This window comes from Meles meles, chromosome 10, assembly GCF_922984935.1.
Source record: "Meles meles chromosome 10, mMelMel3.1 paternal haplotype, whole genome shotgun sequence".
Taxonomy (NCBI): Eukaryota; Metazoa; Chordata; class Mammalia; order Carnivora; family Mustelidae; genus Meles; species Meles meles.
The window spans coordinates 71,182,799-71,254,887 of NC_060075.1; the positions used below are offsets into that span (position 1 = coordinate 71,182,799).

The following is a 72,089-nucleotide window of genomic DNA, read 5'->3' on the forward strand; positions in this document are numbered from 1 at the left end:
TCTAGTACATTAGCTCCCAGCAAAACGTGCAGATTTAAAAGTTTAAAAAACAAAAAACAAAAAATGAGGACCGTCATTCTAATATTACTTTACCTTTCTTACCAAAAGAAAATGTTGTAGTCATATTCGACTTTTTAATCCAAAAAAGGAATAGACTTGCTTTCTAATATCATGTAACACTTCCATAAATAGAATAGAATTTATATTTTTTTCTCTTCTGAAAGTAGGACATTATTTAAGAGATTAGACAGAGAAAAAGTTAACCTGTTGTTTAAGAATAATATATTAAGAAAGGCTAGTATCCAAGCAAGATTTTTATTTGAATAACCTAGAACTAGTTGTAGTTCCCTTGCTGAGCAGGCATGCTAATGTTGATGCTACGTACGCAGGAGGTGAGGTGGGGAGAGAAGACAGGTCTTCACACTGAGTAAATGGCATCTGCAAAAAATGGGTTGCAGAAAAGCTTAAGGCTTACTTAGGTATCAGTCAGCAGTCCCCTGGACAGGTATATTCAGAAAAACAATGGGAAGACAATGGCAGATTCAAAATGTTTGGAGTGGAACTTTGAAGTCAAGCTGAGTCATTTATACCTACATCCTCAAGCAGGCAAAATAAGGCCATGAAAGGTTTCTGAAAGAAATATATTATATGACTGCTATTGAGATTCTTCATGAAGAGGGGTAAAGAGAAAAGTGTGAAGGGCAGAGGTCATGGCATGTCTTTGTATAAGAGCCTGGAAAGAATGGCTATCAACAGGCTGGAAAAGCTCCAAGAGGCAGAAGCAGGCAGAGAAGCATGGTAGAAAGTTCCAAAGCGGAAGGAGGAAAAACCCAAAAGACTCCACTCCAAAACTGCTAGAACTTGTACAGGAATTCAGTAAAGTGTCAGGATATAAAATCAATGCACAGAAATCAGTTGCATTTCTGTACACCAACAACAAGACTGAAGAAAGAGAAATTAAGGAGTCAATCCCATTCACAATTGTACCCAAAACTATAAGATACCTAGGAATAAACCTAACCAAAGAGACTAAGAATCTATACACAGAAAATTATAAAGTACTCATGAAAGAAACTGAGGAAGACACAAAAAAATGGAAAAATGTTCCATGCTCCTGGATTGGAAGAATAAATATTGTGAAAATGTCTATGCTACCTAAAGCAATCTACACATTTAATGCAATCCCTATCAAAATACCATCCATTTTTTTCAAAGAAATGGAACAAATAATCCTAAAATTTATATGGAACCAGAAAAGACCTCGAATAGCCAAAGGAATATTGAAGAACAAAGTCAAAGTTGGTGGCATCACAATTCCGGACTTCAAGCTCTATTACAAAGCTGTCATCATCAAGACAGCATGGTACTGGCACAAAAACAGACACATAGACCAGTGGAACAGAATAGAGAGCCCAGAAATCGACCCTCAACTCTATGGTCAACTAATCTTCGACAAAGCAGGAAAGAATGTCCAATGGAAAAAAGACAGCCTCTTCAACAAATGGTGCTGGGAAAATTGGACAGCCACATGCAGAAAAATGAAATTGGACCACTTCCTTACACCACACACGAAAATAGACTCCAAATGGATGAAGGACCTCAATGTGAGAAAGGAATCCATCAAAATCCTTGAGGAGAACGCAGGCAGCAACCTCTTCGACCTCAGCCGCAGCAACATCTTCCTAGGAACAACGGCAAAGGCAAGGGAAGCAAGGGCAAAAATGAACTATTGGGATTTCATCAAGATCAAAAGCTTTTGCACAGCAAAGGAAACAGTTAACAAAACCAAAAGACAGCTGACAGAATGGGAGAAGATATTTGCAAACGACATATCAGATAAAGGGCTAGTATCCAAAATCTATAAGGAACTTAGCAAACTCAACACCCAAAGAACAAACAATCCAATCAAGAAATGGGCAGAGGACATGAACAGACATTTCTGCAAAGAAGACATCCAGATGGCCAACAGACACATGAAAAAGTGCTCCACGTCACTCGGCATCAGGGAAATACAAATCAAAACCACAATGAGATATCACCTCACACCAGTCAGAATGGCTAAAATTAACAAGTCAGGAAATGACAGATGCTGGAGAGGATGTGGAGAAAGGGGAACCCTCCTCCACTGTTGGTGGGAATGCAAGCTGGTCCAACCACTCTGGAAAACAGCATGGAGGTTCCTCAAAATGTTGAAAATAGAACTACCCTATGACCCAGCAATTGCACTACTGGGTATTTACCCTAAAGATACAAACATAGTGATCCGAAGGGGCACGTGTACCCGAATGTTTATAGAGCTTTGAATAGAGAGAAGCTTCCAGCATCAAGAAGGTCACCAGTGAATGAGAATTTAAATGCACTGGATTTGACAGAGAGTCATGTGCAGAATGTCGGTAGTAAGAATGGCAGTGGGGTTGCAAGATTTCAGAAGAATGAGTAATTAGTAAGGGACAGAGTCAGGCAAATGGTACAGAAAATGCTCTCAACAGTCAAAACTGAATAAAAGCATGGGAGGTATTGATCACACAGGAAGCAGAACAAGGGAAAGTTTACTGTTTCTTTTATCATTATAATGGTTGTGGTTATCATTGATTTGGGTGGAGGGGACAAGTTACATTTTTCGGCAGAAAAGAGGAAGCCCATTGAGGTTAAGAATTTAAAAATCTAAGGGAGACAGCATAACTTATATAAGTTCCAGGAGATCCAGGGATACAAGAGCTCAAGAAGATAGGTATAACAACAGAAAAGGAAAATACTTGCTTGTCCATCAGAAAAGAAACGGACCAAGAAAGAAAGAGGAACATTTGAGACATTTTCCTACAGGAAGGAGGAAAAGTAGGAGAGTGTACATGTGACGTTCTCAAACTTTTCTCCTGAGTAAGAGGGTAGGACAAGTACCAGCAAGATGGCAGGATAAAGCAAGGTGGGACTCTTGAAGAGAAGAGAGAGAGAGTTGGTGGGGCACCTGGGTGGCTCAGTGGGTTAAGCCTCTGCCTTCGGCTCAGGTCATGATCCCAGGGTCCTGGGATGGAGCCCCACATCGGGCTCTCTGCTCAGCGGGGAGCCTGCTTCTCCCTCCCTCTCTGCCTGCCTCTCCGCTACTTGTGCTCTTTCTCTCTGTCAAATAAATAAATAAATAAAATCTTTAAAAAAAGAGAGAGAGAGAGAGTTGGTGACGGATACGGTAGAGAATTCAAATGACAAGTAACAGAATCCCACTCAACAAGTGGGCTAGCCAAGGTTAACCAGGTTTTCTCCATACCTAGTCAATAGCCTGAAAGCAGAAGAAACTTCAGATGATGATGGTGGAGAGATGGATTTTCTTTTCTTTTTTTTTTTTTAAAGATTTTATTTATTTATTTGACAGACAGAGATCAGAAGTAGGCAGAGAGGCAGGCAGAGAGAGAGAGGGAGCAGGGTAGAAGCAGGCTCCCCGCTGAGCAGAGAGCCCGATGCAGGACTCGATCCCAGGACCCTGGGATCATGACCTGAGCCAAAGGCAGCGGCTTAACCCACTGAGCCACCCAGGTGCCCCGAGAGATGGATTTTCACTAGAAGTTAACTGGAATTTGGAGGTGAGAGAGAGCAGAAGGTAGGGGATATGTAGAAAGAGGAGTGGATAGTGAGGCTTGCCAAGAAAGATGGCAGGAAGACAATTCAATTTAAGGTTGTTTCCTCTTTTATCTTGGAATTTCCTCTTCATTGAAATCGTCAATGGTATTTGCTACACACGAAACTGCCTTGGAACAGCACTTGGAGGAGATGAAGAAAAGACTCAGAGCAGAGCACAGTGGCAGGAGGTGAAATGTGAGGGATCTGGGGGGTGTGAGTGAGGTGGGATTCTGGACCATGGGAGACACTGAGAAAGTAAGCCTCAGGAATTCCCATCCATGGGCCATGGCTTCCCGCAGGACTTGCCACGGGAGAGCTGAGTGAGCTCTGTCAAACTCTTAAAGGATGGTGTGAAAAAGGCCGGCTGCCAGGTTGGACGGGGGCAGTGAAACCCAGATGGTGGGGAAAATGGAAGAAAGTAAAGTGGCTACAGAAGGAGGATGTGGACAAGCCTCGGGCTTCTGTAAAGGAGAGGGAGAGACGAAGTCCCCGCAAACTCACCGGCTTGGGATTGAAGACAAACGTGTTTTCAGGTAAACCCGTGCTGGCAGAGACAAAGGGGAAGAGAAGGGAACAGAAATGGAGTGGCCCCTGCAACGGGGAAGCACAAGGACAATGCTGGTATTTTGATATTTAAGTTGGTGATTTATCACGAAGCAGGACACAGTTGTCATCAGATTCTATATTCCGCCCGAGGTGCTGCTCTCCCTGAAAGAGGGTCAGGGTCCAGGCCTGAGGTGCCTTTGACCTTCTGGCTCAAATGATTGATGAAAAAAATCCTGGTTTAAATAAATCATCTAAGAGCACCAGGGGTCAGGCCCCTGACAATTTACCAGGCTTCAAATAAGGAGCGGAGGAGAGTGAAGCGCATCAGTAATCAGCCTGCAGGGCCGGCCTGGGAATTGGCCAAGGTAGTGACCTCCACCCTCCACTGCTCTGCTCTGCTCCCACAGCCCCCTACCACACACCCTCCTGGTCTCCTTGTTGTCCCTCCCCCGGCCCCCGATTTTTAAGATCCTCTTATGGATCCCAGAAAGTGCAGGGCAAACTGGCTTGGGGAGAACTACAAATGATTAAAACATAAGATTCGCAATTCACTGGTAACCTGGGGAGTCTGAATTAAAACCAGAACATTATCTCTTAGATAGCTTCAAAGGGGAGAAAGGACCTCTGAATATTTTCTGTGATGGCAAACAGTGCCTATCTCATCAGAGAATACAGCACAAAGAAATATTTCACAAAGTAAGCGTAAGTATGAAATGAAGGACCTCACTCACCCTACACCAAAAACATTACCAGCCTCCCAGAAAATCCCCTCCTCTTTTTTTTTTTTAATAATCCCCTCCTCTTTGTTTGCACTCAGTCACACTCTACGCCTAAAAGCAACCATAATCTTGACTTCTTACCCCATCTATTAGTTTTACATTAAAAAATTCACTGCCACGGGGTGCCTAGGTTGCCCAGTCCCTAAAGTGTCTGCCTTCAGCTCAGGTCATGATCCTGGAATCGAGCCCCACATGGGGCTCCCTGCTCCGTGGGAAGCCTGCCTCTCCCACTCCCCCAGTTGTGTTCCCTCTCTCGTGTCTCTCTCTCTATCAAATAAATAAATAAAATCTTTTAAAAAGCACACTGCCAAAAAACAGAAAAGATATACAACTTGCTCATGATTAAAGAACCACAAATCAAAACAACAACACAGAAATAAAAAAGTAAAAAGTTCACCATCATTTTGCTCATGTTTTTAATACACTCTGGGCATAGCTCCAGATAGAAATTATTAATATCTCAGATGGGAGATATGCCAACAAAAATACTAGTACTTTCATGCATTGAGGTAGCACAAGATAATGGAAAAGTAGGATGTACAAAACCAGCATTGTAATCCCTTGGGTGAAGGAGATGAGAAATTCTAAGTTTGAAGTGTTAAGAGGGAGACAGGAGGAGTCGAGGTCTCTGATGTCATCAAGGAAGAAGCAAGGATGGCAGGTAACTGATTGCATGCGAGAGACGGGCAAAATCGAGCAGCCTGAAATTCAGACATGAAGTGAGGGCAGTAACGTTGTGGTCAGGATATGGCAGAGGAGGCCCCTGAAGGAAAACGTGTGGAAGAAAGGGCAGTCTCTTGGAATGACTGGGATAATAGGAAGAGCTCATGGAAGGAGAGAACCGGGAACATGGGTCAGTATGATTACTGTGGAATGGGAGAGGGACAGCACAGAGGAGGGTATGCGGGGCTTGTGCTCGAAGTCTCCCAGAAGCCCTCACTGTAGTGAGAGGGTACCTCATGTCTGGACTAAAAGACCAACACAACCTCTTTCATGTGGGTTATGTAGGCAATCTACTTCTTAAGGTAAATATTTATTGACACCTTTGAGATTAAAATAGACTGTTTGGGGGCACCTGGGTGACTCAGTCTTTTAAGCGTCTGCCCTCGGCTCAGGTCATGATCCCGGGGTCCTGGATTGAGCCTTGCTTCAGGATCTCTGCACAGCGAGAAGTCTGATTCTCCCTCTCCCCCTCTCTCAAGTAAATAAGTAAATGAAATCTTTCCCAATTAATTAAATAATTAATTACTTTTAAAAAATGGGCTGTCTTACCCGGGGGTGGGGTGTTGAGCATATGTACACAGCATATCAAATGGAATTTCAGGAGGTTAGCTGACTCCTGAAACTCATCACACATAATCATGCATACATTTTACAGCTTAAGAGCTCCCGGTTTTTAAAAAATAAAAATATGTGTTTGAAAGAAGAGTTCGCCAACTGAGGATATTTATTTAAACAAAGGAAAGTCAGAAGTCCCGACTTAGACATATGACCTTCGGAAACTCCTTGACTTGGAGCGGGAGGCAGGAAATACTTAATCTTGTCATCTCTAGGATGAAAATAAGTCATGAGGTCTTTAGGTGTTCTGAGGCATTTCAGTGTTGGGGGTAGTGCATGTGCGGGGCAGGGAGGGCTCCCCCCACGACACCAAACAATTCTTGGACATCAGCTGGGTATGTCTGAATTCAATGCAATCCTGACACTACCCACGTTGAGACAGCCTCAGAGCCTATAGGTTAAGCGCTCAGTGCTCCCAGACTGATGCTCCCCACCCTCCACTTCAGATGCTGACTGCAAGTCCAGATTGTTAACTATGCTTCTGACCAACTGGCTATAAATGAGAGGTTCCCATGTCTTCCTCCTTGGGTGGGATTCATTTGCTGCAGAGGCTCACAGAACTCAGAGAAGCATTCCTTACTAGATAACTAACTGGCTTATTACAAAAGGATAGAACTCAGGTACAGCCAGGTGGAAGAAAGGCATACAGCAAGGCTCGAGGAAAGGCAGCACTCTCTCCTAGCACACATTTCCCCAGTCTCCACTTAAATAGCAACAAGCAGCTCTCCAAACCCTGTCCTTTTGATTTTTTAAAAAATAGTTTATTTGTCAGAGAGAGAGCACAAGTGGGAGGAGGGGCAGAGGGAGAAGCAGACTCCCTTTGAGCAGGGAGCCTAGGGTGGGGCTCGATCCTGGGACTCCAGGATGATAACCTGAGTTGAGGCAGTTGCTTAACCAACGGAGCCCCTCAAGTGCACTCCTTTTGATTTTTTAAGGAGGCTTCATTATATAGGCACAATTGAATCACTGGCCTTTTGCAATTGATTCAACCTCTAGTCCTGCTCTTCTCCCCTTCCCCAGGTCAGGGAGTGGGACTGAAATTTCCAATCCTCTACTCACATGTTGGTTGGTTCTCCTGTCAACCAGCCGCCACCCTTAGGTGTTTTCCAAAAGTCACCTCAGTCACATAGCAACAGACACCTTTGTTGCTCTCATCACAGAGGAAGTGCCAAGGGTTATGGAAGCTCTGTGTCAGAAATGGGAGGAAGACCAAATATGTATCAACTTATAAATCACAAAATCCCATGGGGTTTAATACCTACACTGTCTCCCTCTCAGGATCAAATGAAATAACGGATGGTGCCCAGAAAGTGTCAAAAGACCATACAAATAGACAGAAGTCACTATTAGTGTTATACTTATTTATTGCTTGTTGGTTTATTCATCCCAAGAATCTAGCTTTTCCTAGAATATTGATTACATGAGGAGCAAGAACACATCTTTTTTCCTCCTACTAGTGAGTAAATGGTTAAATCTCCCCATCTCTACTCTGGAATTAGGACTGGGAAAACAAATTAAATTAAATACCTTTCAAAAGGGAGATTTCCTTTAGATTTGTTAAGTGGCCTGAATTATGAATTAGATGGTTAGGACAGTCTTCTTGACTTTAGATTTCAGAGCATTATAAATATGGACAGAAATTATACAGAGCCTATTTTTCCATTGCTGCTTCTGAGATTTCCTTTTCTGGGTATCCTTATCCTAAATGCCCGAGGCGGGGGGAAAGGGAAAGTTTGGGTTCCATTATGTACTAAGTAGCAGGAAAATACTGTTAGAGAATGTCCAACCAAATACCCGAGTCAGCTGCAATTTTGGCTTAACTCATTTTTTAAGCAATTAAGAGATTTAGATTAGTTTAATCAGAATTTGCCAGTAATAATAAAAACCATACAGATGGAGGATGAAAACTATAGGAAGCTAGAGAAAGGGGAGAGGAAAGTGGGGGAGAGAGAAGAGCAAGAGAAGGAAAAGAGGCAGAGAAAGAAAACCAGTGTCTCCACAATGTGGAGAACCAAGAAGATACATGAGAATCTAACCCAGTGGCCTTTATTTTTTATCCTCATTCATTTTTTTCACCCTCTATTTGTTACAGGTTAATTATGCCAGGTACTAAGGGGAATACAAAAGATGTGTATGACGCAGGTCTTTGTTATATACATACATCCAAGATAACCTGATGGTTTCATGTGAAATAAATTAAAATCAGCTTCTCTAGAGAATACAATGTACAACATCCAAGGAAACAATATTAGACAATGATACAGTATAAGATTCCAGTGGAAACAAGCTCTCTGGCTTTGAATCCTGGTTTCACCATTTAAAACCTGTACGACCCTGGGAAGTTTACCTGAGCTCTCCAAACCTCAGTTCTCTTGCTGTAAAATGGGTGTAATCCTACTGAGATAGGAAAACTAAGGGACCTCATGAAAAATAAAAAACCAAAAAAAACCTGCTTTCTTGCTCCTTTTCCTGCTTCTATTCTTGCTAGGACCTGCACCCTGACCCTATACATGATTTAGAGTACTGATAATGTCTTCCATGAAAAGTCAAGGAGTTAATGATTTCTTTGGAGTTTTCCAGCACAGTTGATAACATCTAAGGAGTGACCATGGGGTCATCATGTATGTCTTCCAAGGCTATACATTCCAGTCACTGGGATGTCCAAATCCCCCGTTCCAGGGCATAAGTGACTTGTGGAGGCAACCTGAGCTTTCATCCTCGTTTTGGCCAGTTCCTGGATGCTCGAGAAGACACATACAACAAACCACTCCCATATAAAAACCCTAGACCCCCAAGCAAAGATGAGACTCTCTCCTTTCCTCTCGGAGACTCTTATGTGCTGTGTCTATATCTGCTTTCTCTCTTCAATAAACTTCAGTAAACTATCCTCCCATTTCCTCTGGGGTCACATTTGATCTGCATGAAGCCAAGGACCCTGTTGGCTGGTCCCGTGGAACCACCTCTGGGTCCTTGGATGGGGCCAGCCTGCATCCCTGGTATGAATCTTATAGGTATGAATCTCACTGGCATGAATCTTATCCTTCTGAGGATAAAATAGGTTAATGTGTACAAGGCCCTTGGGACAAAGTCAGATAAACGCAACAAATGTCAACAAATGTCAGGAATAGGCTCAGGAATAGGAAGGAGCCTCCAAATAAGGAGTCTGCAGACTGCATATGCTTGTTGTGGTTTTGCTGCACTAATTTGCTGCAAGACCTTTATAAATGTCACTGACCCACAGCTACCGCAGCTTAGAAACACACAGGACATAGTCCACAATACCCCCCTTCACTTTTGATACCAATTACAAGTTCAGGGGTACCCAAGACCACTCTTAGAGTCAATAATTTGCTGGAAGAACTCACAGGACTCACTGAAAGCTATTATAGTCAGAGTTGCAAGTTCATTACAGCTGAAAGAGACAGAGAAAATCAGCCAAGGGAAGTGACGCATGGAGCTGAGTCCAGGAAAGTTCCAAAGATGAAGTTTCCAGTTGCCTTCTCCCAGTGGAATTATGGACAACATGTTCCTCTTTCTCTCAGAAATGATGTGTGACAATATGCATCAGGGATTGTTAAGCAGGGAAATCCACCAAAGCTTAGCATCCAGAGTCTTTATGGGGGCTCCATACTCAACTACCCACATTGTTGGGCCCCATCTCTAGCCTTCCCAGAGATCAAACTGACTAATACAAGATTCAAAGATTCACCTTAAGTCACATTGTTATTCCTCCTGGCATAGTTCAAAGTCCCCAGGTAAACAAAGACACTCTTCGCAAGCAGGACATGCAAAGGGCTCAGAGATCAGCTTGGGGCTGGGGGTGGGTAGTAAAAAGCCAGGCTTCTCTTTGGGCAAGTTTTAAGTCATTACTATAAACTATCAAAAGCAGACTTTCAGCCCTAACACTCTGGACTAACGGTTTTCAGACTTTCGTTACTTGGAACCTACAAAAAGAGATGAATTTTCACATGTTGACTTGGACAACTATGTTTTAAAAGATAAATACTTACCCTTTTACAATATGGAATGCGTCCCAATATTTTATTTTATTAAATCATTGGTACCATTCTACTAAATTGATCACTAAGTGAGACAATGATCTAGAGCTGGGCCCTGTGGGCCAAATCCAGCCTGCGGCGGGTTGGTATAAAAAGGGTTTTATTGGAACAGAGCCCCACCCATTTGGTTATCTATTCTACTGTGTGTGGCTGCCTCCATATTGGAGTAGTTGCCACAGAGATTATATGGCTTGCAAAAGCTAAATTAGTTACTATTTGACCCGTTACAGAAAAAGTTTGACAGCCTCTGCTCTAGTGTACCAATATGACTTAACATCCCAGAAAAATACATTTATAAAATTGCCTTATAGCCCTTCTCATATATGACAAATGCGTAACCCTATGCCCAGTTTTTAGTTTATACAGATGCAAGATGGTGACACAAAGTTCAGATTACAAGTACCCAAGTAAATTTTGTGAGGGAGAGTCTCTAGCATTGCTTTAGGAAATGTCCTTCTAAAAGGATAAAAGAAACACTTATTTCCAGGCAGTGGATGCACCAAGACAGTCTAATACTTTAAGCTCATGATTTGTGTGCCCTCAAACTTGTGATTGTGTTACTCATTAATCAAAAAGTATTTACAAACTCCTTCCCTTCCAGATAAACTGCACTCTTTCAACTATAGGAAAGTATGAAGAATTATGTGAGAAACTTCTGGCATAACAAAAGAAAGCAGAAGCCTCAGAAAACACTGATCAGGATTAAAAAGAAGTTCAACTTCAGTAAGATAAGTGTTATGCAAAAAAAAAAAAAAAAAAAGTCCAACATAGACAAATACCGAAACAAATATCAGCAGAAGTCCCTCTCAAGTCCAGATTCAAATGGAGTGTTCAGAAGAATTAAGACAAGAGCAAATTTGGGAGGTGAGCTCTAAATTGAACAGCAAACTGAATTCTCTAGACATCTCTCTCACTGCAGCCATCTAAGTTTGAATATTTGGAAAAGACTAGAAAGAAATGCAGACTGCCACAGGGTGAATTGAGAGTGGCACGTTATCATCAGTTTCTGAAATATTGGCAGGATTGGCATATTATAGCCCTTCCACTCACCAGATTGGCTCCCAGTGCTGGGAACACATCTTGTGACTTCTTGGAAGTTGACTCTATTGAAAACAAGTCCCTCTGCACGAAGGGGTCATCAAGTTGCAGGAGTCTTTTCTATTCTGTAACATAAGAGAAAAAGGGCAAAATCAGAACCTGTCATCTTCTGCTTTCTAGAAACTGATGTTTTTGTAAGTTGAGTTAGTACAATTGCTTTTTGAGAGGCTGATCATTTTCTCCTACATGTAATTTGGATTTGCCACAATAGCTGTGAGAATTGGTCAAGAGGCAAATTCACTGTCATGTTTCCCTTCTCACAGCAGATTTCTAACTCATTCCTTCCCAACTTTTTGAATTACTAAGTGTGTGCCCTGACCATCCCCATGTTTTGCCTTTATCACCAGAACCTTCTGGCTCTTATCCTAACCAAGCATCTTCGCCCACGTAGCCCTAGGTTATTCCTACTGGCTTTCCGTTGCCCAAGGTTAGAGCCAAGATCCTCCCTCAAGGTGATGGATAAGTTGTAAACTGTCCCTAATATTTTACGCTTCCTACTATCTATGCTTTGGCTGTATGGCTTTGTCACGCCTTCACTCAAGAGGGGGCATCTGTTTTCCTGCACTTTGCATCTGTGTTTGTCTTGTGTCTTCCTTTGTACAACTGAATGCAGTGGAAGGGATGATGCCCTATAGCTCTTTTTCTTGGCCTTAAGACAACTCTTATGCTTCTACTCTTTTTAGAATTCTGTCATGCCAAGAACAAGCCTAGGCAAGTCTGTTAAAGGATGAATGGCATATAACCTAGTCACCAACTTTGCCCTAGCCAACTCCTGGCCAACAACCAGCTAACCAGTTGGGCCCCCACTGATGCATCCGCTGATTGCATACGAACCAATGAAACCAGGCACCATCAACAGAGCAAGGCCCAGCTACCCTGACTGGTAGACTCACAAGCAATAATAAATGTACTGTTTTAAGTCATTGAATTTGGTGTTATTTGTTTCCCACAATAACTGAAACAAGAATTTCAAAGATTTTTTTTTTTAACCAAAGACAGTGTATCCAATTAGCTATAGGTTCCTTCTGTTCTTATTCTATACACTTGGCAAATGCTTTCTTAGTCTGCTAAGCTCTGCACTCAATAAGTGAAATTTCTTCTTCGTAGTTTCATACTTTACAAATTCTTTTCCTTCATTTAAGCTATTATGTCTTCTTCCATGAAACGTTCCTCCAAAAGGTAGAAAATGTTCTGATCTTACTCTACTAATCATTCACTTATTATCCCCTTTTTCTCAAGCACTTAATCGATTCACTTACGTTTTGTACATAAATTGATTTAATTAATTGGACTTGATAAATGTCACTACCATTTGTTTGACTGCCAATTCCTAGAATGCAAGAAAAATATTGGCCGAACTTGTCCAAGAGTGTCATGTTTATAGGTCCTTAATCTATTTGTTGAATCAAATTAAAACAAATTGTTTTTAAATGTCTAAATTATTCCCTGCCCCAAATTGCAAAGTCCAAATGTTAATAAATATTAATTTATTCTACCTGATACCTGTTTTTAAAAAAATTTTTTTTGTTAACATATAATGTATTATTAGCCCCAGAGGTACAGGTCTGTGAATCGCCTGGTTTACACACTTCACAGCACTCAGCTGATACCTGCTTTTATATTAATGTATGTAAATAAGAATCAGCTGAAAATCCAATTGCATACGATCTTTCAAAGATGAATTAAAACCAAAAAAGAAATAAAGGCAAGCCTCAGTATTAGCAATTAAAGAGCACCTACATCCATATTGTGGTGTTCCTTGCTAACATATTACTTCAGTTATAAAGATGAAACATTTAGCAACAATGGCCTTTGAACTGTTCTTAAGCAATCAGTGACCTATGTTAATATTTATAAGATTTTTTAGATTATGTTTCAAATTATTTAATATAGGTTGAAATGTTTCTCTCTTCTCCTTTTCATCTTTCCTTCTTAGGTTGAGACACATACAGGTTTCAATGCTATTTCAAAACACTCAGTAAGGCGAGACCAACTCCCTTTCTTTTCTTCCCTATCCTGTACCAAACAGAGCTGTGAAAGTTTGAATGAATGCACTAATTCAGTAGAATAAATATATTTTTTATATATTTGTATTTAATCTGGTTACTTCCAAAAGGGATTTGGAAGTATTTACTGATAAATACTGGTCAATGCTAAAAACATGAGGACCTTTTATGGATTTAAAGAACTCTACTCATAGCCTAGAGAATCAGGCTCAATAATTCCCAAACCAGCTCTGGGAAGTAGGTCATTGACATTGTGTCTCAGGCTGGCTCTAAGAAGAGGCCGAGATGACATAAGTTAAAGCCAATGGATAACTTTATTAAGGAAAGCATACAAGTTTTTAACAGAGAATGAGCTCAGTCACTTCTTAGAAAAGATTCTTTGGTACCTATATGTAATTCTCTAGGGCTAACTATGATTTAATAATTTTGGTAAAGAAAGTCCTTACAGAATATGATTTATTTCTTCTAGACACTCTACCACAACTCATGTAGATTTATCAGACTAAATTCTGGTACTAAACTGAGATATTATATTATTCAGCATACGAGCAAGTGCTATTTATTATATAATTGGAGGTTATCACTGTTCCAAAAATTTAGGTTGTGATATGATTTTTACTAAGAAAGCAAAATTCACTCCCTTGGTATAGGTTAAAATTTTTGTATTAGACTGTGATTATAGAAAACCAATCAGCCAACTAACCAACCTACCAACCAACCAGTAGAAACAACTAAAATTATCTACTATAAAATGCTATGTCATACACAAGGGCCAACCATTTCTGAGGCTATAGCAGCTGGCTATATGTGTGCCAAAACCACTTCAGAAAATGACTGAGCTAATAGTTCCTTTCAGTCTGCATCTATATTGACTTCTGCAAGAGACGTAGTGCTGCATGTTGTATAGGACACAGTCTCTGTGTTGCCAGTTAAGTAGCTATATGACTTTGTGTAAATTATTTCTCTGATATATAAGGCACTTGTGAGAATTAAAATACATAATCTATGTAAAAAGGCTTATTCCAGTGCCCAACGGATATTGGGCATTTCACATGTGTAAGCTACTGCCATCATGATCAATGTCATCACGATGCCATCATCAGCATCATCATTAAAAAGTAGAAAAACCACTCTCCTATTTATCCTAACCTATACATTATAATATACTCTGTAATTCCCACCTACATCTGATTAATTATGATTCCTATAAATTTCATGATGCTAAGGACTTTGTCTAATTCACCACTACATCCCTTGGGCCTAAACCAGTGCCTAGTACATAGAGCTCCAAATATTTTTGGTTTTGGATGAATAAATGCATACATTTTTATATATGCCAATGTGAATTATTTTTCATGACTGTTAATTTTACGAGGACCGGGGCGCCTGGGTGGCTCAGTGGTTTAAGCAGCTGCCTTCGGCTCAGGTCATGATCTCAGGGTCCTGGGATCGAGTCCCACATCGGGCTCTCTGCTCGGCAGGGAGCCTGCTTCCCTCTCACTCTCTCTGCCTGCCTCTCTGCCTACTTGTGATCTCTCTCTGTCAAATAAATAAATAAAATCTTTAATTTTACGAGGACCTTATCCGTTCATTTTACTTTTTTCTTTTCACCTTTTTAAAACAATTTTATTTAGTGCTCGCTTCGGCAGCACATATACTAAAACAATTTTATTTATTTATTTGACAGAGAGAGGGACAAGAAGAGAGGGAACATAAGCAGGGGGAGGAACAGAGGGAGAAGCAGGCTTCCCACTGTTCAGGGAGCCCTACACGGGGCTCGATCCCAGGACCCTGGAACCATGACCTGAGCTGAAGGCAGATGCTTAACTTCTGAACCATCCAGGCACCCCTCCTTTCATTTTAAGTGTAATTTTTGCACAATAACTTCGAGGTCAATTTCTGAAATTTATAGTCCACCTATTTTAACTATTTGTGCCTTTTTATGTTCAATGAAATTCCTCTTTAAGTACTCTTTAATATCAGGTTGAAAAAAAAAAGGAGGTCATCATTTAATGTGTGTGCAAACCGAAAGAAAAAGGAAGAAATGGCATCAGTATGTCTCTTCATTTTCCTAGTGCCAGTGGATGGTTTTCAATGGTCTGTGGATTCTCACCTCAGACTGAAGGTAGCCCAAGTGGAAAAGTTGCTGATAATGCCCTGGTCTTCCCTGGTTAGGATAGCAGACATACAGATTAAGGTATCAGGGTTTATTCTTTTTTTTTTAAATCTTTTTATTTATTTGACAGAGAGAGAGAGAGAGATCACAAGTAGGCAGGTGGGGTGGTGGGGGAAACAGGCTACCCGCCGAGCAGAGAACCCAATGTGGGGCTCGATCCCAGGACCCTGAGATCACGACCTGAGCCGAAGGCAGAGGCGTAACCCACTGAGCCACCCAGGTGCCCCATCAGAGTTTATTTTAACGGAGAGATCCCATGGCACTTTCCTTCTGTTACCATTCTACTCCTCTATGAAATCAAAGATATCTTCTGACTGGTCCCTACTCTCCTAGACTGTAATACTAGAAATAGGAACTTATTTTTCATTTGTTGTCATCCTTCTAAGACTCAGTTAGAGGGGATAAGGGTAGACTGTAACTATTACTGACTTAGTTCTTCTGTCTAACTTAGTGGGTTGAGCTGAATAGATCTGAATGACCAATTAATTAATCAGATCATGTTGATGATACAGACTCATTTCTGATTCATAAAAATGTTACTACCAAAACATACTTAGTCTCCAAAGCCCAAGCATAGTAATATAAAACTTCTTCTATTTTTTATTTTTAAATTAATTTTACTTTTTAAACTGGATAATACATTTACAGGTTACACAAATCAAAACGTTATAAAAAGAATATTCCTTGAGAAGGCTCAATCTCATCGCTTCCTACGTAGTTGTCCCCAACTCTGACCCTAATAGGTAGCCATCATTGGTTTCCTATATAACCTTCTAATTTTCCTTGAAACAGCAGATAAAAGCAGATAAAAATAGGTACATGAAAAGGTGCTCAACATCACTAAGAATCAAGGAAATACAAATCAAAACCATAATGAGATATCACTTCCTACCTGTCCAAGTGGCTTTTATCAAAAAGACAAGAAATAATCAGTGTTGGCGAGGATGTGGAGAAAAGGGAAAAACTGCACACTGTTGGTGGGAATGCCAACTGGTGCAGCCACTTTGGAAAGCTATATGGAGTTTCCTCAAAAAAACTACTACTAGAACTACTACTACTAGAACTACTCTAAGATCCAACAATTCCACTTCTGGCTATATATCTGAAGAAAATGAAAATATTAATTTGAAAAGACTTATGCACCCCCATGTCCACTGCAACATTATTCATAATAACCAAGATATGGAAACAACCTAAATGCCCAATGATGAATGAATGGATAAAGAATATATTGTAATTAGATGGAATATCTATGCAAACTGGAATATTATGCAGCCATAACAAGAGAAGGAAATCTTGGCCATTTGCAACAACATGGATGGATCTTGAGGGCAAGTGAACTAAGTCAGACAGAGAAAGACAAACACTGTATATAATCTTTTTTGTGGAATCTAAAAACAACAATAACAACAACATCCCAAATAAACCAAGCTTATACACTTGGCTATAAGGGTAGTTGTCAGTGGTAGGGGTTGGGAGGGTTGAAATGGGTGAAGGTGGTCAAAGGCACAAAGGAATCTGACTATTAAATATATGGGAAATCAAGGAAATACAAATTTAGAAAGTAATGAGATTCCAACATGTAAAATAAACTCTTAAAATACCAAGTACGAGGGAGCTCGTAATGTAGATTCTGGCTGGAAATAGGAAAGTCAATTTTGCTAATTTAATGAGTTCTATGAACCTGAGTCTCAATACACAAAGGATAGCAACTATTTAATCAGATGCCAAATGATTAACACAACTATATACTTGGAAGAAATTGAATCCATGATTTAAATTCTACTTAACAAATTCCCATTTACTAAAGGTTACTTTTATAATACACCCAAATATATAGTTACCGTATTTTTCATTTTCTTCCTAATGTAAGCTAATAAGTTTTTAGCAGCTGAACGCTTGAAAATCAAGAGGATTTTATTACACTTCTGCATATTTGCCAAATTACTATGATGAAAACAGTAAGAAAATAAGAACAGAATTAGATTTAGTAGAAACATCTACAAGATTGGGAATTTATTAAGGAAAAAGCAGACGTGGGCTAAGTTGTCATCTGGCTGAAAGTACATGAAAAGCAGAGGCTAGGACTTGGAGGTGTACATGAACGGAGAGCTGAATGTGGCTATAGAAACTCAGGGCACAGCCTTCGAAGCCATAAGTCTGAAGAAGTTACAGGATAAACATGTTGACTTGGCCCTCCATGAAGAAAGCAGGTCATCTGATCTGCCTTAGTAAGAACGAGATGCTTCCTTCCTCATGCAACACAAGAAAATTCCATGACTTGAGAGACATGAAACAGTGTGTTAAAGTCAAAACTTCACAGGCCCCAAAGTATCAAAATCCCAGGCTACCTTAAATGTGAAATGACTGATAGTAGCAACACATCCCAATACAAATTGTTCTATGGCAGTTGGTAAAATTATGCCTTACTTTTCTTAAATCTCACCTTGGAGTAGAGTGTGCTTTGGGCTAAAATTATCCCTGGGCTCTCAGTAATCCCAATTGACGTCAACACTTGGAAAACGGCAGGAAACTGAAGGAAATAGTCTCTGCTCTTGGTTTGCTGTAACCTGCCTGGGGCATCCTGTTCCTTCTCAGAGAGGGAAGGGGAAGCAATTTCAGAGTGAGGAGGCTGGTATGCTTTAGGAAGCTACTAGAAGTCACTGGCACATCTCTGACTTGATAAGTTACCCTTTTGGGTCTAAATAGGAGAAAAGAACCTAATCGAGCCTGGGTTTCTGGTGTCACATTTAAAATTGCGGGGCGCATTAGTGACTAAGCCCATTTGAACTGGAACTTGCCTGGAAGGGTTTTCTCCTCTTTCTTTTGGCTCAAACAGTCAGAGGGAAACAGGGAAAAAATGCTTCAAGAGAAGAAGAAGAGGTCTTTGAGGTCGCTGCTGCAGGTGCCTTCATAAAGAACTCCTCGAGTTGGAGTGGGCCCTGTACCTTGGTGCGTTGCACCTTGGGGCTAAAGCCCCGGCAGCTACCATTCTGCCTTGAAATGTTAAGCCATGGACTGGAGAAGGTACTGGCGACACCTATCACTGACGATGGCCAAAATATATGAAGAATGCCTACAAATTAATGAGGGGAGAATAAAACAAGCTAATTTTAGAAATGGGCAAAAGATTAACTGGTCCCTTTGGAGGAGAAGGACCCTGGAAAGGTGGTGTGGTTTGCCTAGGCTTGCTGGAAGACACTGGTAAGAGGAGGTCAGAGCCCAGTGTCTCTGCCAATGCCACAGGGCCAGAGGGTCACCGTGCCAACACCTGCATCCTGTGGGAGATGAAGCTCCCTGAGGATGGACATATTGGGGCTGACCTCCTGGGGGCTTCTCACAGGCGCCACATGTGGCCCTTCCCCACAGCACCACTGCAGCAACACTTTGACCACGATCTGTATGGTGACTGGTAATGTGGGTTTCGAGTGCTAATGTGGTTCTTGACTCAGCTACTTCGTCAATGTGAGGAATTCTACTCCCTTGATTCCCTCATAGTTAAAATTAGATCAGAAACATTCCAGAAGTCAGAACTCAGCTTCGTAAACCAACTGAGATTTGAAGGAGAGAGGTAGATTGGAGAACTGATCTATCAAATCCCCTAATTCTTTGATATGTGTCCCAAACATATGAATGGTTATGGGAAAAAATAAAAAAGTAAATGCAAAACAAACAAACAAACAAAAATTTTTAAAAGCAGCAACAACCTGCTTTTAAAAATTGCCAACACTCATTTTCCAGAGATAAAACTTTATTTAAGGCATCAAGCAATATACTGAAAGAGGTGAGTCATGCACAAGTAATGTCCTTATTTCCATAATTGTACATTTGAAACTCTCTGCCCTCTTAACAAGGAGGTGTAGTGAGCAAAGATGAGAAGCACACAGCTTTTATATGTAACCATATCAATATAAGTATTTAAGAAAGTCTTTAAATTTTGTTTTCCTTCTTTGAAAGGAATTTTGGTTTTATTTCAGAAAAACAAAAACTAGTTCTTCTACTGAGGATGAAATTTCTCTCCAGAGTTATTTATGAAATAATACAGCTGCCTTTCTCTTTAAAAGGATTCTTGTCTTCTGGAATTCCTTTCACCAGAGGATCCTCTCCAGAACGTTCTTCAATGTAGTTCTTGATTTCCTCAGAACATTTAGACACCTTAAGAGGAAAAAAAAGAATGAATTAGGTCAGGATTGTCTACACTTCATTAGCACCCTTTAGTGAAATTAATATAATTAAGCACAACTAGCATTTAAAAAAACAAAATAGTATAAAAATAGTTGTACAAAGCATATATAACATATATGCTATATATGAATGACACAATCTATGTAAAATATATTTCTATGGTGAGGGTCAAAAAGCTTGAAAGTCATTGTACTAAATAGCTCATCCCAGCAATTTCTATCCATTGTGCCTCATGTGAATTCTCTCCTCTGCTGAAATATAATTATGATCTATTCATAATATTTTACGAACCAAAATATACCACATTTTCAATTTCCCATGCTAATGAACAGTGCAGTAATAGATAATCCCCAAATGTTTTGGGCTATGTCCTGCCAAAATTCTCACTTATGGGTGTGTGCCATTTTCTGCAATTTTACAAAATGATAGAAACATTGGAGAAAGTCTGATGCTGGAGAGGCTGAGGTTGCCCAGTCATACCATTTGTGTCTCTATTCAGGATTCCTTCCCATTGCTTAAGGGCAATGATCATAACAAAAGATTTATCTGAGGTTTATTGGGTTTATCTGAGATCCTTCTGTTTATGTAATTAGTTGAAACTTTTTCTGTAATGGAGAAAGGACTGAATAGTTTTTTTCAAAAACTCTATCCTTCAGAGACAGATTGTAAGAGTGAATTTAAAAAAGAAAAAGGATGAAAAAAGGAAGAAGAAAAAAAAAGGATTAGTGTGTTAATGAAGGCCTGCATTGTTAAGAAGAAATTAGAAGTAAAAATTACAGAAGCTCCAGCAAATTCTAACAGAGATCTCTTAACCCTGGGAAACTGTCCCATTGAATTTGTAATCTAGATTAATAATCTTCAAATTGTCTTAATGGTGATCACAAAAACATGCTTGCATATATATATGTATATATATATATATACATATATATCCCAAAATGTACATAATTATGTAATGATATCTAATTATTTACTTATAAATAAGTATAGATGCTACTGTGTTATACTTAGTGTGTAATTATAAAACATAAACTGGAAACTGTCAGAAGAGATTTAAATCTAACCAAAAGTAGAAATTTTTAATATTTTACTCTCATACCCTACATACTTTTTGCACACAAAGTGAAGACCACTGTTCTAAAATTTAGAACTAGGGGCGCCTGGGGGGCTCAGTGGGTTAAAGCCTCTGCATTCAGCTCAGGTCATGATCCTGGGGTCCTGGGATGGAGCCCTGCATCAGGCTCTCTGCTCAGCAGGGAGCCTGCCCCCCCACCCCCGCCTGCCTCTCTGCCTCCTTGGGATCTCTGCCTGTCAAATAAATAAATAAATAATCTTAAAAAAAAATAAAATTTAGAACTAGGTGATGGAGTTAGATGATTTAAAGCGTGGTGCAATAAAAATTTTTCAAGTGCCATTCTCTTGGATAACAACTGCTCTTATTTGTTGCCGACGTTCATAGTGCACACATTTTATGGGAATTGTAAGAAGTACAGATGCAAGTAACCACAACCTGGGGCCTGTCTCCCCACAGATATTTGTGGGTAAGATTAGAGTTCCCCCAAATTGTATCTGCTTCTATAGAGGCTTCTTCACTTGGTTTCCAAAGAGATCTGTAAACTCCAAAAGTGAATAATAACTCCTCTGAGCATTTCCTTCCATGATCAAGAAGATGTGTTTGAGCAACAGTTAGCTGGAGCCAGAATTCAGCCTGTGGATTCTGTGTCCTTGGCCTGAACAGAGCACACAGCTCAGACATGAACAATTTATTGACAGAATAATGAACTGGTTTATCATAACACATGTGTTTTAGTACACATCTGTATCATTACCTATGAGGTCTTAAATAAGGAGGTACTTAGCCTCCTTGGGATAAGATACCTTGGAATAAACCTAACCAAAGAGGTAAAGGATCTGTACTCGAGGAACTACAGAACACTCATGAAAGAAACTGAAGAAGACACAAAAAGATGGAAGACCGTTCCATGCTCTTGGATTAGAAGAATAAACATTGTTAAAATGTCTATACTGCCTAGAGCAATCTATACTTTTAATGCCATTCGGATAAAAATTCCACCGGTATTCTTCAAAGAGCTGGAGCAAATAATCCTAAAATTTGTATGGAATCAGAAGAGACCCCAAATTGTTAAGGAAATGTTGAAAAACAAAAACAAAACTGGCGGCATCACGTTACCTGATTTTAAGCTTTACTACAAAGCTGTGATCACCAAGACAGCGTGGTACTGGCATAAAAACAGACACATAGACCAGTGGAACAGAGTGGAGAGCCCAGATATGGACCCTCAACTCTATGGTCAAATAATCTTTAACAAAACAGGAAAAAATATACAATGGAAAAAAGACAGTCTCTTCAATAAACGGTGCTGGGAAAACTGGACAGCTATATGTAGAAGAATGAAACTCGACCATTCTCTTACACTGTACACAAAGATAAACTCGAAATGAATAAAAGACCTCAATGTGAGTCAAGTTTTTGATCCTTAAAAGGGAGAGCACTGAATGATCTAAAAGCCATAATGGTTGTAGAACACTAATACTCTATAAACCAAAGTGTGTGGTAACATATGTTTGAATATTACCACTAGGATTCAGATGCCTCTCCTTGTATCTGCTAAGGCTCTCTCTGAAGTTTTCTCTCCCATTAGCATACACTTGGAGTTGGAAACTGATGCAGCAGGGTGTGTGCTAAGGAGAGGAGGTGGGGAGCTGGCAGGGAGGAATGGCTCATGAATGACACCTTCAGTTTCTACACAGTCAGCTGCATCCAGGTCCCTGCCCAATTTCTAATTTGAAGCTTAAAATACCTAGAAGACACTTGTCTCTTTTTTTCTCCTAGAAGTTCTGTACACTCTGGTATTAGGATATTCCAACTTTGTACAAGACTATGCTTCAGTATATGCAACTCTGTTTGATATATAACCTCTAAGATGCATTGTGTGAAAAAATCTCAGTGGCCAAAACAGACTGCACTTTGTCATCCACAAAATGGGTTCCTTAAAGTTTCAAGAAACCACCCTATTCTTTGCGTACCATAACTTTGCTTATTCTTTTAAGCACAGCAGTATTTTTATTTTTTTAAGATTTTTTAAAAAAATTTATTTATTTGACAGACAGAAATCTCAAGTAGACAGAGAGGCAGACAGAGAGAGAGGAGGAAGCAGGCTTCCTGCTGAGCGGAGAGCCCGACAAGGGGGCTCGATCCCAGGACCCCGAGATCATGACCTGAGCTGAAGGCAGCGGCTTAACCCACTGAGCCACCCAGGCGCCCCACAGCAGTATTTTTAAGGTACAAAAACTTTCAACATGGATAGAAACAACCTTTGCACTCAAAAATCTAGGAAGAATAGGGATTTGGAATTGAAAGATTAAATTTCAGAAAAGAAATACGTATAAAGTAAAACTCAAAAACACCCGCATCTTCCAAATATCACTCAAATGTTCATCTTGAGTAACAGGACTCTGTCATGAGCAGATTTACCATAATTAGAGCAGGAAAGTAAAGGAGCTTATTTACTATAACTGCTTAATTTCCATTGTTTTCCTTTTCTATTTTTTTAAAAAAAATTCTAGTATTAAACCATAGAGAAATGAAATCAGTTTACATTTTTCTTGCTGTGGAGAAAGGAGTGGATCATTTCCTTAAAAAAAAAACAACTATAAAAACCTATTCCTGGACTTTAGATTGCCTGATTGAGGAAAAAAAGGAAGCTATGCATGCTCAAGCTACCAGTAAGAAGTCAAAAGTACAAAATCTCCAGAACGTTTTGGTGAGACTTCTGAACACTGAGACATATGTTCTCACTGAATTTGTAATCCACTTCAGTGGTCTCTCAAATTTTAAATCATGATCACTAAAAAGAATTTTCATATGTACCCAAATATATGTATAATTATTTATAAATAAATGCAGATACTACTGTATTGGTTCACTGTGTATACCTATAAACCAAGTGGAAGGTATAAAGGGATGGGAGTTAGGAACAAATAAAAATAGAAATTGTAATGTTTTGTTCTCAAGCCCTAGTTAGCTGTTCACTGCATACCTCTGGAGAGGCCTGGTGAAATTCAAAATTATGTAATTCAAATTATCTAAATTAAATATGAATTAAATAGTGATTAAAAAGCACTAAAATACCATTCTTTCCCATAATGAAAAAGATCAAGGAACTAAATAGCCATCTGCCTTTTTCCTACATTTTGAGTTTTTAAAACCAAGTAACGCAGGAAGAATTTTTTGTCCATTTGCCCAGTCCTAGGCTCAGATGTGACATTTGGCTTTAAATTACTCAGCCGACCCTTGCTCTCCTTTACCTCCGATGATTTCCCCACACCAACTGGCAGTTCCCAGGTACCAACAAAGCCCTACTTCAAGAGAAGCTGGGGGGGGGGGGGGCGGATAGCAAAAACTAGAAAAGCAGTACTGTTTTACTGTAACAAACCAGGAAAAACTGCCCTTGGTTCATTTCAGAGAAGGAAATGCTCTGGGACAATTTACCTGTTGCCTCTGCAACTTCACTTCTTTGCGAAGTTGCTCAACTTCCATCTTCAGCTTTTCCTTTTCTGGCAAATCTTCGATGTGAAGGGCCGGCATTTTCGCCCCAGAACCGGGCCTGGGGATAGTTCTGGAAGCGGAGAGGCTGGAAATGCAGCAAACTAGGACGCGCCCCAAAATAACTGCGGTGCCCGCGCACCCCGCCCGCCGGCCGGCGCTCGAGAGGACCACCTCCCCGCCGTGCTCCCCAGAGCCCCCAGAGCTCGGCTGCCTGCAGGGCGGCCCCTCACACCGACCCTGCCCCGCGTCCTCGGCTCTTTCTCAGGCCCCCTCGACCGCGGGGGGCCTGCTCCAGCGAGCCCCGGAGGGTTGAGGGAGAGGGAGCCTGAGAAGCTGGGCGCTGCCGGAGCTCCGGGATGCTGGCCCCCTGCCGACTCCCAAGCCTGCCACGCCCGCGGGGGACTCGCCAGGGCTGTGGCGGGACAGTTGGGGTTGCACTAGCCAACTCTCCTGGAGAAACAACTAAAGTTTTACTTTTTGTTCCTTTTTTTTTTTTTTTTTTTTTTTTTCCGTTCCCAAGTCACATCCGGGTTTTGTTTGCGAAGCAAGAAAAGGAGGACACTAGCCTGCAGGAAATAACGGCCCTTCTCCTCTCCAAGTTTCAAAAATATACAGCGTGTTACTTTTCCCCAGTTACATGTGTGTTGTGGAGAAAAGGCTCAGGAGGAGAACGAAACTGAGCTGTAATCTCAGAAACACCCACCACGTCTCCTGATGTGTATCCATCCAGTCCGTTAAATGCCCGAAACATAGTGACACATTGGGGGGGTCAAGGGGGCATCGGGATGTGAATATTGTTTCCAATTTGCAGGGCCATTTTCTGACATTAATGAACTGTCTGCAACTTCCGCAGCAGAGCTCTTACTCTTTCTTCAGGGGAATGTTTTGTAATGATTTGGAGGACACAGGATGATACTAGAGAAGACAGAAGAAGGAATCTGAAAGTTCTTACCAGGAAGTGTTTCCCCATTCTCCATCAACCGCGGTTTGGGTGACTGTCCACACCAAGGGTTAGGAATTCCTGGCTCCCGCAAACTTCCTGGAGGCTGGCATCGGACTCACTCAGCTTGGGTTTCTCCACTCTCTGGAAAGCAGTATTCATCTTGCTGCCATTTTGTAAAGCCAGGAAAGGTGTAGGACCTGACACGTTTACCTGCAATATAAAGTTTCTCTTTGACTATAAATTAAACTTTGTTTGGTTTGTTAAAGATGTTCAAGAGCCTAGAAGAAAACTAAAGCACGAACGTAAGAAACCTTCCCAAGCAGTCAGATATTTCTCTCTTTGCAGATGACCTCTTTGCCTAGAGAGTCAAATTCAAATTAAGTGTGGTGGCCTGAATGGAGAATTTCAGGGTACTTGGGCTTAGGCACCCCAAGTCACTCCCTATTTTATGAGCATAGGCTTTTGTTTGTTCCTAATTTCTCTCTAGATTCTACCCACTTGTCCTCAATGAATACATTGGAGGGACAGGAACAATAAGCTACTTGGTGAGAACTCTGGGTCTAGTCCCAGCTCTGCCACTGGCCTTCACTGGAAAAGTCATTTATTTTTTTCTGGATTTTGGTTTTCTAATTTATAAAATAGATGATGGGCCAGGGGAACAGTGAATTAGCTGAGGTATGTTACGTTTCTAATTGCATTTATGTATCTACATCTGATAAATCATGTTCATGAAGAAAACTGGGAGCTTTTCTATATTTTAAATAGCACATATTCCAGGATCTCCCAGACGCAAAGAAATCAAATAAGCTTCTGGAGGGCCCCCCACCCCCTGTTAGTATGCAAGGTGAGCCAAGACAAAAAACTCACATCTGTCTCCAAAAGCAATTAATATTTTTTGATTCCCCATTGCTCGGATTTAAAAGTTTGGTTAAAAATAAATGTTAGTGAAAGTAGTTAATGTGGCCTGAATTAAATAAGTTCAGCACCAAATCAAATAAGCTAGTTAAGTAACTTAATGCATGTCTTTTCCAAATCATAAAAATAAAATTATTTTGGCCTGGAAATTTCTTCTTTTTGAAATCATCTACTTGCAGACAGTGATAAATAGTTATAAATCCATAGCGGTCATTTAACTTCTTCCCCAGTACTAGGAGAACTTAAATTGGAGAGCAAATGCATATTAGTCTTTTTTTTTTAGTTTTTACTCTTACAGAATGCATGATATTAAAATCACATTAAGTGAACTAATTAAAGTGAATTGGGAAATGCTGAAATCCTATGATGACACAGCATTCTGAAAAATGTCTTGTTATTGTTTGGTTTTAAATGGTAAAAGGATGGGAACACTTCTTTTTAGAAGAGCATGGTAAACAACCATGGTAAACAATTTCTTGTCTATTCTCACAGAAATGTCCTATCAATAAAAGTTATCGGATAAACAAAGTTTAAAATCCATGTGAGTTATAGCCAAATGTCATGTTAGCTTTTTACTTATATTTTACATATTACTTTTAATAAAATTTGTTTTACAAAATAGTATGTGTGCAAACCACTCTGCAATGAAAGATAATGGGTAGAAAATGACTTTTATTAACCCACTGTCCTTTGACAAATGTTTTAAAGAAATCTGCTTAAGAAAATTAACAGTGTTGTTATTTCTACTTTTTAATTACAAAAGAGCAAAGACCATGAAATATTTACCGTGACCTGCAAAAAAAGGAAAAACAACTCTTTGGTTACTTTTCTGATGTATTAAGTGTTTTGTTAAAAAATCCATATAAAGGAAGCTGTTTAAGAAAATATTGAGGGAAGTTATATTGGAGTTGATTTAATGCTAGGCTGAACTCAAAAAGACAAGTGTTCTTGTCTTACTCTATCTTGTGATTTTTTGCAAGACAGAGATACTCTCTGCCTTTGTTTTGTTGGTGGAAGTAAACTAGGTTATTTCCCAAATTCTGCTCCTCTGAAATTTATAAAGTTAATGGTGACTGTTTAGGTCATTAAAATGATGGTTTCTAAGGAGCATATTTAACGTATATTTGATCCACCCAGTTAACTTGTTTTAGTTCAATTTATTACAACAATCACATGGAACATTTCATAAACTCACCCATTTCATGTAACTATATGCATAAGCTTCCTTTTCTAGATGGAGATAATGTAAAGTTACAGGATGGCCTATGTCTGATGCTCTGATCATTTAACTACTTATAGTTCATATAAAAATGATTTATTTTATCAATTTTGCTTTCACAAGACTTTAATTTCCATTGTAAGTGGTCATTCTTATTATTCAGTTTACTCTTTTCCATATGTTAATACATTCTTTTAGGAATTTAGGAAGTTCAATATTAACCTTGTTTTGAAATCTGGCTAAAATCAAATCAACGCAAATTAAAATAATCATTTTTCTTTCCTTGCTAAAGCTTAAACTCACCTATGTGTACAAAATACTTTCAAAGTACAAGTATCTCAAATGATATATTACATTAAGTATATATGTTTTACCCATTCTCATTACTGGTACCAGGAAATTCTGTGGATGAGCCAAATGTTAAGGCTATGCCTAGAGTATTTTTTGTTTCCCTATAGTCTTACCTCATTCATTTTAACCTAGTAATCTGTGGCCCCGAAATAACTTCTGGAAAAAAAAAATCACTCACTGTTGGAACTGTATAGCCTGTAGGATAGTCATGACCTCACAACCTTCTTCCTAGACCATCTTTCTCTGTATTCTTTTCTATGAATTTTATCTTATCCCAACTCCTGCAGTCTGTATTTTAAAGCAACACAAATGTTACCCTACTGTTGATTCATTCCATAGTTAAGCTAATAAGAATTCTGAATTCTCCAAAATAAAAACTACCGTCCTTCCTGCTTTTAATTGAACACTTATTAAGTCAATTAAATTGTAGAGACAATTTATGAGTTGTTATGGCAGTTTCAAAGATGAACAGAGCTTCTGGCTTGGGAAATTTATAACACAGATTTGAGAGTAAGACAACCATACAGACTATAATAAAAGAAAGCAAGGGAATGTTAAGTGAGTTAAAAGATTTTGCAGAATACTCTTGGGCTGGATTGAGGGACAGAGGAGATAGTTTATAATGAGCTTCAGAGAAGGAGAAGGATTTCCAAAGTCTGAAATGAGTTAGAGTGGAGGGACATTTCAGGTGGAGAGATCAATCTGACTGAACTGCAGAAGGTGGGGAAATGGGGTGTCATGTTGGGAATTATTTAATACTTAAGCTTGTTGACTACAGGAAGTCTCTAGGTCTATTGTAATAGAGGACATTGATTAGGTTTTTATCTATATCTGTTCTAAGTGACTTTAAATTTTCGTTTAAGAATCCATTCTAGTTTATCATTTTATTTTGAAAAAACAAAAACAAAAACAAAAAAAAAAGTGATGTTCAAAGAGTTGAAGTAGAAATTGAACAAGCCAGGGTTTTCACTTAGAATCATCTGCCTTCCAAATCCGTTTCCAGTGTTAGATAAAACTAGAGATGTGGTTAGGACCATACATGTTACTAAATGCCATAGCCAAGATTCTGTTATACTTTTTTTAGTCAGGGGGAAAAAAGATAAATGGAACATATAATAAGCACTGAATTGCACACAGAAATACCTTTGAGACAGACCACAATTAAACAAATAATGAAGTAATGTGTATGGGATGCTAGATGGTGACGGGTCCTATGGGAGACAAGAGAGTGGAACAGGGAGATAGGAAGGGCTGAGGGGGTGGCTGGAGAGGAGTTTTGCAGTTTTTTTTTTTTTAAAGATTTTTATTTATTTACTTATTTGACAGACAGATCACAAGTAGTCAGAGAGGCAGTCAGAGAGAGAGAGAGAGAGGGAGGAGGAAGCAGGCTCCCCGCTGAGCAGAGAGCCCAATGCGGAGCTTGATCCCAGGACCCTGAGACCATGATCTGAGCCGAAGGCAGAGGCTTTAACCCACTGAGCCACCCAGGTGCCCCAGGAGTTTTGCAGTTTTAAACAGAAAATAATGTCTCCTGAGGAAAAAGATGAACTCCAATAGTTTATCCTGGAATCTCTTAATACTCAAAGCATATTTGATATGTGGTAAAGTGTGGTGTTAACCATTCAGCTAGAGATCCAGAGTCTGGACCCTAGAAACTTGCCAACTCACTTCTCTGAGTCTGGATTTCCTCCATTTCAAAATGAAGGGGTTGGACGAGCATGCAAACTTGATCCTTGTTGAGCATTTACTACAGCCAGAGTGGAAAGGACAGTGCTAGGAGCTAAACTTGGGACCACCTTGAGATTCCCTTCCAGACCAAATAATAGATTAATTCTTGTTTTTAAAAAGGATGACAATCAATTAGCATTCCCTTGTATTCTGATCACTGATGTATCCAAAAATAGCACTGCAAATGTGAGATAGCAACAAGGAAACACAATGAAAACAGTTTCCATGTTGCAGTAATCAGCACTCATCATTTGTTACAGACGAGCGGCAAATTATCTCTCAGTCTTTAGCACAAAGGTAGTGAAATTTGGCTTATGTCAACTTGGTGAGATGCCAGGAAGAAACTGATTAGCAAGATGATTCAGAAGACAGCTATTTTTCTATCATTTTGTTCTTAAGACTGTTATAGAAAAAAGGGCTGCCCTGGTGAGAGTCTTCTTAGGGATGGGATGGAATGGAATGAGTGGCTCTCAAAGGATTCTGGATATTTGTCTAGTTTCTTTCTCAGCAACACGACTAGTTAATACTTACTGGATGTTGCTACTATGTGCCAGGCAGTATGCTGAGTGCCCTAATCCCCCCAAGTAATATATAACTCCCCATGAAAAAGGGGATAGGACCATATTATTCCTCTCCTACAGGAGAAGAAACTGAGATTTAGAAAGAGTAAGTAATTTATCCAAAGTCAGGCAGTAAAATGCCAGAGCCAGAACTCTCTGGCTTCTTATAACCTTTACTCTGGTGCTGGTTAAATTTACTGTCTCCATGACCACAGACTGCCTCTTAATCCATTTGGTATTGTGGTAAAAAGTTACATCACTGGTAACAAGTAAAAATGGTAAGAATGTAGGAAGAGGTTATGTTAAAACCATCACTGCTGACTGGGGGTTGAGAGAACAAGAGAAACAGAAAATGAAACATCCACGGTGAAAATCTTCAGAGCACACATTCTGTCAAGATAGATTTTCCATGATTCAAAAGAATAGAGTTCCTAACTCTACAAAGGAAGAGAAGGTTGGAAAAAATATAAGGCTAACCATGAAATTTCCTCCTGCTAGAATATTAGTAGTGTTGAAAGAGAAGTTAAGAAACAGAAAACTGTATGTTGGCAACCAGAATAATATACACTCATTCATAAACATAGTGTGTGTGTGTGTGTGTATATATATATATATATATATATATTTTTTTTTTTTTTTTTTTTTTTGCTTGTTTGGGCTTTTTGTTTTTGAGAGAGTGAGAGAGAGTGTGAATGGGAAGAGGGAGAAGGAGAGAGAGAATCCCAAGGAGGTTTCATGCCCACAATGGGGCCCAACGTGGGGCTCAAGCTCATGACCCTGAGAGCACGACCCTGAGCCAAAATCAAAAGTCAGACACTTAACTGACTGAGCCAACCAGCTGTCTCCATAGTAGTCACTATTAAAGAAAGGGGTCAATCAATAGTTATTGCCAGTTATGTGCTAAACCCTGTGTTAAATACTTTAAGAAAAACAGATTTATGCATTATCACATCCCAATTTTTATTAAAAGTTTGTACTTATAAATCAAGAGGTTACGTACATGCTTAACAGTATTATTATAGATGTCCAAAACTTAGTACTGTCATTAAAGCTCAAGTTATTCCATGGAATTTTTTTTTTTCTTATGAAATCACACAGCCTCCTTTGAGTTCCTTGAAGGGATTTTTGTCCTCCGGGATACCCTTTACTAGTGGATCTTCCCCAGATCTTTCTTCAACATAATCCCTTACTTCTTCACAACATTTGGAGACCTTAAAGGGAAGGAGAAAGAAATGACACATTTGGTTTAATACAGAATGCTGCAGAATCCAAGACTGTATTGTAATTTCTGTGTTCTTTTTGATGTGTTCTGCTTTCCACCAGTGCATATGTATTTTCTAGGAGAGAAGAAAAAAATAGCTGCTCTTTTTCCTGTCCTCCTGGATATCTTCAGGTAAAGGAGAACCATTTGGCCATAATTCAGCTAAGGGTTCTCAGGAGACACTGCCTCCAGCTTCTCTAAAGGAGATCAGAACAGGGATCAGAAAACAGCTGGCCACAGAGGTCACCAGGGTCACCAGAGTAAACATTGATTAAATCTGTTTCCTCATTCCAGAAATGTGACCTGTAAAGGTGGAAGGGAATGAATAATTTTTAAATTCTAGGCTTATCACCACTCCTGAATTCTCAGAAGTATACACATATAATTTTATTTTAAACTCATTTACAATGATTGATCATGAGCTCCAAACAGTCAAGGACCTCTGGCTGACTTGTTCACATGTATCACTGGCATCCAGAACAGAGACTGTGTTTAGGTGGTGCTCAGTAAACACATATTTGTAGAACTAAATCATTATTTTTGTTTATGAGCTTACTCCCTTCACTGATCTACCATTATAGTAATGGCTTCATGAAAAATCAGGCTTTAGTAACTTAATGGACTCAGCCAGAGCTTAAATGGTCCACATGCCACTTAAAACACCTTTTAGAAAGAGTCAATGTTCTATAAAACATAGAAACATAAATGTGTGCATCTGTGTATACACATATACACATGCGTATCCACACAAGCTCAAAATATTTCTTTTAATGTTCAAGTTATTTCCTTTTCACTTATTTTACTGTTCATGGCATTAACATGAAACTACTTCATTTCTGGCAATCCATTAGGTGGCCATTCCATAACTTCTCTAACTAATTCACTGTTTTTTTAAATAAAATATTTATATCATTTTTTATGCAAATTTCCAGCAACATTGAACATAAGATTTAAGATTACTTTATAACTCTGCAAGTTCATTATCTACATATTAGGAAACATCATTTCTAACTGAGGCAAGGCCTTGGTCAGATGTCTCCTTCATATGAGGATACTTGTAGTTTATACACAATTCTGAAATATGCAGTAATTTAGATTCACATTTTTTTCCTTTCAAAATTCAAAATTAAGATTTAGGTTCACTTTTTCCCCCACTTCTGCTATTTTGGCCCCAACCGGGTGTCAGGAATAGAGGTACTGTAATTCTAGAGTCAGCAAAGGGTTGGTTTTGACAATGTCTAACTAGGACCCGAGGCTATAAGGAGCAATAAATTACCTAAAAATCCTATGTGAGTGTATGTGCTCAAAGTCACTTCAATGAGGCTTATTTTAAGTATATATAGTTTAACATAGGATTACATGGCATGGTGGAAAGCATGAACACTGGATTCAGGCCACCCCAGTTTCGAGTTTTGGATCTGCCCACTTACCTGCTATATATCATTAGTTAGGAGAGTTCATCTAAGGTTTAGTTACTTTATCTATGAAAAAGGAAGAGCGACACTGGTTGCAGTAAGTGTCTAGCATACAACGAATGCTCAGTCAAATGGTGGCTATTTTTGGCTATTACTACAAAGGTTATCTTTAGTCTTTGCTTATTGCATTGGCATACAATTATTGCAAATCTGTCAGCTTTAAAAACTGGGTGCAGGGGGCGCCTGGGTGGCTCAGTGGGTTAAAGCCTCTGCCTTCGGCTCAGGTCATGATCCCAGGGTCCTGGGATCGAGCCCCACATCGGGCTCTCTGCTCCGCGGAGAGCCTGCTTCCTCCTCTCTCTCTCTGCCTGCCTCTCTGCCTAGCTGTGATTCCTCTCTGTCAAATAAAAATAAATAAATAAAAAATAAAAAAACTGGGTGCAAAGAGTTGTGTCTTCTGACAATACTAGCACCTTGATAGCAGAATAGTATGAACTATTTTGGTTCACAGACATCAAATAATAATTTTAAAAATAATAAAAAAATAGTAGAAAGCATTTGGTATGTCCTAGGTATTGTTCTCAGAGATTTATATACATTATCGCATTTATGCTTCCCAGCTGCCCTCTGAATTGATGTTGTTACTATTCCCATTTTATAGATATTTCAGGTGAGTGTTCCACAGGGAGAAAGTTGTGGAGCCAGAATCTGAACCAGGGATGGGGTTCCAGTGTCTATCCCCAGACCATTTTAGAAGGATGTTATGTCAACCTATGTCAGAACTATAGATTCGGGGGGTGCCTGGGTGGCTCAGTGGGTTAAAGCCTCTGCCTTCGGCTCAGGTCATGATCCCAGGGTCCTGGGATCGAGCCCCTCATCGGGCTTTCTGCTCGTCTCTCTCTCTCTGCCTGCTCGTCCTCTCTCTCTGCCTGCCTCTCTGCCTACTTGTGATCTCTGTCTGTCAAAAAAGTAAATAAAATCCTTAAAAAAAAAAAAGAACTATAGGTTTGGGGCCTAAAATTTTCGTGTGTGTGTGTGTGTGTGTGTGTGTGTGTGTGTGTGTTTAGTTTTGGCAGTCCAGTATTATATTTGTTTGACTTCCAAAAGCAAGGAGATTTTGAGTAGCAGGGAAAAGGAACCCCCAAACCTGCTAGATGGTGATGTATATGATGTTTACCCAAAATAAAAAATCCCAGATGAGCTGGCCACAAATGAATAATAAACATGAATATGGTCCAATATTCATTTCAAACAATAATCTGAAGGAGATAAATAATGAAACAGCATTTGGATGTTTCAAGTCAAGAAGAAAAAATAACTTTCCTTTATTTTCCCCAAAATACAAAGATTTTAACTGTTCTGTTATATGTTCCAAGCTTTTTGTGCTGTGTATATATTTAATTTTATTTTTACAGCAAAATATGTTTTGCCTGTATGGAAAGGGAAAAAGAGAAGTTTGAGACAATTATAAATGTCAAAGAGGTCAAAATTCCAATTTTTATTGGGAATAAGGGTTTTGAGCAAAGTATGAAGATAATACAAACTCCTTTTCTGCTTTGGCTTGATAAAATGTGTTTTGGAAAAAATATAAAACATACTCATCACTCGTAGAGGAGTTTTATTCTACTTACTTTCCTAAAATGAAGAAATCTAAAATACATATCTACATTTTCCAAGCTTTAGTCACTGTTTGTTTTGAGGAAACTTTTATTCCTTTGCTGCTCCTCTCCTTTTAATGGCAGAGAACTCTTGGTAACCATTTTCAAGATCTGTCAGATGTTTTTAGGAGGAATGAGTAAATTCTTGTGCTTGAACTCATTTTTATTTGCAAAGAAGGAATAGTGTGTACTCATTCATTACTAGCCATGACAGTGCTGGAGGAAATGAGGTCTTGGCTAAAAGTATTTAAACATCAAAGTATTACATTAAATAAAAAGAAATATCAATTTAGAAAAGGAAAAATAAAATGCCTATGTATGCATTGCTTCATTTTACTGCTTAACTAAAATATGGTCTCTGTCTCAAAGTCTTTGTTTCCTTTTTCTTTCCCTCGCTTTCCTTCTTTTTTAAAACAATTCTATGAAAATGGAAAAACATTTTTAGTTTAGTGGTCATACAACAACAGTTTAAGGATTTGGTCCATGGAAAATAGTTTGCCAAACCTTCCATTTAAAGTCTGAATCAAGAGATAATTATGATTATTAATTTTCTTATTCTCTAATGCATTTTTACCTGAACAATTCATTTTTAGCTACATTGAGACTCTCCAGTGAATGGTGTGGGGGAAGACAAATCATTTTCCCTCTACTCTTTTTTTTTTTTAAGATTTTATTTATTTATTTGACAGAGAGAGATCACAAGTAGATAGAGAGGTAGGCAGAGAGAGAGAGAGGGAAGCAGGCTCCCTGCGGAGCAGAGAGCCCGATGCGGGACTCGATCCCAGGACCCTGAGATCATGACCTGAACCGAAGGCAGCGGCTTAACCCACTGAGCCACCCACGCGCCCCTTTCCCTCTACTCTTTTAGGTTCTTAATTGAGACACCCCTGTTAATGAAAAAGGCAGATTAACAGGTGAGAAACACAGAAATTTAATAGCATGTATACCTCCTTTGTACATGGGAGAGATCCAGGAAAACCAAAATGGCCCAGGACGCCGCCTTAAATACCATCTCCAGCTGCAGACAAAAGATGTTGGGGTTTGGGGGCAGAAAGGCCAGTTATGGGAGGTTTTCAGGAAAAGCAGTCATCAAAAGCCCACTTAATTCAAGTGCATTTAAGTCCTTGCCTTCTCTCCTAATAAGAGTTTTAGAGTCATCCTTCTCTTCCTGGTACAGAGAGGGAAACTTTATAAATGGAGACTTCTCATAACTGTAAATGTCTCTTACAAAAGGACTTTTTTTTTAATTTGTTTATTTTCAGCGTAACAGTGTTCATTGTTTTTGCACCACACCCAGTGCTCCATGCAGTACGTGCCCTCCCTATTACCCACCACCTGGTTCCTCAACCTCCCACCCCCTGGCCCCTTCAAAACCCTCTGGTTGTTTTTCAGAGTCCATAGTCTCTCATGGTTCATCTCCCCTTCCAGTTTCCCTCAACTCCCTCTCCTCTCCATCTCCCCATGTCCTCCGTGTTCTTTGTTATGCTCAAAAGGACAACTTTTACTTGGTTTTCAGATAATCTCCTATCTGCTGTTTCTTAAAAATAACCAGCCTAAAACAATACTTATGTTAAGGAGGTATATTTTGTTTGGGGTGGCGAATTCTGCTCCCCTGTGACAGGTCCTGACCTGGCAGTCCTACTATATCTATAGTTCAAAATAAAATTCAAAAGGGAGCAACAGTTTACCAGCATTCTTTCCAGGGTCACTTCTTTCTTGAGCTGGTCAACTTCCATCTTCAATTTGTCCTTTTCTGTCAAGTCTTCAATATTGATCACTGGCATCTTTTGCCTGCTGAAAAAAGAGACAGTTCATACTTACACCCAAATTTCTGGACATGGTTCAGGTAAATATTAGCCAGCCCTTTCCTCTGCTCTTAACTTACGAAGGGAACTGTTTCTTTGTTTCAGCTTTCTACGATAACTGATTTCTTATGAATGCTCTCTGAACAATTCCAGCACTGCACACTAGCCTTGCAATTTTAAAGCTTCTTTATAATCTTCACTAATATGATTAAACCAAGCATTTGACTCTAACCACCTACTGGTAGGTTTGTGGGGATGTGGGAGAGGTCAGTTTAATCAGCATACAGTCTTAAACATCCAAAGCTTCTCCTTTTCTCCGTTTTGCTTTGTTGTTGTTGTTTTGTACAGTGTAAATATTTGGGTTTCCAACACTCAATCTCCAACACCAAAGCCCTCCATCATATGATATATGCCATTTAAATGAGCTTGAGGTCATTCCGAGGACTGGATTAATCCCCTGAAACGCTAGAGTAATCTGGTATTAACAGAGAACTAGACACAAACTGTTACTATAAGTTCTTTACAAATAACAGGTTGAAACATGAAACAATAGAGTGGAGATATAGCAAACAACCTCATTAATCAGAAATAAACGAGCATGTTACTTAGAATGTGTCTCGAAACAATACCAGGAAGTTCCGTGTAACTGTCACAATGCATTGGAAAGCAATCATTACCAAATGTATCAGGTAAAAGGTGACATAGTGGGCATACTGTTGGACATCATAAAAGAAGGATCTTCTGCACTCTCAACAATCTCTTCTCCTTAATTAGATAAATGGGCAATGGGGGAAAATGGTGCAGTAACTGGTGATACCCATATGCAATCATCTGGAAAGTATTTCATTGTAGCCAAGTGGCATCACACTTAAAACCTCTCCTTTTTTGGTATTCTCTTTTCCTCCTTTGTCTCCCTGGTCCAGTTTTTATAATGAGATATTTTTATGAAAGTACACATATTTAGGTCATATGTTATTTCAGCGAACAAAACATTGTATATTTATATGCAAATACTCTGCTAATAATTTATCAGCAATTAACTTATTTCCTTATAGTGATATAGTGGTATCATTTCCAAAACCTTTGAGGAAATATTATTTCCCTTCTCAATCTTATAATGGTCTCTTCTTCTTTGGGAAACAGACATTTTCACATATTTTTAGGGGCAAATGCCTAAATATGCCAGCACAGATATAGAAAAGAATACTCTATGAGGACCCAAAGTCAATGTTTCCCTTACCTTTTTATTTTTGCTTCTTTCTTCTTAACTTAGCAAACAATATGACACGAAAAGATTGTTCCTTCAACCTGTGTAATTGTGTAATTTTTGTTCGGTATTCGAGAGCGGTATTCAAGAGAGCTATTCACTCTCCCCTTCCTCTTACTGCGTTCAGACTATCTGTAACCATTCACAAGCAAATCTACATCTGCTGATCATTTTTAGTGGTTGAGATTATCCTTTGCACATTTTTTCCTCCATCTTGAAAAACTAATTCCACTGGCAATGACTCTCACACTTCAGTGTGTATAAGAATCACTTTAGGAACTTGTTAAAATATGAGCCCAATTGAAGAGGTTTTGATTTGGAATAGGACTTAGAATTTAATTTTCTCTGTTTTAGAGAATCCCTACCATGTTATTGACAATGAAATGATCACTCTTTGGCTCTTGCTAGGGGTGTGGTCCTGATCAAGTTACTTAAATTCTCTGTGCCTCAGTTCACTAGGAAATTGGAGCAATATGATTATGTAGGTTGCAGATTTCTTGGGAGGAATCAAGATTGCATAATGGTATGTGGCACAGGATACGTGCTCAGTACACGTTAGCTGGGTTACCCACTTATTTTGCACCTCTAGACTTTCAAACTCTGATATCTTACATGGCACTCGGTATAGGTGGCTTTATAAGTGCTCTTAAGGGATATCATGTGGACATGATTTAGGTCCCTTAATATCATGGGTAGCAGATGCCGTTGGTGCCATTCCTAGATCTCCCTTTCCAGAGTGGGGTGTTCATTTTCCCAGAGGTGCACATGTTGACTGCCAATGGCAAGCCTTCTGCATAGGTTTGTTCTTGGCTGATGGGAACCACTTCAACTGGTGATGTCTGGGAGATTATGGTTTCAGTTGGCCCCTGTGAGTAACCAGTAGTGTAGGGCTGGCTGAAGTGAGGTTCTAACAGTTCAGACCAGGTGCCTTTGGGCTGAAAAATCCTGTAACTGAGAACCTTCCAGAGCTCCCCATGGAGTCAGGATATGCTAGACATCTGAGACTACACCTTTGCTTAACTTCTGCTTCATCTTGCTTTCTACCTTCCTTCAGAGATTTCTTATAAGAGCTCATCCTTGGTAAATCACTTGGACAAGGATCCTGTCTTAGGCACTGATTCTGACAAATCTAAGACACAATAGGTTCTAAGGACCTTTATAAGAGCATCTAAGGCTTTCACAACTTTTATGTCCTTACTCCTGCCCATTGTTCAATATATAAAAGAGAATCATGGATTGTAGATAAAGTCACTAGCAATCTATGTCATAAATATTCACCTAGCCGTAGAAAAAAGTGCAAAGTATCTAACATCAATTTACTAACAAATGATCTCCGAATTCTAAAATTCAGTAATACTTTAAATAAAACACATTTCATTTGGTGGAGGTGAATCTTAGAAGATGAGGGAATGCTTACCAAACTTGATGCCATGAGACTTACATGAGAAAATTCAAAGAGTGAGGATCAAAATTCTAACTTCCTTCAAAGACAGCCAGATAAAGAAAGGGCAGTGTATATTGTCTGCATGGAGTCCCAAGGCTCAGAGTTGCACTGAAGGGTTTAAATGAATTCAGATATGGCATCATCCAATTATCCTTAAACCCACTTTACAGATGAAGTAAAGGTGGTCCAGACAGTTGAAGTGACCTGAATCATAAAAGGGGTGGCAACAGAGGTGGGCTGTAACACAGGTGTTTGGTTTTTGGCCTGGGGTGTTTTCAAATCCAGCACACTTCTCTCTGTTACCCTTCCCAAATCAGTGTAAAAGCATAGATTTGTTGTGTCATACTTTAGAATTACACAGGAAGAAAGCACAGAATTGAAAACAAGGGGCACTAAGCCTCCCTGTCCTAACCCCCCTCCCCCCAATCTCTGGGCAGCTCAAAGCTTCCAACTGAGCCACCTCTACATGGGAAGTTCTAAGAGGGGCTAGATCATATTACTGGCACTATTACCAAGCATCCTTACCCCCTTCCACCAGAATATAAAAGAGGAGGACTGAAGACTCAGACCAACAAGCTAAGGCAGCAATTATAGCTAATTCATGGCGGGGGGGGGGGGGGCGTTACCTACCCCTTTAAGTAGAAGATATTTGCTCTTTTACTTCTTCCATCTTGCCTACTATCAGGGGAGGTAAGGTCCAACAAAGTAAAGAGATGAGAAGGGGGAAAAAGTACCTCAGAGCTGTACCCCATTCATAGAGTAGGGGTTCTCTGTGGGAGGCAATACTGCCCCCCCCCCAGGGCTTTTTGAAAATATGTCAGATTGTTCATGGTTTTCAGGGGTTTTGTGGGTGTAAGTATGGGATGTAGGGAAGATAGAACTATTTAGAGTAGCTTAAGTGTCTCACTAATATCGTCCATAGCTTTCTTGTTAATCTATTCAAGAATTAAAGTGGCCTAGTATAAAGTTCAAAAGCTACCTGCTTTCTATTTGTTTTTACAAGTTATATAGATAAGCATATTTGAAGTAAGGCAACTTGACAAAATATTGAACTTACAAAATCTGTATTGGTGGAAATTATTAAAATTATTTTTAGAAGTCCCCTTTATACAGAAGATAAATCACACATTCTTTGAAATATAAATGTTGCTAACACACTTTAAATATTTTGATTTATAAACATTCCATTTGACACATTTTTTCAGAAACAAATCCACTATATTATGTACAATAAATTTGCAATCATAGGGCTATAAATTTTCTTATCTTGTACTATTCTTTTCCATCCTGACATTATACTTAGGACTATAAAAATAGCTAACATTTTATTTGTTCATCCAACAAATATTTACTGAGGACTATTATGTGCTAGACTCTATTCTAGATGCTTGAGGGTAGAGCAGAGAAAAATACAGAAAATGTTACCCATGAGGAACATACATTCTAATGAAGGGGAAAGGCAATAAACAAGATAAAATGTAACATATATTTATTGTGATAAGTGCTAGGGGAGGTATAATAAGTAATTTGTTTATTCCACAGATGCTTATAAGATTCTACTTTCCATAAGTCTAGCTCTCAGCACTGGGAAACAATGGTGACTATAACAGGAAAGTTTCCTGCTGTCACAGAGCTTATGTAATAGTCAGAGGATCAGACAAGTAAAACAAAATGAATAAACATAGTGATTTAAACTGATAAATGCTATAGTTTATGATAAGGAGTGACTAGAATGTGAAGCAACATCATTTAGACTGATTAGAAGTAGCCAGTGGGACCAAGACTGTCCAGGAGACAGTAAAGGTCAGGAGACAAGCATTTCATGCAAGGAGGAGGGCTAAGCAGAGGGAACAGCTCATGCAATGGGCAGGAAGTGGGAACAAATTTGTTGTACAAGGAGAACAGAATACACAGTGTAACAAGTAGAGTAAGATAGAGGGAGAGTGATGGGGTGAGGTCAGGAACGGAGACAGTAGCCAAGTCACATAACTGACTCAGAGGAGTGGTAAGGAATAAAGTGAGGCGTTAATGAAGGGTTCAGATTCTACTTTGAAATAAGTGAGGTGTGTGGGGTTGAAGGTAACTACAGTGGAAACTGGGATTTTATGGAAGAACATAACCTAAGAGTCCCTTAAGAACAGATAGATTTGAACAATATTGGTGGCCACGGATATAGGGAAATATGGGAAGATTAAAAATGTGGTTTGGAGGTAGAATTGACAGGACTATTGATGGATAGGGTGATGAAGAAATGGGAGATGTCAAGAGTGATTCCACAGTTTTGGGCTTGAAAGTCTAAATAGAAGTGTCACTGACAGAAAGAAAGAAGATTGGGGCATATGGTCAAGTCTTCAGTTTAAGACATATAATATTTGAGATGTCTATTAGATATCCAGGTAGAGATATTTAGAAGATGTAAGCATTTGGAATTCAGAGGTGAGGTCAAGACTATACACAAATGTGTGTGTGTGTGTACACACTTAAAATCACATAAGAAGAAAGTTCAGTTAGAAAGGAGTTCTCAAGGTTGAGCTTTGAGTCATTCCACTTTTAATGGGCAGGTCGAGGAGAAGGACGGATTGAGAAGGAATAGTCAACTAAGTAGGGGAAACCAGAAGAATGTGGTAAAGTAAAAACTAAAAGAAAAGCATTTCTTTTAGTGAGGAAGAATTTGAAATGGTTAAATATTACTGAGATGGAAAAACATGGTCCCTGGTGACCTCAGTGGCAACAGCTTTGGATGTTGTATGAATTGAGAGGTCCAGTAAGATGTGGCAATAGGATGAGGTGCCCTTGACGGGAGCACTTCCTGTTCTTCCTCTTCCCAAAGTGGAAGTTGAATCAGAGTGCAATGTTTGGGGGGGGGGGGGTGGGCAGATGAGGAAGTGGAGGCAGATAGTGAAGATAAGATTTCTGATGAGTTTTGCTGGAAACGGGAGCAATGAAATAAGGCTCTAACAAGAAAGGGATGGAAAGTCAAATATGAACTTTAACTTTGGGATGGGAAAAAAAAAAAATCAGAGATAGAGCACTCCAAATGGAAACTATTTAAAGAACTGATGTTACAGAGGAGTGAGAGGAGTAAAGTCCTCTAGAAGGCAAGAGGTGAAAGGACCCAGGGCAGTAGCTACAGGGTTGGTGTCTGGTTGGACCAGGGCATGTCTTCTACTGTAAGGGAAGGGAAGAGAGTGCCAGACATCCTGCTGACCTATAGGAAGAGTTCACACTTCTCTGGTTCATTCAGTAGACCTAGTCCATGCTAGTGTAGTCAACTCTCTTTCAATATGACCTTTTAGTTTGACTCAGTTTGCTTCCTTAGCTAGTAGCCAAGAGAGACACCCCCCCCCCCAAGAAATAGTAAGAGTCTTAGGAGATATACTGCCCTTTCAAACTGCAACTATGGCCTCCCCCTGCCCCCCAAATGGTATGTTGTCCCTCCTGTTTGACTTAAGAGACGAAAGCTTTTCTATATAAAACTAGAACAAACGAGCATTTGCAGGGTTTATGACAGACACGTTAGTAAGTAATGTATAACTAACATGAGATTTGGGCTAGGGTTATAAAAAAAGGACAATATTTTTGTAGGAAAGAGTGTCTTTATACTTGAAAGGTCAAGCTCCATTACTTTCTGCTAAATATAACTCTGAAAATAAGGATTTAGTGATTAACTCTCTCAATCCTCTAATCTGATTATTAACTTTGGCAGATGTTTCTCTTAGAGAATTATAGCAATGTATTTAAATTGCAGTGATCTGTTTGTTCTCAATTACAAACTTCATGTTTGAGTGAAAAGGAAGTCTGTAATCTAGCTGTCCAGGTACTGAACTGAGGTCATGAGCACGTGTTATATATAATAAACCTGACTTCGGGCCCCACTAATATGTAAGAGAAATTCGTTTGTACAGGGAATGAGACCAGTGGATCAGGATTCCAATGGTCTGAACTAACTGTATAGACATGGCCCCATCATATATTCACCTTAAGTTTCAGTACTCATTTGCAGAGTGGGAAGCATAAAGTATCACCCTCAGTGGTGATTGTGGGAGATATAAACTCTCAATAAACATCATATTCATTATTATAGTGCTTGCTACTCCCACATGATATACAGGAGTTAGGGGCAATTTTCTATGTCTTTCTCCCCTTCTTGACATGCCACTCTCTGGTGGATTAGCAGCCCAGGCTAGAATTCTGGGCAGGTGGTGGTGAGACCATACTGTGCTAGGAAAGTCTTGGATAAAGTAGTCCAAACTTTGTCCCAACATTTTGGGTGCCCTACATAGTTAAGTATGCAGCAGTGTGAGTAAGAAAAAAGATGGCTTGCCTCTTAAGTGGGCATGATAGCTGAATGAACATACATCTAGGTAGAAGAGAAAGGGGGTTTCTGAGATTCTGCCTTTCTACAGAAGGCAATGCTTTGCTAGAATCACAACAGCTTAAAAAAACAAAACAAAACACACTGACCAAAGCAAGCAGCTGTTGAAGGAATGAGTCTCTGTGTCCCACAGGCATAAAAGTTACAATGTTAGATATGGTTATGTAGATTGGCTTTTGTTTTGAACTGAGCTCTTACCAAAATTTTATTTCCTCCTCTATGATCCCATAAAACCTAGTACATATCTTTAATATTGTACTGAAAACGCTATATTGCAGTTGGGTTGTGATGTTCATCTGTCTACTCTTCTACTCTATTATGCTAGGAGATCCCTATATGTATTTGTCTTTGAATTCCAAAACGCCTAGCACAAGGTTTGGCACGTATTAAATAGTAATTCTGCTTATTTTTAAAATATATGGATGAAGAAATGATCACGGTAAGAGACACATTAAATATCCCATTATCTCGTTCCCCCTAAGGAGAACAAGAATAATAAAATTAGGCGCAGGGAATGTCTCCTCCTCTTACAGGGTCCCACCTTATTATACACTGCTCACAGATGCACTCTGTATCTGACAGAGGGCGCACTAGAGTAAACATTTCCTACGTGACCCAACTCGCTAGAAAAACACCTTGTGGGTGAAGGAGTTGCCTAAACTTGAACAAAATCCTCGTGATCCCTAATCTCTCAGAAGAGATGAACTGCCTTTCTTATCAAACGTGTAAAGTTCTTGTTCGTGCCAGATGGACTCACTTCAGATTTTATTTTGACAGGACTTCAGCTAACAGGCAGGCAGGATTTTGCTTATTGAGGAGTTAATTAATGTCACTCCTTAAGTGACTATGATATATAATATATATCCCCAAATCACGGCCTCAGTTAATTCACCTCATTCAGTTATGAGCTAGACATGCCACTTCTCTCTGAGGTGTCTGACAGAGAGGAAGACCATCTGCCTTAATCCTCTTGTTAAATTCATAATCACCGTCCAAGCCTGTGTGGCTCTCAGAAGATAGAACGTCTTACTCGAGACTTGGGACTTCTAGGAACCAATGTGTTCCAAATCAACTTAGTCTCCATTTTGGAGGAGGGCATGTGGGAGATGGTGAGAAAGACTTAGAAGCAAGGATCTGACACACGCACAGGTGTTCCTGAAGCTTCTGTGTGTATTCATTCTGATATTTAGCGTTCCACTCTGAGGTCTCCGTACAGTAAAAAGAGTCCAGGTACAGAATGTAAGGAAGAATACAGGGCTGAATATCAAGAACCTGGGTCCTAGTCTCCACCTCTGTCAACAACTAAGATAAGGAAACATGGCCAGGTCTCAATATAGAATTCTGCAAAATGAAAATAGTGGAATGGAGGATATTTATAGTTCCTTCAACATTCAGATTATAAGAACTCCATGACTTATTTCACAGAACTCTGAACTATTTTGAAGCTCTATTTTTAGCCACAGCCACTTAAACTAATACTTGGTGTAACAATGACAAATCAATCTGGGTGACTGTTCTTTGCGGTTCCCTCTAGCCTTCCACTTCCTGTTGACTTTGGATAAAGGACTTCTTTTCCTTTGCTCTGTGGTAAACTTTTGGCCTAGATACTGGTTTAAGGATACAGAAGCACTGTGACATCCTTATGGAGGCTGGTTGCTGTGGTCACATGGCTTCTTCCACATGGTGCTAAAGAGAAATTCAGTAATTTAAAATAATCCCGGAAAATTTAATTCCCCTTACATTGGAAGATATGTTTTTCATGGATATGAAAATACTCAAGTGGTTTGCAATTAAGAAGCATAATTTCCTTCCTGATAACTTGGCCTGATCATCTCAAACTTCTAACTAGCCCCATTTGTTGAATTCTTCTTCCCTGTCTCTGCTCAGTGGTCAAAGGAGTGTGAAAGATGCACCTGATTTGGCATAGAATAAAGGAAGGTAATTAACATTTCCTGAGTGCCTCTGAACATGAATTTTGCCCTGTGTCCATAGACTCTACACCTGGGGGGTGAAGGGCCTGATTTTGGTCCTTTCCCCATTCTCCTTCCCCTCCATGAGAATGCAGCATCCTGTGTCCTTACTAGGACTAAGGCCTCTGCTCTGACTCAAAGAATCCTAAGCTCATTTCCCCAGAAGAAACCATCCCAAAGTTATATATGATTGTGTGACACCTTCCTAGGCAGAGAGGGCACCGCTGAGTTCAGCCAAAGAGGAGAGCTGATGAGAGCAATGTCACAGGCTTTAGTCCTAAGAGGCCAGTTCATGTTGCTGTTTCCTGCTGTAGTTGACACTCCATTTTAATGTTTTGGGCCAAGGCTCTCAATTGGACTCAAAACATGGACAATCTGGCTGGCTCCTGTGCCTGTGTGTAAGGCACTGAAGCCTATCTTTTTGAGTTCTGAGGCCTTGTCCTTTAATCCTCACAATACGCATGTAAAAGTAGAGTCATTATCCATTTTACAGATAAGGAAACCAAGGCTTAGAGAGCTTATGTGACTGTTCAAAGGAGCAAGGGGTAAAATTCATTTTCCCACTGCATCCTGCAATTTCCCAAAATCACCTGCTCGAATATAGGCGATTCCTCTTTTTTTTTTTAAAGATTTTATTTATTTATTTGACAGAGAGAGAGAGATCACAAGTAGGCAGAGAGGCAGGCAGAGAGAGAGAGAGAGGGAAGCAGACTCCCCGCTGAGCAGAGAGCCCGACGTGGTACTCGATCCCAGGACCCTGAGATCATGACCTGAGCCAAAGGCAGCGGCTTAACCTGCTGAGCCACCCAGGTGCCCCAGGAGATTCCTCTTTTTATATGAAGCTAAAAGATGATCAAAAAGTACCAGCACATGAGAACAAAGAACAGAAATGACAATAGTCAATGCTGAATGGCAAGTTTGAATCAGTCCTTGAATTTATTTTAGTCCATATGGGACATATATTTAATCATATTCAGAATAATGAAAATCATATTCAGAAGAATGAAAATTTGAAGTTGAATTAACTTTTCTCCTGAAAGTGATACTGGCAGTTTGGTAAAACTTCCCTTCTCTCTTAATGTTTGGGAAGGGCTCATCTGATTCTCCTATGAATGTGTCTTTCTAAAATAGCTGGCTGCTGCAGTGGCTGGCATGCTAAAGCCAGTGCGTGTTGGCTCTGGTGAACTGACTGTACCTATTTCCAGTTCTGGTTGTTTGAAATTGGCCATAATGGGAGTCCTGACAAACCATGGAAATCAGGAGACTATACAAATCAGCAAACCCTTCTAAGTTCCCCTCCTAAAAGCTGGTTGTTAAACATTTGTCCTCACATCTTGGACTGTTAATCATAGATGTCTGGTAATCTGACAGCATCAGTTAACACTGAATATTTCCAGGACAGGCTAGTTTTCTTAGGAATAGGATTCTATGGCATGACACCAGAATAACTGGTGTGCAAAATGTCCCAGACCATTAACTCTCTGTGAGCATAGGGTTTCTCAGAAACTTTGAAGGGAACTCCTGTAAACTCCTTCCAGATCCTCAGGAGAAGCCGGGAATAACTGTTCTCTGGAAAATATTAAATACAACAAGAGGAAAAGGGGGAGGAAGACACATTCATCAAGAGAATCCATTAAAATGTTCACCAAAAGTATCTTCAACATTTCATATGAAATCCAAGCATAAATAATTTGTTTTGTATAAAGAAATAATCAGTCTCAGGCTAATATGTCAGAGGAGCAATGAACGCTCATGCACTGACGATTAGGAATAGGCAGGAAGGGATCGATCTGGGATCCCCTACAGCCACCTTCCTATGGAGTTTCACGTTCCAGCTCAAAAAACACAGCCACAATACTAACACAGGGCTGATGAAGGGTGGGGAGGATATAAAATGATACAATCATTTTGGAAAAGTGGCAGTTTTTAACATTTTTAACATTTATAAATATTTTACCCACAAGTAATTAAAGTTTAAACAAATATGTATGCCCTAAGCAGCTTTATTCATAACAGTCTCCAACTAGAAGCAACACAATGACCGTAACAGGACATTTGTAGTATATTCATACATTGGACTCAGCATTTAAAAGAAATGAACTATTCAATAACATGGTGTGTCTTGAAAACAGTAGTGGAGCAAAGGAAGTACAAACAATACATACTTTATGATTCCATTTGCATGAGATTCAAGAACAGGCAAGACTCTGGTGTTAAGTGGTTGCCCCTGCCTGGGATCAGAAGGATTGACTGGGAGAGGGTATGAGAGAATGTTCTGGGGTGCTGCAAGAGTTCTAATTCTTGACTGGAATAGTACTGTACACTTAAGATCTATCACAAGCCTTTTATTAAATGTAAATTAAATCTTGACTGAAAGAAGTACGCAAGCATAAATGTAAATAGATACACATACTTAACTTTCTAATCTTTCTAATCTAATCTAATAATTCGTTGCAACGAATTAGGCTCCCCTCAGCTGAATTTCACACTTGCTCTCTGCCTTCAAATACTTGGACGTCGGGCTTTCACCATGGAGATTCAGGCTTCCCTGTGATGCCGCAAGTTGGAACCTTGTGCAATCACCCCCAGGTCATTTCCCTCTAGCTTGCGGACTTCCCATCACTCACATAATGCCTCGTCTAGTCACTCCCGCAAAGCTAGGAGAAAGTTTGGGAGGCAGGTTCAACCTGGTGGGGAATCCCCCCGGCCAGTCCCTCGCCCCCGCACTTTCCTACACAGGGCTGTGACAGGTCACAGCCTGTAGGGCATGAATCAGCCTCCCGGGCTCGGCACAGGCACGCTCCGCCCCCCTCCGGGGTCGGGAGGACAATCAACCTACATAAAGCAGGCACCCACCACATCGGCACTCAGGCTGCCTGGAGGCTGGACCTTGTGCAGCCTCTACCCACCGGCACATTCAAGAAACGCCTCGCCTCGAGGGCCACTCAAACGGGACAGCATGGACTTTATGACCGGCATAGGGGTTACGCTTCTGTGGTTGTACCTGATGGCGAGCGGGCGGGCCACCAGTGTTCAGAACTCTCCAGGTACTGCCGGGTGTGGGGACCCCTCCTCTTTGCGCCGGGCTTCTGCCCTGGGGTAAGATGGGAGGGTGCTGCAACTGTGGGGTTCCGGACTGCACCCGCTCTCTTTGTCCCACTCTCCCCAGACCCCTGTCGCACAGGGCGTCTGGGAGCGGTGGGAAGGGATGCTCCTGCAGAAGTTTGTATTTTTCTCTCTGCGACTCCCCTTGTGCTGGGAAGCAGAGGGACAGACGTCCTCGGGAAGCCTCTACCTTCCCGGAGACGTGGCAGACCTCCTTCCCTCTCTCAGGCTCTCCTTCTGCTCCTCCAGAAGGAAACAATGCAGAGACCTGCCTCCAGCCCCACGAAGTGGGGCCCTGCCGGGCCCTGATTCGCCGTTACTACTACGACAGGTTCACACAGAGCTGCCGCCAGTTCTTCTACGGGGGCTGCGGGGGGAATGCCAACAATTTCGAAACTTTGGAGGACTGCAATGAAGCTTGCTGGAGGATAGACAGTAAGTGGCCATGCTCAAGCTCAGATCTCCTGGCTGCTAGTAACTTAATTTCCCAGATCCCATTTTCTACAGTAAGTTTTAGCTTTTATTTTCTCAAACATTAAGTAAGGCTCACTTATTATTTCCAGAAAGTAATCCCAAGTTTACACTGGCTAACAAATTTCTCTCCTAAGTAGCTTTTATCATAATTCAGTGTCTGTGCAGACTCAGAGCAAGAGTTCACCGTAGGGCATAATAATGCAGGGGTGTGATGTATTGGGTACCACATAAGTACTTTTCTTTATCCTTAGTTCTAAACCCATGGTTTTTTTATGCCTCCTGGAGAGCCCTGTTTCCTCCTGTCAATTATCCATCAATCTGACATACTTTTCAGCAGATTTTACTGTTAAGGTGTGATTTAGCTAACTGTAACTTTTCCTTTTGTCCCCTGACACCCAAACTTGTTTTGGGTTAGTACAGGGATATAGTAGAGATTCATGATCATGGTTTCTATTTCATTCCAATCATATTTTTATATCTGGTAAGGCCTGTAACAAAACATGGGACTTTGCCATTCAAGGAACTAAGCCAAGGAAAAATGTGTATGTATTCCTATGAATAAGTCTGATTAACTTCATATGAAGAAAAATCAGAACACCCTGAGAGAACAGAGAGAGTTTCCACTGTATTTGGCTGACTCAGGTCTGGAGCTATTTAAAAAAAAAAAAAAAAAAAAAAAAAAGAGCTAAATAACTGGATGAATGAAAAGTCTTTTGGGGATTTACTATCCCAGTACTAAATGTGATACTGTTTTCTCCCCAGTTGTTTCTGAAAATACAGTAAAGTTTTGAAGTAATGCTAAGTAAGTATTACTTACTAATTACTTCAGTAACTTAGTAATTAGTAATACTGAAAGTAAGTAATACTAAATACTAAAGCTAATTTTTGACTAGCATTTTTTATGCCCTCCTTTTCCTAGAAGTTCCTCCTATTTGCAGGTTGGAAGTCAGTAAGGGACGGTGTGGAGTGCCCAAAGGAGAGTACTTCTTCAATCTAAGTTCCATGACATGTGAAAAATTCTTATCTGGCGGGTGTCACAACAATAAGAACAGGTTTCCAGACAAGGATACTTGTATGGGCTACTGTGCACCAAAGAAAAGTAAATACTATTTTTTATGGGGTTTCTATTTCATTTCTTTAAGATTTTAGGATGGGAGAAAAATAATACTTTGATGTGTAATTACATGCCTTGTGTTCTGATGATTTCACATATAGTAGGGTATCATATATGCCCTGTGAGGTAGTATTATTATTATTCCCCCATTTACATATGAGAGTACAGGCTACCGTAAGTAAGTTAATGACTTGCCACATTCTCAGCGCTAGAAAGTCACAAAGCTTTGCATGATTTAAGTTTTTGCTTCCTGTTCGGGATTGTTTCTTTAGGACTATTTCTCATCTTCTCAATTTACATATAAAAATTAAAGTATTCTGGGGGCACCTGGGTGGCTCAGTCGATTATGCATCCAACTCTTGATTTAGGGTCAGGTCATGATCTCAGGGTCCTGGGATCAAGCCCCAAGCATGGAGATTAAGTTTTCTCTCTCCCTTTCCCTCTGTCCTCTTCACTTCCTCTTCCTCTCTCTCTCAAAATAAGTAATACCATTAGGGCGCCTGGGTGGCTCAGTATGGCTCAGGTCTTGATCCCGGAGTCCCGCATCAGGCTCCCAGCTCCACAAGGAGTCTGCTTCTCCCTCTGACCTTCTCACCTCTCATGCTTTCTTTCACTGCCTCTCTTTCAAATAAATAAATAAAATCTTTAAAAAAAAAAAAAAGGAGAAATCTTAAAAAAAATCACAGTATTCTGAATGCCATGAATTCAGGTTTATATGGAATCACTTGTGTATAGGATGTAGTAGAACATATCCAGACCTCAGATGGTGAAATCTTGAAAATTTCTGTCTAAAGTTTTTGGCTAGATTTCTGTATCCTTTAGTAATTGCAAAGTATAGGACAAAGACCTCTCCATCCTTCTTTTTTCTGCTCCTATTTCTTGCCTACATCCCCACCTCCTTAGTCCCTGAAATAACAGGTTACTTGGGCAATATTTCTGTAGAGAGAGACAATACAGGCATTTTCCCTAGGCATAGCAGGGACACACATACAGAAAGATACATAAACTTAACAAACAAGGAAAACTTGCTTTGGAAGAGATTTGAGGAAGCTCTATAATTGCACTGTACGCAGAATCTCGAGTTAATGAGAAGATGGTTGTTGCTTGTGTTTCCTTAAATGTTTTATATAAAGATAAATGTTCCAATGGCTGCTTGGGAATTACATAAATGTATTCTTAATTAATGATGGAAGGAGAACTGATAAAAACGTTTAGAACAAACCTACCAACACAAGAAAATTTACTAAAGCATGTCATATATCAACCCTTGAAACACAACCAATTTCTACTTTAATTTCTTAACACATTCAAATGATACAAGGACATAACTTCAGAAGAAATTCTCTCCAGTTTATAAAAATTTTAGAATTAACAAACTAGAGCATGCAAGCTTTCTTGAAGATTGAGACACACTTTTTCAATGGTTTGGTATGATATTCTGAATTCAGAATGAAGCTTCAGTAATCATCACAGTTTATTAATTTTGGTATTATTACATTTCTAATTTTGTTTTCCTTTTCATCAAGGTCCGTCATATTGCTACAGTCCAAAAGATGGGGGAAAATGCTCTGCTAATGTAACTCGCTATTATTTTAATCCAAGACACAAAGCCTGTGAGGCCTTCACCTATACTGGCTGTGGAGGGAATGACAATAACTTTGTTAACATGGAGGACTGCACACGTGTTTGTCTAAAAGGTAGTAGATTTTTTCTTATTCAATTTTAAACTAACTTTATAAATAATTCATAAGGAAAATTATATTTTTATGTATCCGTTGTCCTAATAGCATATTGCCATTTCTAGACCATTTCTACATAAATAGCACTTTAGTACCAGTCAGTTTTGTTAAACACTTGTACTGGTTAGCTTCAACAGATAGTAGCTGTATCCTTGCATTTTAAAGGTAGAAAGTTATTAACTTGAGTGGATAGTGAGTAAAACTGACTTTATACTCATTAAAAATAGTTGAGGTGTGTAAGCATATTGGAAATGTTGATTTAAAGTGAGTCTATGTGATAGTGAGATATGTGATATTTTTATTTTGTTGACTTTAGCTGTGAAGAAGGAAAAGAATGAGAAGATATCCGACACTGTTTTGGTCATAGAAGACTACTAACTTGGAAGGAGTAATTTTAACCTTTTCCCCTATATGTCATCTTGTGGATGCTATTGGCTCTGTGGTTATATCTGAAGAATAATATGGTGATATGGGGAAATGAATCATTAATCATTTATACATCCATTTTTATTACTACAGGTTATTTTTTCATGTATTTTTACACATAACCAGCTGCTATTCAAATGTGAATCGATTATTTTTAATTTACCATTCACCTATATTTTATTGTAGTTGAATTCTTGCTGTGCCTAAGATATAAAAGCAAATAATGACTCACTCAGTTCTTGGAGTTGTTCTTCCTGATTTCAGCAGTGATAGTAACTAAAAAGAAAAGACGATATATTCTCTTAACACATATGATCATAAAAAGGATCAGCAAATACATTTTATTCTGCATTTAAAAGTTGGATTATAGGAGCACCTGGGTGGCTCAGTGGGTTAAGCTTCTGCCTTTGGCTCAGGTCATGATCCCAGAGTCCTGGGATCGAGCCCCACATCGGGCTCTCTGCTCTGCAGGGAGCCTGCTTCCTCCTCTCTCTCTCTGCCTGCCTCTCTGCCTACATGTGATCTCTGTCTGTCAAATAAATAAAATTTAAAAAAAAAAAAAAAAAGTTGGATTATACTTTAGGTCCAAGGAAACAAACTTGCAGATTTACCAACAGTTTAGAAAATATTACAAGTGCTATTATATAGACATGACTAACTTTTATATCTACTGTGTCATTTAGAAGATAATAACTTTTTTGAATAAAAAGTTGGTAAATTTATTAAAATCAGAAATGCTTTCTTCCGGGATAAAATTCTCTCTCTCTCTTCATCTACCTTTCTACCCATCCATCCCCACTCACATGTATGTATTTGTTTATACATATAGATCTTACATTACTTCCAAAGACATAATAGACATAACACTAAAATTGTTAGAGATTTTGAACTGAATGTTCAAGGCATTTACTTAAATTACATCAGAGACCATGCATGAATTTGATAATTTAAATTCTACTAATGAATTATTCTTGATAAATATGATCATTCCAGTTAAACAGTTTGTTCTTTCCTCTGTAATAAAAATATTTTTAAAAATTCCTACATTTTCATGGGAAGGTCCGTATATTTAAAAGTATGCCCCCAATCTAGCAAAATTATAAGTGCATTTGCCTTTTGCTTGAGCAATCCCTCTTTTAAAAATCTATCCCAAAGGTATTGTGACAAAAATACAAAATGGTATATTCCTGAGGGCATTCATTGATGTATTATTTGGAACAATCAATAATAGGAAACAGACCAGATAATCATAATCAGGGGATTAAAGATATGAATGTAAAAATGAACAAAATACCTATATATGGATATCATCTGATCCTCAGAATACATTTTTAAAAAGGCTCTAGAGCAACATGAATAAATACATCACAGAGGACATAACAGTATTAAAATAGTTACCTGTAGCAGGAAGGAGGAAACAGGATGGGACAGGCATGGAGATCAAATTTATGTGAATGTGCCTCATTATATGGCTGTGATCTTAGACCATGTAAACATTTTGTATAATAAGAAAGCAAAATATAAAGAATAGAAAGCATTCCTTGTACAACTGGAAACAAACTAAAACAGTTGAACCCAAATGAATATCAAATAATGGCCTAACTTCAGAAAGAATATGTAATTATTTCTGGTGACTTTCAAAGCCAGTATTTTGACTGTCCTTTAAGGGATATAATCTAAGGGTCAAGTAAATTCCGAAGAAATCTGAAAGTGCATTTAGTAGTCTTTTTTTTTTTTTTTAAGATTTTATTTATTTGGCAGAGAGAGACACAGTGAGAGAGGGAACACAAGCAGGGGGAGTGGAAGAGGGAGAAGCAGGCTTCCTGCTGAGCAGGGAGCCCGATTCGGGGCTCGATCCCAAGACGGACACTTAACCAACTGAGCCACCCAAGCGCCCCTGCATTTAGTAGTCTTATTAGTAACATTGATATTTTTATTTTGAAATTACATGGAATGCTACATTTTACTATATATTCTGTATGAAAATATAAGAATTTATTTCTTTGGAAGTTAAGATTTTCAGTGTTAAGTGAAAAAGTATGGAAATTAAGAAATTAAGAAAAACTCTTTAGATTTTAAATTGGAATATAAGTATTAGCATGAAATCAAAATTTATTTTCTCTTTGAAAAAAGAAAAGTATTTTCCACCCTCCCACTGAAATATCCTTGAAGCAATGACAATTCAGTAGCAGTAAGTACACCTCCCATTCAGATGGTGGTCTCTAAATAAGATTTCTCAGTAGAAGGAATCAGGGAACCAGGGCTCTTAGGAGAAATCACTGAATCCAGGTATGGAAGAGGAAATACATAAGATGAACCTGGGCCATCTTATTCCAGAGAATAAGGAAGCTATTTGAATCATGTCACAAAAACAGGGTACATTAAGGGCCTTTTGGTGATCTAAAATAGGGTGGTATGAACATGAAAACAAATAATGACTGCAACATATATGAATACATTAAAATGAATACAGAATGAGTTAATAATTACACACCTCCTTGGTCACTTTTGGAGGTTGTTAGGGAACTCTCTCATTACTTTGAAAAATGATAAATTAAGAGAAAGAATAAAGCATTTATTCTATTTTGTTTATCCTTAACATTTTACCAGGAAACTAAATAGTGTATGAAAGTCATTCACAGAGAATCTCAATTAAACACACACACTGAAATGTTAGAAGATAGCTCTCATGAAAGTACACATCTGGGTAATGATCATCCATGGATGCTGAAATCATGGCACGAAAGGTTGATGGAGGAATTAGGCTTATGTTTCTGAATCCATGGATAATTTGAACATTAATAAATATGTGCCACAAGACATTATTTATTCTTGATATGATGCAGTAAGGAGTGCACACCTCCTCCCCATGAAGGACTCTTGCAGAATGAAAAAAGAAAAAATGAAGTTCAAACCTTTAAATCTTACTATCATATTGCCAGATCATGAGGTGATATTGGGGATAAAGGCACAATTTACAAGAAACCAGGGAAGGTCAATCAGCCAAATCCATAATGTTGGACACTGTATAGGACAGATATGTTAGGTTCTCTAAGAAACTACTGACATTTTTTTTTAAAGATTTTATTTATTTATTTGACAGACAGAGATCACAAGTAGGCAGAGAGGCAGGCAGAGAGGCAGGCAGAGAGAGAGGGGGAAGCGGGCTCCCCGCAGAGCAGAGAGCCCGATGTGGGGCTCGATCCCAGGACCCTGGGATCATGACCTGAGCTGAAGGCGGAGGCTTTAACCCACTGAGCCACCCAGGTGCCCCACTACTGACATTTTTAAAAGGAGTGGGAGGAGGAATGTTTTTATAGCTTTTATATGGGATGTAACCAAAAAGCAGCATTAACATTAAAAGGTTTTGGTTGAGTAAGGCCTGCATTTGGACTACTTTGGGTGGTTTTTGAGAATGATTGTAGCCGAAGGATCTTATGTGCTTGGGGACTGTCCAGGGAGTGATTCGGAGCCTTTGAGAATTCTGGGAGTTCTTGGTACTACAGGGAAGTTTGATTTGGTATTTGCTGCCTTTAACTTCCCTGTAGCCAAAGCCCTCAGGGGGATTGCTCACCCTACATTCAGCCTACAGCTGTAGCTCTCTGTTCAGGTTGGGTAGGAATTAGAGCCTTCAGAAAACAACTTTCTAATACCCCAAATGTCTGCCATTTTATTTTAATGAGGAAATAGATAAACCTGTCATAGGTCATCCTGCCATCTAAGGGAAATTCCTTCTTGCCACAGTCAGTCTGAAGATAAGTCACTGCTGTGGTTTCACCAGACAGACTGATTAAAAGGAATGTCTCATTGTGGGACACAAAAAGACACACACAAAAATAAGCTGGCTTTTAATAAAATAGTCTTTTATTGAGAAAAAAATTACTCTGGACCACCACTCATTCCTCCTCTAGGCGCACACACTGTCACATGTTGAAAAACAGAAACTGCAATGGAGCTTTTCAGATTGCCTGGATCACAGTATCTCCAAGTATACATGCTCTCTGCCAACAATCTTGGAGACATTTATTTAATGATACTATTCAGTAAAAGAATGTCCTCTAGAGTGTCTGCCCATGTATTATTATAGTGGCTGCACAAGCTTATCTTTATAGGCTTCATATTTACAGTAAATTATAGGTCTTGTGATAAAACAAGCAAAGGTAGAAAAGTACAGCTTATAGTTTTAAGATATTCTTTGTCTAGATATTCTGTTTTAAGACTAGAATGGAGGCAAGCAAATGAAGGAATTGGAATCATCCCAAAGCATTTCTCCCTTCACTCAGTATTCAATTTGTCACCTAGTATATGTATTCAAGTCTATGGTAATGCTGCTATCTTATTCCAGGAAAATTAAAAAATTATCCCAAGTTGCCCTTCTGTCTCTCTGCTCCCTATCCAGTCATCCACACTGATGCCACAGTATCAGGTTACTCCTTTTAAAACTCTTCAGTGGTTCCCACTGAATCTTCATGTTAACTGTCCAAGCTCCTAGTGTGCCATTTAAGACTTCTTACAAGTGGACCATGACATTCCTCTCCAGATTTATCTCCCCCAATCTACCATCACCTATAAGCTACAATTCAGTTGCACTAAATTATGGTCAATTTCCAAAGTATGTCATACTACTTTGTTTTTTTTTTTTTGGTAACGTAGTAAACAAATTTTGTGCATAAGAAACATCCAGGGAGTCAGGCACTATGCCTCATGCCCAGGAGTTTTGATCTAGTGGGTTTGAGATGTACATTACAATGACTCCAGCTGATGAGGAGGTACACATGTGTCACACTTTGAGGAACACTATTTTATGCCCTTGTAAGTTTTTTTTCCTTTTCCTTTGAAACAAATATCCTTCCTTCCTGACCTCTCGACAAGCTGAATCTTTTGGATCTACCTCAAGTAGGTTTAATCATTTGTCCTGTGGGTTTGACTGTATCTAGTACAGCTTCCTGGTTGCACTAATACAGCATATAGTTATTTTCCTAGAAGTTTTATTGTTAGAATGTTCAAGTTTTTCATGCAAAATTAATAGATTATATTTTGATTTTAAAATGTGTCATTATACATATTGTATACTGTATAAAAAATCAAAAGTATATCAAAGGATAAAAATTAAAATGATCCAGAATTTCAGCACTAGGTGATTATCAACCACATTTCTGTTTCTTTGAAGTGGAAGTAGCTTAGTCAAGAGGTATAAACATGCTAATGGTCTCCGTATATACTGACCAATTACATTACAAAATTATATCAGTTTATCACCATCTAAGAATCTAAGAATATATGCAAATGCCCAACACATTGGGTTTTAAATGAACAGAAAAACAAATCCCTCTTTGTTATAATAAAATGATATCTCTTCATTATTGTAATTGATATTTCCAGGATTGTTACTAAGGTTGAACCTTTAAAAATTTTATATGTTTTCGGGCGCCTGGGTGGCTCAGTGGGTTAAGCCGCTGCCTTCGGCTCAGGTCATGATCTCAGGGTCCTGGGATCGAGTCCCGCATCGGGCTCTCTGCTCAGCAGGGAGCCTGCTTCCCCCTCTCTCTCTCTCTCTGCCTGCCTCTCTATCTACTTGTGATCTCTATCAAATAAATAAACAAAATCTTTAAAAAAAAAAAATTTTATGTTTTCTTCCATTAAAGGTTAATACTTCCCTTTAAACTTAGCTTAAAATTTTTAACATAAAAATAGAGCTTAAATTATACAATTTAATTTTAACCATGAAAGTTTTCAAATATACAGAAAAGTACAGAAAACTATTTAACCAAACTACTTTAAAAAACACGATAGGAGTTTTCCAGGTCTGTTTCAGGTGCTTTTTCTATTTTAACAGAGCTCAAGACTCAAAATGCACCTCTTTCTTATTTCCCCTCACTTTCATGAGAAGCAACTGCTCTCCTGATGTTGGAGTGTATACTTTCTGTGCATATTTTAATGCTTGTATTATAAACATAATAACCCATAGCAATATGAATTATTATTCTTTGCGTTTTAAAGTTACTTATATGGTGTCAAACCGTGTGTATCCATCGCCATCACTCTTATGTTTTGGACATACCCTATAAATCTATACTGTTTCATGAAGATCTGCCACATTTATTTTCTGGTATTCCATTACATAAATATAGCACAGTGCATTCATTTCCCTGTTGGTGGATATTTAATTTAGTCTCAAATTTTGGTTATTACAAACAATAATATTTATATACATTGCTCATTGAACATATATGTGTATGTGAAAGTGAAATTGCTAAAGACTGATTCATTGGAGCTATTATATTTTGCCAAATTGCTCTCCAAATATTTGTAGTCATCAATGTTTAAGAATTTGTATTTCAAGTTTTTCACAACATTGTGCATTACTGAGATCTTTATTGCCATTCATATAAGTGAGAATTTGTACTTCGTTACTGCTCTCATTTTTACTTTCTTGATTAGTAATGGGATTGAAATTTTTTTTTATGTTTTCTTGTCTATTCTTCTTCTATAAATTGCCTCTTTATACTCCTTTCCCATTTTTCCATTTGACTGTCTTTTATTGTTAACTTATGTATTTTTTAGGCATCCTGAGTAAGAATTCCTTGTTAGTTATATGATTTACAGATACTTTCTTGCAGTTTGTGGAAAAAGTGATGTTATTTGGTTTATCCTCTGTCTGTTGGATTATGATCTTATATTATTGCATGAAATGTCAGAAAGCCGGGTTAATTTAGCAGTTTCTAAACTCTTAAATTGATTATGTGACCTCGTTACAGGAAAGCTCAGAGTATGATATTTGTGGCAAAGTCCAGTAGATCAGGAGATATTTCCTCAGTAAAACACAATAACATCTGAACAAAGAGATAAGAAAGGTTTTATGTGCAATAAGAAATATTATATTGAATAAAAAAAGCAATATTAGAAGAAATATTGGCTAAGAATTTATCCAAACTAATTAAAATACATATGACTATACATTCAAAAAGCTCTATATACCCCAGACAGAATAGAAAACTAAACAAACAAAACACAACTGGGCACATCATAGGCAATCTTCTGCAAGCTAAAAACAGACTGACAATCTTGTATACCTAGAAAAACAGAGAGAATACTTCCAAATAAGCATCAAAAAGACTAATGACTGACATTTCAACAGGAACTATGGAAGTCAGAAAATGAAAGATTAACATTTGAAAGCGCTAAAGGAAAACAAACAAACCCTGCAAACAGATAGTCTTTATCCAGTAAAAAAAATCCCTCAAAATCGAAGGATAAGTAAAGATGTTTACAGTTAAACACAGCTGAGAGAACTTGTTGCCAGCAGTTCTCCCCTACAAGAAATATTTCTGGGAGTTCTGAAGGAAAATGATCCCAGATGGAAGCACATAACTGCAAAATGGAATGAGAGCACTTGAAGATGTAAACATGGAAAACTACAAATGAGCCTGGAGTGGGAACCTGACTCATGGATGGATGCTGCCGCCAGGCTGCAGCAAGCTGCACCAGGAGAAGGTGACCTTTGGGATGACACACAGCCTAGAATCTTCCCCAGGTGTGACAGAAGTCACTACTATAGAAAAGCCACCTGCCGAGTGTCATAGGATTTCCTCATGGGAACAAAAAAATAACTGTGTGCTACCTGAGAATGTGATGCATATTTTTCTGATGACCAATGGCCCGCACATGACATGGAATGTGAAGCTGGATGAGCACACCATTCCACTGGGCAGCATGGCAAGTGACTGCATCTCAAACCTGACTCAACCCAACCAGTCTTCTGTGTATTCAACCCCCTAGTGCACCAACTCTGGCAGACCTGGAAGTTGATGCACCTGAAGCCAGTGAGAACCAGTGAGAAAAGCCTCACTTTGATTCTCCCAGTGTGGTTTTTGAGCTGGATCCTTGCAATATGAATGGGGAGGTTTGACTCATCTACAAAAGAGGGAAACCAACATTCATGAGACCCTGAGATCTGGTTCCTGGATAGAGCGTTATCCTAGCATTTTCTCAAAGATACCTTTACCACTTACTCTCCCCTTTTTATCATGCACCTGGGCTTGCCGCAGTGGTAATATGCCTTCACCAGCTATGGCATTAGCTTGCAGGCCAAAAATTGGTTCAACATGTATAAACCTATCACCTACAACTCGAACCTGCTTGCAGAAGAGACCAATTCCTTTGTGAACAAGTTGGATCCCAGCGAAGTGTTCAAAAGCAAGAAAAAGACCTTACTCCCTAAAAACAAAGGGCTTATCCAGCCTGCAGGTGGCCAGAAAGGGCCCTCAGGTCCTTCCTCCTCCTCTAAATCCTCTTTTAGCCCTGGAAACCCTGTCCAAAAATGAGCATCCCCACCAGCCCCACCGCGATGATTTCCATGCACAGATGGCCCAAGCCTCAGATTCTGTGTGTGGCACCACAGGCCTTTTCCTATCTGAGTGAGCCAAATCCCAGGCCTTTAACTCCCATTGTCATTAGCCAGGAGTTCAAGGGCATACTCAGGTCTCCCTTAGAGTCCTTTCCCAGCCTCTGCCTCTGAAAACTGTGGAGGGGGCACCTGGGTGTCTTAGTCATTAAGTGCCTGCCTTCGGCTTAGGTCATGATCCCGGGGTCCTGGGATAGAGCCCTGCATCGGGCTTTCCTGTGGCGGGAAGCCTGCTTTTCCCTCTCCCACTCCCCCTGCTTGTGTTCTTTCTCTTGCTGTGTCTCTCTCTGTCAAATAAATAAATAAAATCTTAAAAAAAAAAAAAAAAGCTGAAAACTGTGGAGAGTTTCAGAACTCGTTTAAGTAACTAAATAGATCTGTTAAGAACTTTCCTCTTTTTCCACCCCCAACCCTCTACACCCTTCAGCAGTGATTAGAGAAGTCCCCCAGAGAAACCATTGGTTTTGAGCCATGAGGCATTGGAACTGTGCTATTCAACTGGTAACCACTGGCCACATGTGGCTATTTAAACTATATTAAAAGTTCAGTTCCTCAACTACATTAGCTATGTTGTGAGTATTCATGTGGTTAGTAGATTCTATATTAGACAACACAGACATAATTGAACATTTCCATCATCACAGAAAGTTGTGTTGGGCAGCACTGCATTAGAATATTTTCATACTGCCCTTTCTCGGTTTGTTTTTGTTAGAGAATGGGGATTCCTTAATCTGATGGCTCATAATGTTCCATGAAAATTCTTGAAGATACAATTGTATATGTTCTTTTTATTTTTATTTTAAGGAATTCTCACTCTACTCCTTTTTCAGTTTCCTGTAGTTTGTTTTTTCCAGTAAAAAACAAAACAAAACAAAAACCTACAAAATTATAAATGAACATTCTGTTAAAACCATTAACTATTATATCTTATGCATATAAAATCTTATATTTAAAATATATGAAATTGATGGCACCAAAGGTGTTTTGGTTAATGGAATTAAACTATTTTAGTTTCTTGTATGCTTTGGGAAATATTATAACTTACCATGTAGAATTCATACAGTGATATTAAGAGTAATCAATGAAATAACAAAAAATATATATCTAGAAAACTAATAGAGGAAAGAAGGAATAAAAAATGGAATGATGATTAATCCAAAGGAACGCCAGAAAAGAGAAATGAAGAAACAAAGATGAAACAATTAGAAAACCATGACAAGATGGTTGACTTAATCTCAACCATCTCAGTAATAGTAAATGACTAAGTACTCTAGTTAAAGGGAGAATGGCCAGATTAGATTAACAAACAAAGGAAGTGAGGTAGGCTTCTGGGCTGGTGATAATAATCTATATCTCAATCTGGATGGTGGTTATGTAGGGAAATAAATTAGTAAAAAATGACTTTTTGTACTTCACTGTGTGTTAAAACTCAGTTTCAAAAAGCATTCAAACTTGAGATTTGCAAGATGAGAAGTTAGAACCTATTCCAAGGCCTTTTGTTGTTGCTGGTTTTTTTTTTATTTTTATTTTTGGCCTACAATTTGGAAGAACAGCATTGTCATTAACTGAGATAGGGAATGGCATGGGTGAAACATTTATTATAAGTTAGAATGAAAGATCATGTTAGACATACTGAGTCTGAAATACCTATTAGATCTCCAATTCAACGTGTACTTGGTAATAGGGTCCTGGTGTTTAGGAGCAAACTGTCCAATGGCATATAGATGACATTTTTAGCCTTTAGACTGGATGCCATCACAAAAGGAATAAAGTAGATAGCAAATATTAGCAAGGATGCATCTCTGGTGTGCTGTCATGTCAAAGAGTGGGAAGAAGGGAAATGCAATTTCAAGGTAATGGAAACTGAGAAGGAGCAACTGAGTGTTATGTCCTAGAAACCAAATAATGAAGTGTATCAAGGAGATGAGCATGATTAACTTCATTAGATGCCATACATAAGTAAGAGGAAGAAGGAGAATTGAGTATTAGTTTAGCAATACGGATACTATTGATGACCTTAGAAAAAGCAGTTTTAAGTGACATAGAGGGAATGCAAATCTGAATGGAGTAAATCTGAAAGAGAAGGAAAAAGGTGCACTTGGAGACAGTCCTATAGGCATGTGTTTCAAGGAGTTGTAATGCAAAGGAGTGTGAGGGAAAAGTTCTGCCACCCAGAAGTGGAATCAAGCATTTTCCTTTTTTTATATATTAGGAGAAATGACAGATATTTATATGCTGAGGGGAATGATCTAGTAAAGAGCTGATATAGGAAAGAAAGAAAAATTGACAAAGCTATATTTTTGAGTAGGCAACAGTAGATGGGATTTAGAGCACAAGGGGGGAGATTTGTCTCAGACTGGCTCATGGGTAGTTGATCTGGAGTAACATATAGAAAAGCAAAGTATGTGAGTGCAGATACTTATAAGTGAGGAAATATGCTGTGGTTGTAGTCTGTGGAAGTTCTCTTCCAGTTGCTTAATTTTCTCAGTAAGGAAGCATATCATCAGCTGGAAGTGAGGAAAGGAGAGGAAGTTTAAGTGGTTTCAGGAAAGTAGAGAAGATATGCAATGGTCCTTCAAGAGAAGGGGGGATGACTAGACTTTGACATGCATTTTGATGGTCTGATAGCATTCATGGCTCACCTGAAGTGTGTGGTCATGAATATGGTTTTGAAATTTTCTCTAGTTATTACCAGCTCATGGGGTTTATATAAAGCAAGAGGAGAGATTAAACTGAGTAGTGATTTTTTGGGAAGTTAGCACAATACTGAGTTTCATAGGATAGGGTTATGGAACTGAGAGAAGAACAGATGCAGGATATATGGAAGGGCATGATTATAACTACTATCTATGAAACTTAAGCTAGATGAAGAAAGGAGAAAAAGCATTAAGTGGAGAAAGAGTGAAGTGTGGTAGGATCAGTTGACTCTTAGCCTATTATAAATTGCTGTTGAAATATATTGCTAAGAAGGAAGATAATAAGGATTAGAGCAGAAATAACTGATGTAGAAACTAAACAACAACAACAACAGAACAGATCAATGAAACCAGGAGCTGTTTCTTTGACAAAACAATCAATAAAATTGATAAGCCTCTAGTCAGACTTATCAAGAAAATAAGAGAAAGAACTCAAATATATAAAATCAAAATAAAATCACAAATGAGAGAGGAGAAATAACAACCAATACCACACAAGTACAATCATAAGAAATTATTTATGAAAAACTATATGCTGGGGCACCTTGGTGGCACAGCTGGTTGAGCATCCAACTCTTGGTTTCAGTCCAAGTTGTGATCTAATAGTTGTGAGATCAAGCCCTGAGTCAGGCTTAGCATGGAGTCTGCTTGAGAGTCTCTTTCTTGCCCTCTCCCTCTGCCCCTCCTGCTCATGCTCTCTCTCTCTCAAATAAATAAATAATCATAAAAAAGGAGAGAAAAGCTATATGCCAACAAATTGGACAACTTCTTAGAAGAAATGGATAAGTTCATATAAACATATAATCTATCAAAATTGAAATGGGAAGAAACAGAAAATTTGAATAGAACTAATAACAATAGCCAGCAAAGAAATTGAGTCAGTAATCAAGAAAGTCCCCAAAAAACAAAAGTCCAGGATCAGATGGCTTTACAGGTTAATTATACCAAACATTTAAAGAAGGCTTAATACCTACTCTTCTTCAAACTATTCCAAAAATAAGAAAAGGAAGGAAAACTTCGAAATTGATTCTGTGAGAACAGCATTACTTTGATACCAAAACCAGATGAAAAAAAAACACTAAAAAGAGAACTGCAGGTCAATATCTTTGATGAACAAAGATGTAAAAATTCTCAATAAAATACTAGCAAACCAAATTGAACAATATATTTAAAAAATCATTAACCACAATCAAGAGGGATTTATTCCTAGGTTGCAAGGGTGGTTCAAATTTGCAAATCAATCAGTGTGATCCATCACATTAATAAGAGAAAAGATAAGAACCATATGATCATTTCAATTAGATGCAGAAAAAGTATTTGACAAAGCATAACATCCATTCACGATAAAAACTCACAATAAAGTATGTTAAGAAGGAACATACCTCAACACAATAAAGGCCATCTGTGAAAAACCCACAGCAAACATCATCCTTAAAGAACTGAGAAACTTTCCTATAAGGTCAAGTAAAAGACATGGATGTCTCCTCTTACCAGTTTTATTCCACATGGTACTCAGAGTCCTAGTCACAGCAATGAAACAAGAAAAAGAAATAAAAGTTATCCAAATTGGTAAGAAAGAAGTAAAACTTTTACTGTTTGCAGATGATATTGCACATAGGAAACCCAAAAGACTACCAAAAACTCCTAGAACTGATAGATGAATTTGATAAAGTCACAGGATACAAAATCAATGTACAGAAATCTATTGCATTTCTATACACCAATATTGAAACAGCAAAAGAGAATTAAGAAAACAACCCTACTTATAATTGTACACAAAATTATAAGATACCTAGGAATAAACTTAACCAAAGAGGTGAAAGATCTGTATTCTAAAACTATGGAACACTGATAAAAGGCACTGAAGACACTCAGAGAAGTTGGAAAATGGAAAGACATTCCATGCTCATGGATTAGAAGAACAAATATTGTTAAAACGTCTATACTACCCAAAGCAATTTACGCATTTAATGTAATCCCCATCAAAATACTAACAGCATTTTTCAGAGAACAAACAATTCTAAAATTTGTGTGGAACCATGAAAGACCCCAAATAGCCAAAGCAACCCTGAAAAAGAAAAGCAAAGTGGGAGGCATCACAATTCCAAACTTCAAGTTATATTCCAAAGCTGGAGTGATCAAAACAGTTTGATACTGGAACAAAAAGAGACACACAGATCAGTAGAACAGCATATAAAATCCAGAAGTAAACCCACAATTTTATGGTCAACTAATCTTTGACAAAGCAGGAAAGAGTATACAATGGGGAAAAGACAGTCTCTTTGATACATGGTGTTGGGAAAACTGGACAGCAACATGCAAAAGAATGAAACCAGACCATTTTCTTAAACTGTACACAAAAAAATTTTTCAAAAATTCAAGATGGATTAAAGACCTAAACATGAGACCCAAAACCATAAAAATTCTAGAAGACTACACAGGCAGTAACTTTTTGACAGCAGCTGTAGCAACTTCTTTCTAGATAGGTCTCCTGAGGTAAGGGGAACAAAGCAATAATGAACTATTGGGACTTCATCAAAAGAAAAAGCTTCTGCACAGTGAAGGAAACAATCAACAAAACTAAATGACAACTGAAGGAATGGGAGAAGATATTTGCAAATGACATATCCAAAAAGGGTTAGTATCCAAAATACATAAGGAACTTCAAAGCTAAATAAAAAACCAAAATAATCTAATTCAAAATAGGCAGAACAGACATTTCCCCAAAGGAGACACACAGATGGCCAAAAGACACATGAAAAGACATTCATCATCATTTATCATCAGGGAAATGCAAATCAAAACTATAATGAGATAACCCCCTCACCTGTCAGAATGACTAAAATCAACAACATAAAAAACAACAGGAGTTGGCAAGGATGTGGAGAGAGGAACCTTCGTGCACTGTTGGGCATGCAAACTGGAGTAGCTGTTCTGGAGAACAGTACAGAGATTCCTCAAAAAAGTAAAATTAGATTCACCTTATGATGCAACAATTACATCACTGGGTATTTACCAAAAGAATATAAGAAAACTAATTCAAAGAGATATATGCACTGTTATGTTTATAGCAGCATTCTTTACAATAGCCAAATTATGGAAGCAGCCCAAGTGTTTATCACTAGATGAACAGATAAAGAAGAGGTGGTATAAACATATACAATGGAATGATATTAAGTCATCAGAAAGAATGAAATCTTCCCATTTGCAACTACATGGATGGAGCTAGAGAGTACAATGTTAAGCGAAATAAGTCAGAGAAAGACAAATACCACATGATTTCATTAATGTGTGGAATTTAAGAAACAAAACAAAAGAATGAGATAAAAAAGAGACAAACCAAAAAAACAGACTCATAACCATAGAGAACAAACTGATGGTTACCAGAGGGGAGGTGGGTGGGGAATGGGTTAAGTAGGTTATGGGAATTAAGGAGTGTCATTGTCATGATGAGCACAGGGTGATGTATGGAAGTGTTGAATCACTATATTGTACACCTGAAACAAATATAACACTGTAAGTTAACTGGAATTAAAATAAAAGCTTAAAAAAAAGAAATATATTGCTGATATTTTCCCCTGACAGTTTTTTTTTGCCTGAAGCCCCAGAAGGTTTTTAATTTAAGAGCCTATTAATTTTACCAGGTAATGTACCATAATTGACCAAAATTTAAATTTCATAGTTGTTTTTCTTGTTGTGACAAATATTTATACAGATATGCTACTTGCCTTGCTTGTTTTCTGTATCTAGAGTTTTTCTTTTGAATACCTTTCCCTCTTTCCCTCTCTTGTATTTTGTCTATGTTCTCTTGGCTCTTTTCACTCCTTATTCAAATGTTCCTTATTTTACTACTGGAGCTATTTTCTGCTGAATAGTTTGTAACTCTCTTTATTTCTAAAATGATTCCCTCCCACCCCCTGCCCCCGATTTCTTTCCTGAGTTTGGCCAGTTCTATTTTTTCCAACTTTCTGCATTTTGTCATTTCTATTCTTTCTTATTCTTATTCAAGCCATTTCTTATTTTTTCTGTCTTTGGTTTTATGGTGTGTTCTCTAATCTGCCGTTTCCAGTTTAGTATTATGGACTTCATATTTGAGTCCTGAGTTATAATTTTTCTCTGCTACATTTTTAGGAATATTTTCATCCAATGAAAAAATTACATCTTCCTTTCTTTTTATTATAGCCTAAGGAGGATGTTGTCTGACTTTCTGATCACTTTTTATATGTCTTGGATTCTCCTAAGTCAGCAACAACCCACATCCCTATGGTGAACTATGAGGGGTCTGGGTACTTACTAGGTTTCTTAGTTCAAGAACATACTCTTCTGTTGGTACTCATAAGTATAAAGTCTGCAGTAAATGAGAACCCTTTTGCATGATGGTATGTCTTCTACTTTCTGTGACTCTTTAGCTTTCTGAGATTTTTGCTTTCCATAGTTTTCTTCCTTCCTCCGTTCACTGTCAGATCATCAAAGGAAATCTAATTTGCCAACCTAAGCACTGCCTTCCCCAGATTGCCACCTCTGGTTCTGCAATTTCCTATCTCTTCTCTCTTCCAACTCTTTCCATGGCTATGGCTTTGATCCATGGGGCCTCAGACTCCCATTGAGGTAAAGCCCTCTTTTTTGGGGGGGGGGGTAACATTATCATATTTCACCAACTACAGGATCCTACTACACTGTTTTCCTGCTTAATCTTTATATTATTTCCCCAGTTATATGTAAATGAACATTTGTGTGTTCCCTATCTCTTAATTTTGCTCTACATGTGAGTTGTGAGTGGAATTACTAGATCTCTTTATGGATCTGTACAGTCCCCTTTGGAGTGTAAATCAAATTACCCACCTTTGGAGGGTGTGTGGAGACATTACTATTTAAGTATCCAGAATTAAAACATTATGTTAAAACTAAAATAATATTTTAAATTTTAAAAACCATAGATTATTTTCCTTTCTCTTTTTTAAACCTACTCTGATTTTTATATTCATATTGCTTAATGCTTGCAGAATATAAATTATATGTTGACACTACCTTCAGAGCCTAAGATCCTTAATCCATGAATGCTTTTGTAACTTTAGCTTATTTAGCATTTGATGCTAATAGATTCTTCAGCAAAGACATAAATTGATGTAGTCCTAGACTAGAGCTTTGCATTAGAGGCCAGCAGTTCCCTTCTGAGACTAAAATGGAGGTTAATCTTCTATTAATCTTACATGTTTTGCTTAGACAATTCTTTTGATATTTGATGCTGAAGAGGTCTGCCCTTTGTTCTTAGCCATCCTCTTCAGGAAATTTTTCATCTGAATCACAGCACTATAATTCTTATGACATTGATATTCTGCATTGTGTTTTAAAGCTAATCTTTTCAGGTAACTTTTACTTGTAAAACATGTTTGTTTTTTTGGTTTTTTTTTTAACAAGAATAAAAAAATCGTGGAGTTGTTCAGCTGTAATTTTTAAATATATTCTTAGTCCTTTTATATTTCTTGAATTTATTGGAGCTAGATGAATGATGGTATATCACCAGTTTAATTATTACCTGCTAAAAACAAACTTTTGTTTCAAATATAGTCTACAATTTTAAGTGAATAACCAAAGCTATTTGCGACTTTTTAACAAATATCCTGTCTATAATAAAATGTGGTAAAATGTTATTTTTTAAAATCAACATTTTGTATGTAAATGTCACTTCTCATAACTAATAATCAAGACTAGCTTAATATTAAGTGTTATGCTTTAAGGAGACAATTATCTTTAAAATCAGGATATTTCTAAGTTGAGTTAACAGTCCCAAGACATATTAAAATATTTAACTACTAAAGGCCAGGTATTTATCCTTCTTAAAAAAATGGACAAATGGGGGGCACCTGGGTGGCTCAGTGGTTAAAGCCTCTGCCTTCGGCTCAGGTCATGATCCCAGGGTCCTGGGATTGAGCCCCTCATCGGGCTCCCTGCTCAGCAGGGAGCCTGCTTCCCCTCCTCTCTCTCTGCCTGCCTCTCGGCCTACTTGTGATCGCTGTCTGTCAAACAAATAAATAAAATCTTTAAAAAAAATGGACAAATGGTTATTTCTTGACTTTCTTTTCAAAAGCTTTATGTAAATCTTTATAATAATATTGCAGTGTTTTATTTCTTTTTAAAAGTAATTTTTTCACTATTTGGATATATTTGTTCTTTAATTTTAGAATCTGCTTTTCATCTCAAAAATAATCCCATACCATTAAGTGGATTTGTATAATATATACATAAATAACATAAAGGATACAGTTAGGGTCATATTTCCGTCTTCTTTATTTTATCAAATCATATTATGATGTTTTTCTAGAACCTACCATCAAGACAGGTGGAAGGTCCAACACCAATCTATGAAAATTCTTTCCCTTAACTTGGGATAATTTAAGATTATTGGGAGCTGACAAGCTTCTTCAGTCACACATGATAGCTCTACACATTCAACTTTAGAGTCAGGGAGAAGTCGCCTCCCTGTCCATGGTACCTATTTATCCTTTTATGGAACAGGACGGACTGTCAGCAAATATCTGCACTCTGCTATGCTTCTTTGGGGGTAATGGGGTTATTTTGCTTAGCCAATTGATCAAATCAACTGCTCCTACAAAGGAAGTAGGCACTTATTGAATCCACATCCTGCTTACTAATGTTGGAGTCAGGAATATTCCTTACTCAGCCACACCCAGGCCTTACTGACTCACAGTCAACTTCTTTGGAAGGTGTTCCCTAAAGGTGTTATGTGAAAGGAATCAGGCATGTTTCAATTGGTATGTGTGTAACCCTTGCTCTTTTGCCTGGGCCAGTAATTCCTCAGGCTTCCATAATTTATTACACTCTATGGAAACAAAAGGCTGAAAGATTCTTTCCTGTAGTGTAATCTAACATTCCAAAAACAGCTACTATAAATCCATGGATCTCACTTCCTTTTAGGGAAGACAATCCTAAATATCAACCCCTGTTTCTTTCAAAGATGAGCTACGTTGACTATCTCAAAGATGAAGAAAGAGGAGAAACATACATGGATATTCCTTGTTAGGTGCAATCACAAGACGAAAGCTGGAAAGAACCCAAATACATGGAGACTAAACAGCATCCTTCTAAAGAATGAATGGGCTAACCAGGAAACTAAAGAAGAATTGAAAAAATTCATGGAAACAAATGATAATGAAAACACAACAGTTCAAAATCTGTGGGACACAGCAAAGGCAGTCCTGAGAGGAAAATATATAGCGGTACAAGCCTTTCTCAAGAAACAAGAAAGGTCTCAAGTACACAACCTAACCCTACGCGTAAAGGAGCTGGAGAAAGAACAAGAAAGAAACCCTAAACCCAGCAGGAGAAGAGAAATCATAAAGATCAGAGCAGAAATCAACGAAATAGAAACCAAAAAAACAATAGAACAAATCAATGAAACTAGGAGCTGGTTCTTTGAAAGAATCAATAAGATTGATAAACCCCCGGCCAGACTCATCAAAAAGAAAAGAGAAAGGACCCAAATCAATAAAATCATGAATGAAAGAGGAGAGATCACAACTAACACCAAAGAAATACAGACAATTATAAGAACATACTATGAGCAACTCTACGCCAACAAATTGGACAATCTGGAAGAAATGGATGCATTCCTAGAGACATATAAACTACCACAACTGAACCAGGAAGAAATAGAAAACCTGAACAGGCCCATAACCAGTAAGGAGATTGAAACAGTCATCAAAAATCTCCAAACAAACAAAAGCCCAGGGCCAGATGGCTTCCCAGGGGAATTCTACCAAACATTTAAAGAAGAACTCATTCCTATTCTCCTGAAACTGTTCCAAAAAATAGAAATGGAAGGAAAACTTCCAAACTCATTCTATGAGGCCAGCATCACCTTGATCCCAAAACCAGACAAGGATCCCACCAAAAAAGAGAACTACAGACCAATATCCTTGATGAACACAGACGCAAAAATTCTTGCCAAAATACTAGCCAATAGGATTCAACAGTACATTAAAAGGATTATTCACCACGATCAAGTGGGATTTATTCCAGGGCTGCAGGGTTGGTTCAACATCCGCAAATCAATCAATGTGATAGAACACATTAATAAAAGAAAGAACAAGAACCATATGATACTCTCAATAGATGCTGAAAAAGCATTTGACAAAGTACAGCATCCCTTCCTGATCAAAACTCTTCAAAGTGTAGGGATAGAGGGCACATACCTCAATATTATCAAAGCCATCTATGAAAAACCCACCGCAAATATCATTCTCAATGGAGAAAAACTGAAAGCTTTTCTATTAAGGTCAGGAACACGGCAGGGATGTCCATTATCACCACTGCTATTCAACATAGTATTAGAAGTCCTAGCCTCAGCAATCAGACAACAAAAAGAAATTAAAGGCATCCAAATTGGTAAAGAAGGTGTTATATTAGAATAACAAAGAAAAAAATCCATTCCTTAGTGCATCATGATTCATTTAAATCTTTTTTATTTAAATTTTTTTCCATTTTTAAAAGTTTTGTTGTTTGTATTAGTGGAAATGTTTTATAAAACATATACTCAAACTCATTATTAAATAGAAAAGCTATGAATTTGGGGCTAGTTATTTTATGATTAATCAAATATTAAATTTTTCTTAACCAAAATAATACAACAGATGAGTTTTAAAGTTTTTCCACAGAGTGAATCACAAAAATTTGCAAATAATAATTACATCTCCTGTTGCCAATAACTTAACTAAACAACTTCTTCTTTTTCTTGCCTTGTTGCATTGGCTGAAATTTTCAGAAACAGTGAGACATAATAGTGAGGAAAGAACTTTTGTTCATTTCTGACTTTTATCAATATACCTTTTGCG

General features: G+C 38.6%; 3 protein-coding genes and 1 pseudogene across 3 annotated transcripts; 2 read left to right on the plus strand and 2 right to left on the minus strand.

Moving 5' to 3' along the window:
• Positions 1-19,346: 19,346 nt before the first annotated feature.
• On the minus strand, positions 19,347-24,817 carry GNG11 (G protein subunit gamma 11). The gene is made up of 2 exons (XM_046020864.1): positions 24,312-24,817; positions 19,347-19,768 (listed from the first exon to the last, which is right to left on the minus strand). The coding sequence occupies exons 1-2, from the start codon at positions 24,405-24,407 to the stop codon at positions 19,643-19,645; spliced, it is 222 nt and encodes a 73-aa protein (XP_045876820.1). The 5' UTR covers positions 24,408-24,817; the 3' UTR covers positions 19,347-19,642.
• Positions 24,818-31,166: 6,349 nt separating this feature from the next.
• GNGT1 (G protein subunit gamma transducin 1) lies at positions 31,167-36,202 on the minus strand. The gene is made up of 2 exons (XM_046021449.1): positions 36,107-36,202; positions 31,167-31,295 (listed from the first exon to the last, which is right to left on the minus strand). Exons 1-2 carry the CDS (start codon positions 36,200-36,202, stop codon positions 31,167-31,169), a joined length of 225 nt encoding a protein of 74 aa, XP_045877405.1.
• An 11,844-nt stretch (positions 36,203-48,046) lies between these two features.
• TFPI2 (tissue factor pathway inhibitor 2) lies at positions 48,047-53,443 on the plus strand. The gene is made up of 5 exons (XM_046020257.1): positions 48,047-48,326; positions 48,613-48,819; positions 49,778-49,957; positions 51,499-51,669; positions 52,028-53,443. Exons 1-5 carry the CDS (start codon positions 48,047-48,049, stop codon positions 52,087-52,089), a joined length of 900 nt encoding a protein of 299 aa, XP_045876213.1. The 3' UTR covers positions 52,090-53,443.
• A 5,946-nt stretch (positions 53,444-59,389) lies between these two features.
• On the plus strand, positions 59,390-60,696 carry LOC123952115 (annotated as a pseudogene).
• The last annotated feature ends 11,393 nt before the right edge of the window (positions 60,697-72,089 follow it).

Bases quoted from the DNA above. Each gene is read 5' to 3' on its own strand.
- GNGT1 (XM_046021449.1), bottom strand. From the start codon at position 36,202: ATGCCAGTGATCAATATTGAAGACTTGACAGAAAAGGACAAATTGAAG. The intron at 31,296-36,106 runs GTAAACTGTTGC...CTTCCCTTTAAG, and splicing joins TGACCCTGGAAAGAATGCTG to GTCTCCAAATGTTGTGAAGA.
- GNG11 (XM_046020864.1), bottom strand. From the start codon at position 24,407: ATGCCGGCCCTTCACATCGAAGATTTGCCAGAAAAGGAAAAGCTGAAG. The intron at 19,769-24,311 runs GTAAATTGTCCC...TTTCCTCTTAAG, and splicing joins TGAAGTTGCAGAGGCAACAG to GTGTCTAAATGTTCTGAGGA.
- TFPI2 (XM_046020257.1), top strand. From the start codon at position 48,047: ATGAATCAGCCTCCCGGGCTCGGCACAGGCACGCTCCGCCCCCCTCCG. The intron at 48,327-48,612 runs GTACTGCCGGGT...TCCCTCTCTCAG, and splicing joins CAGTGTTCAGAACTCTCCAG to GCTCTCCTTCTGCTCCTCCA. The intron at 48,820-49,777 runs GTAAGTGGCCAT...TCCTTTTCCTAG, and splicing joins AGCTTGCTGGAGGATAGACA to AAGTTCCTCCTATTTGCAGG.